This window comes from Gobio gobio, assembly GCF_949357685.1.
Source record: "Gobio gobio genome assembly, chromosome: 5".
NCBI classification, from domain to species: Eukaryota; Metazoa; Chordata; class Actinopteri; order Cypriniformes; family Gobionidae; genus Gobio; species Gobio gobio.
The window spans coordinates 14,591,555-14,663,643 of NC_137101.1; the positions used below are offsets into that span (position 1 = coordinate 14,591,555).

At 40.5% G+C, this 72,089-nt stretch overlaps 1 protein-coding gene across 2 annotated transcripts; it reads left to right on the top strand.

Annotated features, from left to right (window-relative positions):
- The first annotated feature begins 17,242 nt into the window (after positions 1–17,242).
- Positions 17,243–58,326, top strand: lmo3 (LIM domain only 3). 2 transcript variants are annotated; one of them, XM_079817433.1, is made up of 4 exons: positions 17,243–17,642; positions 22,059–22,272; positions 46,354–46,479; positions 56,832–58,326. In XM_079817433.1, the coding sequence occupies exons 2-4, from the start codon at positions 22,067–22,069 to the stop codon at positions 56,935–56,937; spliced, it is 438 nt and encodes a 145-aa protein (XP_079673559.1). In that variant the 5' UTR covers positions 17,243–17,642; positions 22,059–22,066; the 3' UTR covers positions 56,938–58,326. The 2 variants fall into 2 exon arrangements, with proteins under 2 accessions (XP_079673559.1, XP_079673558.1); XM_079817432.1 differs by lacking the exon at positions 17,243–17,642 and adding an exon at positions 18,326–18,684.
- Positions 58,327–72,089: the final 13,763 nt, after the last annotated feature.

The window sequence follows — 72,089 nt, forward strand, 5'->3', positions numbered from 1 at the left end:
CCTGGAGGCTGTGCACAAAGCAAAAATGGTTCCGAAATGGTTTGAAGAGCACAACAACGGGTTTGAGGTGTTGACTTTGTCTCCAAATTCCACCTGTCTCAATCCAATCGAGCATCTGTGGTATGTGCTGAACAAACAAGTCAGATCCATGGAAGCCCCACCTCACAACTTACAGGATCTGCTGCTAACATCTTGGTGCCAGATACCACAGCACACCTTCAGGGGTCTAGTGGAGCCCATGCCTCGATGGGCCAGAGCTGTTTTGGCAGCAAAAGGGGGACCAACACAATACAAGGTCATAATGTTATGCCTGATAGGTGTGAGTATAAATATATAAAAAATAAAAATAATGTAATAAATGTACAACATATTTGATACATTTATGGTGCTTCGGCATCCTTTTTGATGCTTGTAAGCTCCACACCAGTTCTTTGTAAGTGTATGGAAAAAAAATAATTTGAATTTTTTTTTTCATTTAAGACAGAGTGACAAGTGAATGATGGCAGAATTTTCATATCTTTGAATGTGATGAACTTTTTTGTTGCACCTGCACTCTCATAGCAACAGCTCCAGTCCCCCCTCCCCCCTCCAACCACTTGTGCATGCAATTACACCTAAATGCACTAAAACGATTGACTGAACCATGTGAAGGGCATTTACTTTTTGTGAAGCGTGACATAATCGGAGAGGTTTAGATTTCTTTTTATCAGGAGGCCCAGGTAATGATGAAGGCCTGGGATCCATTCAGAATTCTCATTTACAGCTAGGAGAGGATGGCCCCATCTGTTCTGTGGCAAGGCCCCTTCCAGCAATCTTTGATATCACTGAACGCTATTAGCTGAGGAAGAGGCTGGGCTAATGGACCTTTAAGAGCTCATTTATTTGAAGCAATTATTTTGAGGCGACCCCTTTTTGTAGTTGAGCATTGCCCTCACAAACGGGAAGATTACGTCGTGTTTGGAGGAGAATGCATTTGACTGAAGGACACAAGGAACTGGAGGAGAAGGATGGAACTCATTTCACGGAAACAGACTGGAGACCCCACAAACAAGCACTCGATGTACCCTGATGTCAACTCATGGTAGCGGTTTTCAGTATTCAGAAGCGCAGGTTTGAACCAATCAGTTTTTAACAGAACGTTGCAATAGCAAGAAAGAAAAACAATCTCGAAAAGGAAGGAACTGAGTCAGCAGCATTGCCTTTACATTGGGCCAGGCCTTCACATCAAAATGGAGATTGAAGAACTCAAAGACGCCGATCATATGTCTTCTACTGCACGAAAGCATTAATACGTTGGATGTCCCACTGCGGAATAAGTCTTTGCCTGGTTCTGACTCCAGTTATGTTTACGCACCATAAGGGAAAATGTTGTAATGGATATATTTCAGACAACTTTCACATTTTAGAGTATATTGTAATATGGAGCTATAAATAATAACAGTAATTAAAAATTTTTTTTTTGCAGGGGGCAATTCTAGGGCAAATGCTCCATTCATGAGAACACTTTTTCTCTGAAGTATATAAGTTACACACTATATGCCATCCATTTTGTATAAAATATATTAATATCAATTCTAAACAATTATTGTTGCTAACTGTAAAACCAACAAAAATAGCTGTGAATAATGCAAGATATCATAATGCAAAAAAACTAAAAACATAATTGAGACTGGTCTTTATACGTTACATTCTACAGATTAGACACGATTTAGTTGTAATCACCTTGCCAAGTTTTGGGGTTGTTGGGAGTATTTTCTTGGACTGTTATTTTTTATAAAAAAAAAACTATTTCATTTTAGCCACACATTCAACAGCACTATCCTCTGAGAATGAATACAGAGATCTGTCAGTTATAGGTCACTACAATGTCTGCAGAAGTACTAAACCAATAAGGCCTAGCAAAAAATAATAATAATATGAAAGCATTTCCCCCCTATTTTTGTTTTATTTAATATAATTTTAAATATTCTTAATGTAAATTATTATTTACAACAACAACAACAAAAAACTGTGTGGGACAATGTAATGAGGAGTGAATGTTGCATGTTTTGAGTTCCAGGAGTTTTCTTTTCTGCAACACACAACACATTCATAATCTCAACAGATCGACATTCGACTTTTAAAAAATTGCCAGAAAGAACACTTAGTCCCTAGCTGATCATAAATGTCTCCTTCTCTCTCCCTCATGAATGCATTTGAGAACATCACTCACTCTGCTAGGATATGAAAGAACCAAAAAGCGAAAGAACATTGCAGTGGCTTCAATACATGACATTCTCAAAGTAAAAAGATCAATCAGATCTTTTATGATTATGCCACTTTCATTGAATGTTTCAATCTACCAAATATAGACAACTTCTGCAATTTACTCTAACCTCGCCCGCAAGAACTGCGAGTTTGTGATATACTTTGTACTCTTTAGAAACGAATACATCCGTTTCTTGGCAGCCTTATTTTTTTTAACCTTAGCTGTATTCTGAGATCAGACAATGAGCAAGTGATGCAATATCGTGGCCTGGCGGACTCAGTAATGTAGTCAATGATATAAGTCCTACTGCAATTTAAAACTGCTTATCCGAGCTGAATCCAGATGGGAAATCACTCCCAAACAGTTTTCTCTTATAAGCACTCGTCAGGGCTTAGCCAGGGTGGTGTTCATCTCCGCACAGAGGATGCGCAAATCGCTTTAGTAAAAAAAAAGAAAAAGTAAGGCCTCATGAGCCATTTGATGAGACACCGGCTCATAGGCCTCTGTCTCCTGCCTTCAATTTGGTGGGCCCAATGCCTCAGCTCAGTTGCGCATCCACTACCATTTTCAATATTGCTTCTCCTATCATGGCGAAAGAGTCTCCGCAAAGACAGACAGCCTCATATTGGAAAATAATGGGGCTTGAACTACCTGGGATGTACAGTCTCACTGCACTAAACTACTGTTTTTGGTGTTTCTTTCTGTTCATCTGCCATTAAAACCTTTGCATTTCCTGACAAAGCCACAGATACATTCACTCCACTTGTTTTTACATGTGATAATTCAGCACAATTGAAGAAGGGAACGGGACACTGTGAAGATGGCGTCAGAGCAATCTGAACTACAATGGGGCGCGACGTGAGAGGAGGGAGTTTGAAACGCCTTCCTGCACCCTCCCGAGAACGGGATCCGGTCTGATCGTCGCTGGAGGATTAGTAACTATTCCACCGGGTCCCCTGACATGCAAAGAGAGCAGCCAATTAAAACATGAAGGAGGGGACTCGCACGTTCCTGCACAAAAGCACGGAAAGACCTGAAAAAAAGGGAAACGGCGCGAGTCGTAGAGACAGGAGTGAGATGTAAAGATTCTCAGTTTGCTTGTACATCAACCCCGTTTTTGTCGCTGTGTACCATATGAATCAGGGGAAAAAGCCTCAATCCTGGATGGCTTTGAACCACCAAAAGAAGCTTGAACTACACGCCTAATTTGCAGCTTTATGCCAGAACACATTCCCATCAAGCTCACAGGGGTTGTGACATGAGAAACCAAATTCTAAAAAAAGGGGGAACGGGTGCGTCATGGAGTCTGCCGGATGTTTATAATAATCGTACTAAGGACGGCACATGATAATGATGAAAAGAGTCACCTGGCTCCGCCATTTTTTATCACTTTGGATCTGATGGTTCCTCACCTCCCGTGGGATTATGGGATACAGTGCTAGCACTTCTGCATACTGCATTCCAGGGAAGTACACATTCACACACAGGACCTTTGGTGGATATTGGGCGCCATTTAATGATGTCACGCGCTTGTGCAACAGCCATCGAGTGGATCGTAAAGAGTGACAGTTGCTCTAGCCACTGTGAAATGTGGCGATTAGCCATCTTAATTAGCTGTCGTCTGCAGTTCAGGCCCCCCTCTGCATGATGGAACGTTGTTCTCCAAGGATCGATCATAGCAAAGCGGAGGCAATAGTCTTTAAATCCTTTTTTTAATACTCCTCCAACTTACATTCTAGAAAATAGGTTGCAAAGTTAGTCAAGGCTGTATGAGAGAGATTTGCCAGAGGGGTCCAAAATATTAGTCAAATAATGACATCTAAAAGCCAGCTGATTTCCTTTCAACCTCACTCACGTGGCCTTACTTTGAGAACACTCAATAGCATGGAAATAAGTGTAATGCTTTGACTATCTCTCTCGTGTTTTAAGTTTATGAGTTTTGGAACTTACCAAATTCGTAGCCCTCGCTGAAGGTGAAGGTTAATGCTTCTCTTTCAAACAACAATGTGTAGGTGCTTAGAATGCCACCTATTGATGTGCAGAAAATTAATTTCACGCTAAGTATGTTTTGAAAAGCTCACCAAAGCTTACCGCACTATATTCCATCTCATTTTTGTAACGAGGCTATTGTAAGGCCCGTCTGTGCACGCTTTTAGTTCATCTCACTGACCTCACATTGTGTGTTTTTGAGTCAATTAGCATTGGGGAAGAGAATGAGCTAGAGGCTAATGGCTCTGAACAGAGAGGTGATGTCCTTCAATGTTTCGAATAAAGGGACTGCACAACGTCAAAGCAGATGGAGGATGGGCCGTCATGTCATTGCCTCTCGTGTGCTGATCAAGGTTTAGCTCCCCCTCCTCGAAACGCAGGCTTAATTATTTTAAGAATTGGCACAGCGCTGATCTCAGATCAATGTAAAAGGGCAACTTTTACGGTAGCAACACCATGTCATTACACTGACTGACGCGTGTGGGTGGGAAAATTGCAGCAAGAGCGCAGGAGAACATCAGTGACATCAATCATTGCTTCATCTTGCCAATTAGTGCTCCCAGATATACACGCAGATGAAAATCAGAGCCTCATCTTACTGGCTGACAGACTCTGAGATCAACCCCCCAGCCTCCAAAACAGCATCAGCAACACCAAAACTTCACAACGAGATGTCTGGTTTTGTTCCTGGGCCTCTGGAGTCATTCTTCAGCAAGACGAAGTTGCTTGCAGATTTTGTTGACTCCTTTTATTTGCAATCAAGACAAAGCAGAAGTGATTAAGACACTTTTGACCGGCCAAAAAGGGACGAACTGCGCCATAGCCTCTATTTTGCACTATTGTGGGCTTTGATACAACAATTCATTTTATTATAAAGACAAACTTCCAATTGGCATGCATACATGAAGATTTTACAGTTTACTGTCAGTAAACAAAAACAGTCATGGCAGTAACTGATGCGTCACAATCACAAGGAAACCAAAGTTGAGGTTTAACATACTCAATAGATGTACTAAGCTTTGAGATTTTTTAAATATACAGTGGGTACGGAAAGTATTCAGACCCCCTTACATTTTTCACTCTTTGTTATATTGCAGCCATTTGCTAAAATCATTTAAGTTTTTTTTCTCATTAATGTACACACAGCACCCCATATTGACAGAAAAACAGAATTTTTGACATTTTTGCAGATTTATTAAAAAAGAAAAACTGAAATATCACATGGTCCTAAGTATTCAGACCCTTTGCTCAGTATTTAGTAGAAGCACCCTTTTGATCTAATACAGCCATGAGTCTTTTTGGGAAAGATGCAACACGTTTTTCACACCTGGATTTGGGGATCCTCTGCTATTCCTCCTTGCAGATCCTCTCCAGTTCTGTCAGGTTGGATGGTAAACGTTGGTGGACAGCCATTTTCAGGTTTCTCCAGAGATGCTCAATTGGGTTTCAGTCAGGGCTCTGGCTGGGCAATTCAAGAGCAGTCAGGGAGTTGTTGTGAAGCCACTCCTTCATTATTTTAGCTGTGTGCTTAGGGTCATTGTTTTGTTGGAAGGTGAACCTCCGGCCCAGTCTGAGGTCTTGAGCACTCAAGACCTCAGAGAAGGTTTTCGTCCAGGATATCCCTGTACTTGGCCGCATTCATCTTTCCCTCGATTGCAACCACTCGTCCTGTCCCTAAAGCTGAAAAACACCCCCACAGCATGATGCTGCCACCACCATGCTTCACTGTTGGGACTGTATTGGACAGGTGATGAGCAGTGCCTGGTTTTCTCCACACATACCGCTTAGAATTAAGGCCAAAAAGTTCTATCTTAGTCTCATCAGACCAGAGAATCTTATTTCTCACCATCTTGGAGTCCTTCAGGTGTGTTTTTTAGCATTCAGGCTTTCATGTGTCTTGCACTGAGGAGAGGCTTCCGTTGGGCCACTCTGCCATAAAGCCCCGACTGGTGGAGGGCTGCAGTGATGGTTGACTTTCTACAACTTTCTCCCATCTCCCGACTGCATCTCTGGAGCTCAGCCAAAGTGATCTTTGGGTTCTTCTTTACCTCTCTCACCAAGGCTCTTCTCCCCCGATAGCTCAGTTTGGCCGGACGGCCAGCTCTAGGAAAGGTTCTGGTCGCCCCAAATGTCTTCCATTTAAGGATTATGGAGGCCACTGTGCTCTTAGGAACCTTAAGTGCAGCAGAAATGTTTTTGTAACCGTGGCCAGATCTGTGCCTTGCCACAATTCTGTCTCTGAGCTCTTCAGGCAGTTCCTTTGACCTCATGATTCTCATTTGCTCTGACATGCACTGTGAGCTGCAAGGTCTTATATAGACAGGTGTGTGGCTTTCCTAATCAGGTCCAATCAGTATAATCAAACACAGCTGCACTAAAATGAAGGTGTAGAACCATCTCAAGGATGATCAGAAGAAATGGACAGCACCTGAATTAAATATATGAGTGTCACAATAAAGGGTCTGAATACTTAGGACCATGTGATATTTCAGTTTTTCTTTTTTAATAAATCTGCAAAAATGTCAACAATTCTGTGTTTTTCTGTCAATATGGGGTGCTGTGTGTACATTAATGAGAAAAAAATGAACTTAAATAATTTTAGCAAATGGCTGCAATATAACAGAGTGAAAAATTTAAGGGGGTCTGAATACTTTCCATACCCACTGTATATCGATCTACCCTCTCAATAGACATCGGGATCGGGTACATGAACTTTATACATGACATATGGCTTGGTGATAGTTGATATAAATATTTAAGAGATTGCAATTTTATATGTAGGTCTAAGACAAAAAAGGACGACCAGACAGAGTAGATTAATAGTTAATTAATTGGACTGGGTAGGAGTTTACTTTTTTTATTTTTGTTCATTTTGCTCTTGTGGTTGTGCTCGAAATGAAATATGTATTTGAGTTTTCAAAGATAAACCTTGGACTGTATAAAAAACTGACCCTAACACATGTACACCAATAACTTCACTGTTTCTGAGTAGAATGAAAAGACATTGCAATTCATGGCGTGTCTTTGCTATAGTGTGTATATAAAAACTCTTGTTAAAGACTGTTTTGTGTAGTACATAAACTAGAGGTTCCATCACAAGCGAGCCTCCATTTTACTGTCAACTGATGCTCAGCACTGCAATCAGGGATTGTCGGCAAGAGATTAAAAGATATTTTCCTCTTCAGGCGGAGTAAATTGGTTTTGGATTAAGGCTGATTGATTGCCGCAGAGGTATACAGCAGTCTGTTTGAAATGCTTAGTTCCAAACACACAAGTCATTTCAACCGAGCTACTCAAGGAAATCATGCTGGATAGAATCAATAGATATTATGTAGCAGGTACCAGTTTTGCTCAAGGTTATCATTAAAGGCTTGTAGAAATATTATTCCATGGCTCATCTTCTTGTGGGTTTGAAAATGTGTGTGTTAGTGTGTGGCCTAATACTCAAAAGGCACTGACTGGTTTATCGACTGTAAAGGCACCATTGTGATGGAAGATTTAATTGGAAAGCATTAAAGTGACCTCCAAAACTCCATAAGTTCAAGTGTCAAATTGCGGGCTCTTTCTTTGATTCTTATGAAATAACCAAAGCACATTCTGTGAAAGGGCAGTCAACTGTCCCTGCACACATACAAAGTTCAATTTAAAAATGAACAAATACTAATAAATAAAAAATGTAGCTGTTTGCTTAACTGAATCATTTTGTTTGATGCAAAAAACTAAAATCAAAGCACTTTATTAGCTGCAAATGCTTGAATATATATCTCAAAGCAATTATATATGGATGGCGGAGACAGTCAACAAAAAAGTAATGGTCTAATTTAATGGTCTAAATTTATGCAAAAAACAGCAATTTACTCTAAACACATTAGACTATAAAAGTAAACATCACAAATCAGTAAGGCAGATATGAGCAATAGAACCTAAAAGTCCATAAAATCATCCTGAATATGAAAGATAGTTGCACATTAAAAGGATCTGATCTCACTGCAGACCTACCTACTCACAACAGGCCTTCAGGTAGGCAGGCAGGCCTCCTTCTGCAAACGTTGACCTTCTAGCTCTCAGACTGGCCTTAACAAATTAATTGCTGGTTGAATTAAGTAATCTCCATTGATTCCCACTGCGACAATAGGATAGGCCAGTACCTCGTGGTTTGGGTATTCTTTAACTTCAAAAGTCTTGCCTCAGGCCCATTACTAAAGGTGATTCTTCAGACTTTGCTAAAGGAGTCTCTATTTTTCACTTTAGTTGTCTCTCGGCCAAAAACTAAAATTGGTCTTCAGGGCAGAGAGAGCGAGGTTAGGAGTACGAAAGTTGTCATTAAAAAATGGGCATCCCTGGCCTTGACCCTATAGTTGAGGGTCACCTACCTGAAGCAATTACTGGGTATCTCTTTAAGGAGAGGCTCTTGTGGTCGTTAGTGCAAAGTCACATGTGTCCCTTTGTGTCCGCTGGGAGCAGAGAACTCTAGGAAAGTATGTGGAATTATGTGTGAATCTGTACTACAGTCAGGGGGTGCTTACTAGATTCTGGATGTATAGTGTGGGTAACTTAGTTTGGAAAAGATGATGAGATGTGCTGGATGAATATAAAGGTGCATGCTTTACAATTATCAATGGGGCAACAGCTAAGCCACTAAAAGAAGGATACAAAACGACAAACGGCAAGGAACCTGGACAGTAACACAGGCTATATTTTCACTGCAGGCAATGCCTAAAAAGCCCTGATTGGTTCTATCCAATAAAGATCATCTCTCTTTATATAACCCAGTTTTAAAGCAATATTATACACGTGTAAATTAAAAAATTTGGTAACCAAAGTCTGGGTTATAAAACCCTGTCCCTGGTTCACAGTCTGAAACAACACGGTTTTAGAATGCAGTGGCCAGGTGTTTAGCAAAAAACAACCAATTATAACCGAACAGTGCTTGCTTCATTAAATATGCATGTGCTTTGTACAGTCACAGGAACTGAATTTTTCGTTGAATTTTGTTTCAGTTTGAAGTGGGGAAAATCAATGTCAACCAGTAACAGAAAACAGGTTAATTGGAGAAAAGAGACCGCTTTTTTAAATACTTTATAGTCAGAAGTCTACAGGAAAAACTGGACACTACATTTGGGAGTAAATAAGCCAAATTGATGCACAATATGTTATGTGCTGTTTGTCTAATCAATGATACTGACTGTTAACGTTTACAAATGTACAGTGGCTGTGTTTACATGCACAACTTTTGTTTCAATAGGACTGAATTCATTCTGATTGATGAATCTGAATGTAGTGTTTACATGAACGCTAAACAAAGCGATCAGGTTGATGTGCGCATTTACAACCCCAAATCAGAAAAAGTTGGGACAGTATGGAAAATGCAAAAAAAAAAGAAAAAAAGAAGTGCTTTCTAAATTTACTTTGACTTCTATTTCATTGCAGACAATATGAACACAAAATATTTCATGTTTTGTCTGGTCAACTTCATGTCATTTGTAAATATGCATCCTTTCCTGTCATTCAGACCTGCAACACATTTAAAAAAAAATTGGGACAGGAGCAATTTAGAGCTAGTAATGAGGTAAAATGGTTAAATAATGATGTAATTTGAAACAGGTGATGTCAACAGGTGATTGTAATTATGATTTGGTACAAAAGCAGCATCCAAGAAAGGTCTAATCCTTTAGGAGCAAAGATGGGCCGAGGATCGCCAGTTTGCCAACAAATACGTGAGAAAATTATTGAAATGTTTAAAAACAATGTTCCTCAAAGAAAGATACGAAGAGATTTGGATATTTCACATTCAACAGTGCATAACATAATTAAAAGATTCAAGGAATCTGGAGGAATTTCAGTGCGTAAAGGACAAGGGTGCAAGCCTAAGCTGAACAACCGTGATCTCTGATCCCTCAGGCGGCACTGCATCAAGAATCGTCATTCATCTATAAGTGATATCACCACATGGGCTCAGGACTACTTTGGCAAACCTTTGTCAAGTACCACAATATGTAGTTACATCCACAAATGCCAGTTAAAACTGTACTGTGCCAAAAGGAAGCCCTATGTTAACAGTGTCCAGAAGCGCCGTCCACTTCTCTGGGCTCGGAGGCATCTGGGATGGACCATCACACAGTGGAAACGTGTACTGTGGTCAGATTAATCAGTATTTCAGGTATTTTTTGGGAGGAATGGACGCCGTGTGCTCCGGACCAAAGAAGAAAAGGATCATCCAGACTGTTACCAGCAACAAGTCCAAAAGCCAGGGTCTGTCATGGTATGGGGTTGTGTCAGTGCCCTTGGCAAAGGTAACTTGCACTTCTGTGAAGGCACCATTAATGCTGAAAAGTACATAGAGATTTTGGAGCATAATATGCTGCCTTCAAGAAGACATCTTTTCCAGGGACGTCCATGCATATTTCAACAAGACAATGCAAAACCACATTCTGCACACATTACAAAGTCCTGGCTGCGGAGGAAGAGGGTACGGGTACTTGACTGGCCTGCCTGCAGTCCCGACCTGTCTCCAATAGAGAATGTGTGGCGCATTTTGAAGCGCAAAATGCAACAACGAAGACCAAGTACTGTTGCCCACCTTAAGACTTGTTTGCAGGAAGAATGGGACAAAATTACACCTGAAACACTTCATCACTTGGTGTCGTCAGTCCCTAAACGTCTTTTAAGTGTTGTGAAAAGGAATGGCAACATTACAAAGTGGTAAATGCTTTACTGTCCCAACTTTTTTTGAAATGTGTTGCAGGTCTGAATGACAGGAAAGGATGCATATTTACAAATGACATGAAGTTGACCAGACAAAACATGAAATATTTTGTGTTCATATTGTCTGGAATGAAATACAAGTCAAAGTAAATTTAGAAATCACTTCTTTTTTTTTAATTTGCGTTTTCCATACGGTCCCAACTTTTTCTGATTTGGGGTTGTATATGTCACAAGCTTCAAATCGGAATAGATTTTTTGACATGCACACAAATATGCAGAGTTTCTACTATTCTACTACATTGGCTCTTTATTTGTATAAACAGCAGACTTAAAGGCCCACTGAAGTGCCTTGAAATGCGCAGCATTATTTAATGTGTTGACGTAATTTCCCCTGAAACGGCTCCAGCTGTTAGCAACTCCTCCACTTTTTTGAAACAGCCAATAGCGTTTTGTCAATACCACAGTTTGACTAGAGCCTTTCTGTTTGGTAAAGCCAGAGTTTCCTCCTAATCTCTAACCGTTTATCATCATAATCTCCTCCATATCGCTTTGAAATACAGCATTCTGTGCAGAATTTAAATGGGTCCGATATGTTTTGTTGTATGCGCCGACTCGCGCATATGATCCGCACTGCGCTCCGTGTCTCTAGTCAACGGCATCTAGTCAACGGCATGATCCGCGCTGCGCTCCGTGTCTCTAGTCAATGGCTCTGGTCTAGACTATGTGAGTGCGCTGCGGCGGTGCGCGTGAAACTAACGTGAAACCAGACTTCATTCACCTCAACTGAAAGAATATTTACACTATCTGAATCGTTTCCTAGTGCGTTATAATGTGCCATTCACCATGTAGAAAATAGTAAATGTGTGAACACCTGACCGATTTCAGCCACAGCTTCAGCGTCTATTTATAATGTAGGGGGCAGGTGCTTCAGATTCTAGAGACCATTTAATTGAACAGAAGATGTGATGAGAAATCTGCGATGATGTCATCAAAATCTGCTATCCATTTTAACAGAAGTGAGAGAATGTACATTTTGAATGCTTATATATCCTAAATGCGAATTTTGTCATTGTTTTGGAACACACCAGCTTATTCATAACCTTAAGGCTAAAATAGTCATACTAAAAGCTAAAAAACTTCAAATTTGATTTCAGGGGGCCTTTAATATTTACCCATTTATCCATTTTTGGTCATAATTTGGAGACAATGAGCATATTAACCGTTTTGTCGTGCTGCTTATATTTATCACGCAGTAAAAATGCCCCTCCCCACGCCAAAAACCGTTGTCTGTGGATGAGAATCTAAAACAAGGACTGGTGGGACGTTGTCCAGCTCCACTTTGCAGGTGCTGAGTGAAAGGATCATTTTAGAATGACGGGACACTCATTTATACGACACTTTATTCAACAGGAAGAATAGCTCGTTCCGCTATTTCTACGTCATGCGTAGTCCTGTCGGTTTTGGATGCAAACTCTACTTCTCTATCACTCAACAACCAAATCCCATGTTCCGGGAGGAGAGGAGGGGGGGCCCTCTTCTGCTACCACGCACTGGGCCCCGCCCCATGCTTGGGACAGCCCTGCCAATGACTCCAGCATCACCAAAAAAGGCCTGTGCCTAAAGGCACAGTTATATGTTCCTTTGTAAAGCTAAATACAGTCATCTCAATAGAAATCTATGCAATTGGGAATTGTTTCGGATTTGGGAAGGATTAACTTTTAACATGTGAATTCTCTGCATTTACCAATATTAAGATGCTTGATTTGGGAGTGACCTCTGAGTAAGTGGTTCTTCATGCATCGCTAGACTATTGACAATGGACAATGGATCAACTTTGCCGCAAAGTTTCGTTAATGTGACCACACTTTATGGCTGAAATCACAATCAATACTTTCTATAATCAATGAGCATGCATAATAATGCTTATCGGCTCTTGCAAGTCATGGAAGTAAATGTATTTACTTTGTACTTTAATCGAACACCTGTAAGACATCAAAAGAAAACAAAAATCACATATTGCCATGTTTGCGCTCTCGCAAAGCTCCGCTGCCTACACGGTCATGTCAAGTTCACATCACAGGCTGTACATGATCTAGAAAAATGTACGCAGATGACTGGCACCAGGCGCACCCGCCCCAGTCCTCCTCTCCGTGTGTGACGAAACAGTCTCCTCTTTTAAGTGCGTAAGCGTGACATTCTCGTTTCTATAAAGTGCTCTGTGCTTTAGCACGGCGGATAATTAAGCGGGTGGAGGGAGTGGCTCTGATTGGCATTATAAACGCTGCACCATCTCTGCTCACCGTTCGCACCACCTGCCTCTCCCTTCTATGCTCACATTCACCATCAGTGGAATTATTAAAGATAAAAAGGCATTGTGCGAAAAAGAGATCCTCCCCTGACAGATATTATCATTACAACCTTTTATCAAAAAGTGCAAACTTGTTTTTTATCCATCCGTCTCCCCCCTCCATATGTGTCTCAGGCTGCATCCTTCACTCTTTCCCTGGGTATTTCAGCAGGGAGAGAAAAGGAGAACCAGAGAGAGAGAGAGAGAGAGAGAGAGAGAGAGAGAGAGAGAGAGAGAGAGAGAGAGAGAGCAAAAAACGAGAGGGGAAAAAAGCTAGACTGAGCTCTGTCAATTGGAGTGAGTGCACTACTAAGTCTGGCTTCACTACAAAGGTTAGCAGATCTGACTGTCAATACTGTCAGAGGAATGGAGTCTTAGGGAGGGGAGGGAGCAAAGGAGGTGGAGAAACGAAGGTTAGGTGGTGGGGGAGGCAGGAAGGTTTGCTTTGAGAGAAAGAGATACTTTGATATTTCGGAATGTTAGAAGGGTGAATGTGGAGAACTGGAGGTTGGGGATCTAATTACCGGGCCATAATTGGGGGCTAGGGAATAGGTTGCCGTCCTCTCAACTCGCTGCAGATCAATTATGTTAAGAGAACATCTGTAAGTAGAACTTAATGAGGTCCATTAGAGCAACATGCGCTGCCTTCCCTAACGGTGCTTGTCAGCTTCTTGGATGAGCTGGAGTGTGCTGCTAACTAGGGACCTGGTGAAGGTGCTTAAATAGGCGAGGAGACGTGCGGGCCGGCTCAGGTCTGTTTTGCTTTGCTGCCAGGGAGAGAACGAGACCACGAGCGAAGAAACAGCCGTTGTGGGGAGAAGGAGGGGAATCTTTTTAGAGCGGGAGCGAGGAGGAGTTGCACTGAGGCGGGCTGCACGTTTTTAACCCGCTCGCCTGGAACTTGACAAGGGAACCGGCTATATTTGAACTACCATCTCGTCTTAATCAGCAACGTTTCCTCGGTACAGTATCTTTCAATCAGATTTTTTTCCCTCCTCAAACATATTCTGATCTGCAGCCTCATTAAGCAGCTTGGAAACGTGCAGTGTTTTAATTTGACTCTAAACCGGAACTAATTGGTGGTGGTCTTTTGTTCTAATTAAGGGTGTTAGGATAAAGGATTTCGGGATAATGTCCAACTACTTTGTTTTCTCTCCTAAATAAGGAAGCGACGAGTTAGAGTCGGTTACATTGTGAGTGACTGTGGTGGGTGCGCGAGAGCATTAGATTCTCTGTACGTTACTAGCAGCGGTTTAAAACTGGGATTAAGTTGAAGCTTCCGTGAAATGAATGGTCGCTGGAGATGCTCAAAGGAAGCTTAAACCAGGGTAAGAGTACCAGGAAATATCTTTTTTTACTCCAATCCTCCCAGAAAAAAGATTTTCCTCCCTTGTGAAGCCCGGTAATTAAACTCCCGCTTTCATTTCTACCACAAAAACGAACCTGCATTCCTCGCGCTCGGATGAAGTGGGGTGGTCGTCTGTCGGATATCCCTCTCTTTGCTGACGCTATATCGCAAGTCTGTGTGTGTGAAAGAGAGAGAAAGAGGGGAGAGTGAGCGAGAGAGAGAGCGAGTGAGGTGAAATAATAAGCAGCTCTTCATTTTAACGACGTCCGTTCGCCAAGAATGCGCGCGCTACGCGGGCTGCGTACTGGACTGTTTCGCGCGAGCGTCACGTAAAGTGACTGGCGGCTGTGTTCACCTCGCGCGGCACAGTCTGATGATGGCACTCTCTAGCTCATCACCCCCAATAATTCAGATATCTTCGGTGAATAATTGACGTGATAATGCGTGAGATGAAGTGGTGGCGGGAGGGTAGAGAAAGAAGAAGGGGTTACAGCGTCCCCTACTCTCTCTCTCTCTCTCTCCCTCTCTCGCTCTCTGGCTTTTACTCAGCTTAAACCGTCTCCCCCGCAAATTGCATGATTACCAAGATAGCCCGCTTTGAAATAATTCAATCCATGACAAAACCTAATTACTGGCAGGTAATACCCTGTCAGCTTTAATGCATCTCATCACTCATAATGGAAGCGAGGAGCATTTTATGACCCATCTCATTACTGCTGTATTTTAGGCAAAGAGTGATTGGCATGGGGCCACAATCTTACCACTACTCAACTCTGTTGCCATCAGTTCTCTGTCTCTCCGCATTCTCAGTTTAGTCACTTCCAAACTTGTTTGACGATAAATGACTACTTTTGGGCCATGACAGAAAATAAACTCTACAGTGAGTGTGTGATTATGTTTCCTTTTCTGTGTGTGTGTGTGTGTGTGTGTGTGTGTGTGTGTGTGTGTGTGTGTGTGTGTGTGTGTGTGTGTGTGTGTGTGTGTGTGTGTGTGTGTGTGTGGGGAGGGAGGGTAGGTGGCACTGAAGGCCTGTGATTCATCCTACCTCGGCAACATGGGCATCAAGCAGTGCTAATTAGAGTGAACAGGTGTAACCAATGGGCGAGGAATAGAAACACAGGCTGAAGAACCAACTGTGAAAACAGTATTGCTCTCTCTCTCACACACACACACACCCACATACACAGTTAAAAGTTTTTGTCTGGATATTCATGGACTTTGATCTTGCAGGTGCACAGCGATCACATAGCATGAAAGTTCAATGAGGGAAAATGTTCATTGTTTGGCCTGGGGTAGCTAATACGGCTTGATTTAGGCCTAAGCGGCTGCAGACAAACCAATAAGTGCAACACTTTCAGACAAGAGATCACACAAGTGCAAGATACTGTTTTTTGTTTTTTTTTACTAAAAGGGTATTTTTAAATGTGCGATTAGTGATTACAGATAAAACTGATTATATATATATATATATATATATATATATATATATATATATATATATATATATATATATATATATATATATATATATATATATATATATATATCCCTTACAGCTCTTCTCTTTGTTATTTTTATTTTTTTCTCTGTGAATGACTGTTGAAGCCTAACATAATTTGCCTTTGAAGTACCTTCGATCAGTGATTTCTAACTAAGGAGTTACCTGAGAAGATTTTGGCTTAAGGACAGAAAACAAAATAATGTGTGTAATGAGTACAAGTTGAGTCTGTTTTTACACCAACAACAGTAAAGTTTGTTTTTTATGTGACTTTCAAAACAATGATAATGCTAAATGATATCCAACATAATATGATGAACCATAACCCATTTCTGGTTTGGTGCAGTTAAAGTACTTATTGGTGGGACTTTATGGATAAATAAGAGAAAAAAAGGGTATAAAACACTGCTTTAGATTATATCAATCAAGACAGCTCTGGTTACTTTGGTTTGATCTACATAGCCTATATGCAATATTAATTGAATCACTTAAATACTGAATTAATTAGGTGCGTTGATTTTCATAAAAGACCAAAATATTCCTAAATTTGAAAACTGATCTGCACCTGATGTGAAGTCCAATGGCATAAACTGTAATAGTCTACATTTTCTTACACTTAATGTTCCTCGGTTGTTGACTGAAGCTCCTTGTGATCACATTGCCATTATCAAGAACCAGTTGTGATTTATGTGCTTTTTTGGGGGGAGATTAAAAAAGTTTCTTCATATCAGCAGCAAATTGGTTTCTTTGAAACATCATTAGATGGTTTTCAAACAAATCCGAATAAAAAGTTATTTGTGAAACTTAAGGTTCTTAGATGAAAAAGTGTATTTATTAGAGTATATTTGCCTGCATTTAGAGGCTACTAGTAAAACCGTTGCTCGTGCACAAAAAGCTGTCGTTAAAATGACAGACGCGTGTATGCATACATTAATTTAGACTATGTGTTTTATGAATTAGACAGGTTCTGCTAAAACACTAGCTCTACGAAATTGTTGCCTACCTAGAAGATGAAAAAACAAAGAGAGAGAGAGAGAGAGACAGGGAGAGGGAGAGTCTAAACGTGTAGTACAGAGCTCATAACATGTTTGCGCGTCTCAGAGAGGTGAGCATTAAGTTTGTGTTAGCGAGCGCGCGCTCCGTTACTCAGGCTGTCGGTAATAACCGAATGACCTTTTCCTCCTCGTGTAATGTCTCACTGGTGAGGGATTGGGTTTGAAGATAATAAAGCTAGGCTTCACTATTCCTCGTTCCTCACTCACTGATGGGCAAGTTGTTGTGAGCCTTCTCAGAATACTCAATACATGACGGCTCGCGCGAGAACACCTGTAGCTTTTGGTGCGAACAACTACTCGTAGATGATCCATGTGGACCTCATTATTTTCAACCTGAAGATCACTCTTTTCCGCGGTGCAATGTCAGATTCGTGAACTTTTGCTGCGAGGAATATTGAGTTGGAGTCGGTGCTCTATCCTAAATTAACCTTCTGCATAACTTGGTCAAGAAGGTGAGTGTGTTGTGCTTTAATTGTCTTTTTTTTAGTCCTAGATACACTGCGAAACTAAAAGTCTTTGATGTTTAATACAAAATGCAGTGTGTGCCTCACGTAGATGAATCGGATCTTTTGCGCATGTGATTCAAATTATTTCAGATAAACTGATCCAGCAAAGTTAGTGTGCAGAGCAAAGGACAAACAAGAAATGATAGTTCTTTTACCACATTACAACGCTTCACATACCTCCAAGCTATCTGCAATTTAATATAAATGACAAAAATAGATAACTCAATAAGACAGCACCGGATTTATGATATAGCCTATACTTCTCATATAGGATGTGCATTATAATCATTTTAAGGCACGCACTTTATTTGCATTAAAGTTTGTAAATGATGAAGTCGGGGGATTCAGTGCACTCTTTAAAGCTTGAAAGAAATTGCAAAAGGTGTTGGTAATGTAGTCAAGGTTGAATTCGTGTTTGCATTCTAAAAATATGGCATGCATCAGAACAAATGTAGTTCGTAAATGCTGGGCAAAATATGATTTCCTTTCAGTATATGCGAGTTTCTGTTTGTTGTCCCTTGTACACATCCAACTTCGTGCCTTTTACTGTACGCGCGCTGAAATAGGCGAATAGCGAGAGGCACGATAGGATTATAAGATTACGGCGCGCGCGAAGGGGTAAAGCATATGCCTTTGTCATCCGCTGTCATTTGTTCGCCGCCACTTGCCTCGCCACGGCTGCTGGTCGATCTAATTTCATAGTCGAGCACTGTTGTGACAAACGGAGTCTTAACAGCGTGTGGCGCTGAGCGATAGCGGCTCGCTCGTTCTTTTTTCCCCTCCCGTGTTTTGTTGATTGGTGTTTTCGACGTTTTCACTCTTTTCTGGCGAAGCGAGGTGGATTGTTACTTGTAACAAAAGCGAAGCACCCTCGCGCGCATACAGCTGCTCACTTCACGCGCATCTTTGGCTCGCGCCTCGTCTTGTTGCATGGTGTTTCTGGGAGCCGAAGCGGGTCAACCAATGCAGAAAAGGGAGAAAAGTTTCGGTAAGAGCTGTGTTTTGCATCATATCAACGTGAGTGTGTTGTGTATAAACGTGTGGCTGAGTAGTTGGGATGTTTCTATGCGTATAGCGGCAGTTTTGTCTAACCCCATACAGCTGCATTTGACCGAGGCGACGCATTTTTCTCCATTTCCTCCGTGTGTGAATTATTTACAATTGTTAATAACGTTAATATGGTGTGCCTTTGCGTATCGTCGTTTCTAACACGTTAACGGTTTCATTTCGTCATTTTGCAAGCTGCAAATCTTATTGGCCTTTTCAGTGCACTACGCTGCCATGGCAACAGTAATTAAACTGATAAGAGGGTGAAATGTCAGCATCTCCGGCTCGCGCAGCTGTGATGTGAAATCAAATTGGTACTTTGCGCTCGGTGTTTGCCAAGTCTAGCCTGAAATTTCCCCATCAGTATCTGCGAACAGTGAAGCGCACAAAGAGCATCGTATCACTATGCGAACGGGACATAATGAAAGATCTGAGTGAGCGAGCAAAGACAAAAAAGACACCCATGTCCCAGGCCTATAGGGATGAGCGTTTAATGATTTTAGTTGTGAAGTCGATTGCGCGTAACGATTCCAAAACCTTAACGGTTCCATAATGATTCTTTTTGTACTGTTGGGGAAGAAATATTTCGTAAGAAACTGTGATTCATTTTGCATTCACTGCCCTCAGCCATCTATTCCCAAACCGTGCAGATTTCAGCAGAACCGATATAACAAATAAGAAATACATTTATTTCAGTTCTTTCAAAATATGCGTTACACAGGCGAATGACTTTTCATAGACTTCTCCGAGGCGGAATAAATGGGGTCTAATAAGTGTTTATATACAACAACATTTGGTGATTTCATCAAGTAATGATTTATTTTTATGAAATAGTCATACCAATGATTCTAACAAAACTCATAAATCATGACATTCAGTCAGTAACGACACTGTTTTAAGTCTCACCAACCTACAGCTTTTGGTTCATTTTTTCGAGTCAAACATGTTAATGATTGCGGTTCAAACAAGCGTCCGAGAAATTCTGTAACAGCTCGTACTGGTTCAAAAGTGTGTTAGAATCGCTAAAAGAGCCGGCTCATAAGAGTCATTAACGACTCGGACTACACTGATTGCACTGCATGTTTTTGATTCGCTAAAAAGAACCGACTCATACGAGTCATTCGTTCGGGGTTCAGGCTATGCTGGTCGCGCTGTAGCTTACGTTTTTGATTCACCAAAAAGAACCGAGTCATATTTGACATTCGCCCACTACATCACGATGTACGATTCCGATTCACTAAAAAGAACCGCTTCATAAGAGTCATGCGTTCAGGAATCGGATTAAGTGGTCACGTTGTAGATTCATTAGTGCAGGAAACGCTATCAGAGTTGTTCAGTGCTGATCTGCATGGGTGGCAAAAACATTCGGTGGCCGTATTTTTTTAAATGGCTACCCAGGTCCAATTCCAGTGTGTTAGATGAATCTTTTGTTCACCGTTTGATATAGGAAAATCGATGAGGCCATGAACATCCCACACTCCCATTAGAGAAAATGGAATTGGGCATCCAGTCTTTTGAATAGAAGGGCTAGTTAATTTGTGCCACAATCGATTCATTTGGGACCAGCCATGATTGCAGACAGAGGGGAGTCGAAACTCTAACTTCTTTGGCTTGGTAATGAGAGGCGGTGACTTTGTTGTGTTAACCAGGCGAGTTGGGACGGTGCGGATGAGTGGGACAGAACAAGGATGCATAGCAGAGGAAATCAGCCGTGTGCTCCTCTTACAATCCAATCCAGCCAATTAAAAGCTCAACAGCTTAAACACAATGGGACAAACAGTGTGGCGGTGCTACCTGTCTGATGTGCCTCCTTGCTGTTTTCCCCTCATCAAGCCCTCTCCCTTGAATAAACTCAAAATAAAGCGCCATATAAACGCCAGTGAGGTCGAAGGAATCATCATTATCCCTTGCCTCGTTTTCATTGAATGTTCCTACATCTTAACGAGCATGGTCCTACAGCAGAAAGAAGTTGTTCACAGTCTAAGCCTATGGTACTGCATCAGATATTTGCTCTAGGCTATAATTATGACCCTAGAGGGATCGGCTACCTGCTGTTCCTTTCCCTGCATTGTAATGCTCAGTTGAATTGAAACAATTTCACACCTGTCCTCAGTCTTACTAATTGGTGCACTGTCTTGTTTATTTTCTGTGAGGGCCAACTGCCACGCTTTTGGCAAATCATTTTTGAAAGTAATTATCGTCAAGGCCACATGGCAAAAAAAAAAAGGAAGCGGCAAACTCTCTCTCCGTTAGGTAGGGCAGAGTCTTAATGGTCTCCAAATGTGTTGACACGCACGACTATTTAAAGGGATAGAGTATCCAAAAATAAATGTCAACATTTACTCACCCTCTTGTCATTCCAAACCCATATGACTTTCTTTTGTCTGTAGAACGCAAACGATGAAGTTAGCGATTGAAAGCCTTGATTCCCTTTCATTGCATACGTTTCACCCATACAATGAAGTTGTCAAACAAGTTTGTAATGACATGAGGGTGAGCAAAGGATGTCAGAAATGTCATTTTTGGGAAATGTACCAAAACTATCCTAAACTTTTACACAAACTTTTCTTTTCAAGAGAGATTCATGGATTCCAAACAAGGCTTTTTAATCTCATATTCCTCTATGAATGTATTTCAGCGAGATTGCCCGGACAACGCATCGCGGCGAAGAGCGCATTATAACTATCCCGAGGGAGGTCCTCAATTCAGACAGAGACACTCAATTTACCACAGCTGAGAAATCTCTCGGTGACCCTCTCACTCAAAGTTCGCAATTTCTCACTGCTCGCGCTCTCACCCCCCTCCACGAGCAGCATATACATTAGAAGGAATCTATGGCTCTGACAGCTTCTCCTGCACAAGGTGAGAAATGGGGACCGTCTCAGAGGCAGGACAACGGTACAGAAACAGACGTACTTGTAAAAATGTAGGACAGAAACTTTTTGGGCCGGGACAAAAAGAGGGGCCGGAGTGGTGGCGTGGTGGGGGGAGCGGGGTACAGCTTACTTTCCTCTGTATGGAAGGAGAATACTAATCACAGGCCTTCAGCATGAGCCCACATTGTTCCCTCTCTACCCAACAAAGCCCTTTCACGCCCTGTAAAGGGCTACACAATGCCTGCTCTGGGGGCAAGCTTTGGCCCCTCCCCTAAAGAGGGGGAAGAGGAGGATGTTAGCAACATTGGCTTCTTGTTATTGTTGACTAAAAAGTGTGTTCATCTCTTGACTGAAATGCAGAGCACATGATTTACCTTCGAAAGTAAACCAGGAACCATGTTCTCACCTTCGTGTCGCCCCTTGTTGCCTTTCTCCGCAGGTATACAAATGCTCTCCGTCCAGCCGGACACCAAGCCAAAGGGCTGTGCCGGCTGCAACCGGAAAATCAAGGACCGCTACCTGCTGAAGGCCCTGGACAAGTACTGGCACGAAGACTGCCTCAAGTGCGCCTGCTGCGACTGCCGTCTCGGAGAGGTGGGCTCCACGCTGTACACCAAAGCCAACCTCATCCTCTGTCGGAGGGACTACCTACGGTAAGAGGAAAAACTCCCTATTTGTATTACAGCACACACACTAGACATGACATGTCACTGAAAACAGCTGAATGTGTACCACATTTAAAAGAGACCTCTCTAAGGGCCTTATGTCAAATCCCAAACAAAGCAAGTGCCACATAAAGCCATATTGCCGTTAACACTGGCTTTAATGGCCGCCCTTAACACCCAGAGTTCTCCCATGCTGTTAGATATCCTTTGCTCTTCATAATAGAAAAGGAGCTCAAAGGGGATCTTTATGAGCCTATAAACTGCTCCCATTTCTGTGAGTTTTCAATGGATTCACTTGTTGGATTCAATCAACACACCGAGGCTTGATAGAAGGGCATTGTTTAGCAAAAGACCACCCTGGTTCTCGTTCAATCAGCTTACCTTTGTCCAATGATAGAAGGGTTCTCTTAGAAACCCAACCTATCAATTCCATACTTTTCTATATGTCCCCAATATGCATTAGTTTTAAAGCAACAAGTCTGCTATACATTTTAGGCTAACAGACACACAGACTCTAACATCTTTGGTGTCTGGTCACCCTTAAAAATGAGCTCTCTCCTTATGAGTAAAAAGTGTGCATAAGCAACTGTCTTGGAGGGCTGCACGATATGTATGAAATATATATGCAGTCAAATCAATTTAAACTATTTTCAAGTAGATTTAAAGCCAGAAAATACTGACTATGTGCACATATCTGGTTCATATCACTCAAACTTTTCAAACTGACTGAAGAGGTTTGTGGTGTTTGATCTTTGATTGGACACACACATTTACAAATATTCTTTTTAAAATGACTGTCATTCTTTTAAATGTCATTAAATAAATATTACTAAATAAATAGTAATACGTAAAGTGAAAAAATGAATATTATATACATTTTTTTCATCTCACATTGGCATTACTACTACTTGTTTAGACTACATATATGATATCACAAGTGCGCACACTTAACCTAAGACGATTGCAGGATATTCTCTGCATCTCCATGAACTTTAGTAATTCATGCATTCAAATTATTTAGCTGCCACAGCATTATTACGCTGTTTATTTTTCAATATTTAAAAAAATGATATAATTAAATCATAAAAAGCATCACGCTTTGTTCTCTCCTTGTGTCTCTACCTAATAGTTACACACGCTCATGTTAGTAAACTCGCACACACATGTGCGCTACTGTATGTATATAAAACGATGTAAATGCTCAACGGGACGCTCCAGGGAGTCACAGCTTTGTGAGCGTGCTAGAAGCTCCAGTAGGCAGGAGGCGCTTTGAAATGGCACAGTTCATTTAATTTTGGCATGGGCGATGAGAGAGTCTCCATTAGGCGCGGTACACAAGCAGGCTTTGGGGAAACGCGACTGTAAAGCATCGCCAGAGGGCCAGAGGCAGGCTGAGATTACCATCTTGCAGTAAGCCTCATTGACTGTGCCCTGCTAAACTGCATCTTCATTCACGACGACACTCACAAGTTTGTGCCTCAAACAACAACGGCAACGAGATAGATGGCACCAGATGTGTCATTAGGAGACATGTAGATCAGTCTTCGTGGTACGGTGACGGTTCCTACTAGATGCAACCGATAAGGTTCTTGTGCATGTGCATGTTCTGTAATATCTCTTTTAAGAATTTTACAACACACCTCACCGATAGCGAGGGAGGAGAGAGGCGCCCATGTGATTCTTTCATCTTCAAAGTTCAAGGTGACTGAATTGATTTGATTCTGGCCATCACATGAGTGGTCTTCCCGCGCCTGCTCTCTCCGCCAGCAGCAAATTAGGGGCGAGTATGGCACGGTCCCAGTTCCTCAAACCACATCTGCAACACAACAAAAGAAAAGCAGCCTTCATTGACGAGCCAATCAATCGGCAGTTCTACAGAGCGCTCCAACACACTCCCCTCGATTGGATCGTTTCCTTATTTATTTTCTTAAGTTAGTGCCGGCAAGATAAGAGATAGACTTAATCTCTTCCTCTTTGTTCTGTGTTCGTTTTTGCCCGTACTTATTCCAAGTAAATTATGCTTGGATTTATTATACAAGATTCCCCACCCCCACGTCCGCACAGAATCAATCCAGTCCTGTTTAGCAGTGTGGCATGTTATTAAGGCTGACATAACCAGGGTTAATAGAATTCTTCAGGGGTCTACAACCATGAGCGATGTGATCCCACCAGCTGAGAAATAATAATCCCTATCGCAACACACACAAAAACAAATTAAATAAGGGAAAAAAAAAGATTTATGCCTTCCCGGACCTGTCTCCCTTAGTACGTATTATCAAATATGATGTGGGGTTTTTTTGTAGTCGAAGGGAGAGGCAGAAATCGTTTTGGTCTGGGGATAGAATATCATTCGATTCATATTCAAAGCATCAAGAAGGTAATTATTGATGGAAAGCATTATCGGGTTCGACTCTATGCTCGTATTGCTCTCAAAATATGGGTAAATGGTATTGGCCTGTCATATCAACAACAAATGATTCTTTTGATACCGTGCGGACATCTCCATTGATGATAAAGGTAATAACCGGCGTGCCAGTGTTTATGCCGATGCGGTTACATTTCATAGCGGGGAGCGATAAAGTTAAAAGGCACAGACAAAAAAGGACGGACACATTTAAGTTGAGAAACGGGCCGAAATGAACCCTGTCAGAAAGTAGTTACAGACAGGAAAGCCCATGATGCAAGCAGGGAGAGGGAAGCTGTTAGGCATCAGTTAATGGAAAACTGTAAATTTCAGGCATCCATTTTAAAGACAGCGCAGGGTGACCACTTATTTATTTATCTATCTATTCATTCATTTTTTTTAAATCCAACTTCAATTTTCCTCTACAGTGGTTTTACTAAGATTGTAAATGCAAGCAAACTCACAGAGCAGTCAACATGACTGGATTTATTACCGTTATGGAAAGCTGGCTATCGGTGAAAGATAACCAACATGTAAAGCATGGTTTGGTTGTAATAACTTGTATTTTTTCCCCCTCTCGCCCCTCATTCAGGAAGCACTTTGTGCTCCGCATCTACCTTGGGCTGTGTAAACTTTTGGAAATTAACCATAAAAATGTATCTTTCCCTTTTTCATCCAGTATTTGCATCTAGAGTCACGCGTAGATTGTATGCATTTATGGATGTGCCATATGTTTATCTGTAGGTCAACAAGATGAGAGCAATCTTTAAAGTCAGGAACTTTAACAAATTGTGCTGGACAGAATTGGTTTTGTGATTCGTTTTGGTTGCAGACTTACAGATAAAGATATAATTACTTTGTTGCTTGATGAAATGATGATTTTAGGATGCACATTTTGAACGACAGGACGGTGCCAAGATAAAGTAGTTGTATTAAAAACTGCAGGTGGCTTACATGCTTTTATAAAAGAAAAAATAGTGTACCTCGGATGCAATCGTTGCTCTTCGCATCCATGCAGAGTGAGGTTCGGCTACTATCGCCCTTGAAAACACAAGAAGCATCATACTTGGGTTTGTGCCATTGAGCAGTCCAAAGAGTCACCACCTAAGGAGACAGAGACAAATTATTTGAAAAATCGCAGTATGTGGACCTCAACACAAACTGTGTCCAATCAGCTATTTTAGTTTAATCTATGTTTGGGGTGCTTTGCAGGTGTGCAATACTCATTTTTTTACACTCTCCTTGTAATTTTGAAAAGGTCACAAATGCATAACTTCTTAGTTCAGAAGTTCTCTAGTTCTGCTCTAGTTTACGCCCTCAGCTGATAAGAGCTATAATTCTCAAATATATGTAAGCTGACATGACACTAAAGTCATTGCCGTGTTGTCTGTTAAAGGTTAGCCTGGTCTCTCCGGCGGGACTAGCGCAGTGCAGCCCCGGTGTAGTTTGTCTTGTGTATTCTTCAGTTGTTTTGAAGCTAGCTGAAAGATTGAGGCCATCTCTCGTTCTAATGACCAGTGCAGATGTTCACAAACAGAGCAGTGCTCTCTGTCTCTATAGGGCTTTAAGCAGGATTTCGGTTATAGCAAACACGGAGTGCTAAAACAGAGCATCGCTAGCATTTTACTTTGTGTTTTACAGCCAGAAGCGGCATTGAGGAGTAACTAACGCGACAGTGGTTAAGCTGTTGTCAAAATACTTTTCCAGGAACTTCTACATGTACATTACCATGATAAAATGGGACATTGCTGGTTTTTGTGATACACACAAAAAAATTGATCTGAAAGTTATGTATTTAAAGATATTATGCCTTTAAATGGCTTCAATGGAATTAGTTACTTTATTAGCTTTAATTTACCAACTTTACATTAAGAGTATGTTTTGAAAGCTACAGTTTAAAAGTAGAATAAACTAATAAACTAATAATGTTTATGTAAGATGGTGAGACACTGGTCACAACTGCTTCACATGAAGCATAGTTAGGCATAAAGTATATTTTTCAGGTTAATATAATAAATATGGTTTTGAAATCCAATCCGCGCCCAGACCATTTCTAGTCTACAGCAAAATGACTGCCATAAACTGAGGTGAAATATGCTCTTTGAATAAAGACTATTAAGATCAAATCCTTTATTGACACATAAAACACATAAAACAAAACAGTTGACAGAAGAACAATTTACCATTCACGTTGAGATGTTTCACTTCAGTGTGATTAAAATGCTACACAACACTTCAAACGCATGTTGTTTGGTTTTAAAACATTAAGATTCTTTATGAGCATCCGGTGTTACTTTTGTTGGCAGCGCCATCTCTAGCTGACAAATTTCTAAGCCCTGGGGGACGCGTTTGCAAGGTCTGCTTTTGAAAACACTCTGCACCCTACATAAAGCTGCTTTCTGTGGGTGCACCTGTGCTGTAATTGTTTTTTTTCCCTTTCCCGTCTTTTAAAGAATGGCTTTTTCTTAAAGCCAATAAAAGACGTATTAAAAGAAAGAAGTATTGTCAATTATAATTACAGCCTTGTGATGTAAAACATAACTTATTATTTTTGTTTTATATTATACTTTTGTTTAAAAGCGATTTTTGAATGATTTTTTTTTCCATCTTCGGTTCATTTGTTCAAAAGTGCTACACAGTCTAATTATCCAACAAAACAATTATCTAAATCTCCATTGTGTGGGAAGTTGATGCACATATCATGACGTCCATGAACTTTTTTTTCATTAGAAATGAAATTAATTTAAATGAATGCCTAAGGGAGAATATATAATTTAGGTACTTTGAGTGGTCACAACATCCACAATAATTACAAAAGGTTAGCGAAGTGTTGTTCAAAAAAGTTGTAGACATCAACTTCCCGAAAGTATTTAACGTCCAAAGCATAGCTCACTGGATTTGATTTATCCCACCATCATTTTCAGACAACAAGACTGTTTGGCCTTATGAACTCTGAAGAAATATTGATGACTTTAAGGAGGTAAATCCTCGTAGAGAGGTGCTCCAAAAGGAATGGCCCTTAGTGTTGTGGGATCACAGGCACTTGAGGTGTGGATTCAGCGGGTGTGCCGTCTCTCACAGCCCAGGATAGCGCTCAGTCTCAACGGCACTCGTTACAACAGAGCACTCAGCGTGTACAAAAGAGCTTCTTCCTGGTGAAGATTTTAATGGTGTTGCGGCACTGGACACTTTACCTCTTTATCCCCCCCGTCTCATTAGACAGCCCCTCACCGTCTTCTGTTTCTTTCTGCTGAGCTTTGGTCTTTGATACTGCAAATGAAACCTTGTGATAACCTGGCTTGCAAGAAAACCGGTTTTCATTTTCACTCAAGAGTAAATTTGTTCACCTAAAAATGAATCATTTGCATGTTGTTCTAAACCCGTCCCATATGATGTTCCTTCATCTGCGGAGCACGAGGAGAAATTATGAAGAGTCGCCTTTTTCCATGCTATTACAACGAACAAGGAAAAGTTTTGCATTCTTGTTGAAGTATTTCTTTATAATTTGATCTTAAATTTGGGACACTTTCAAACTAAGCTGCACTGATGAAAAATGCACATTCAAATTTAAAATGTCGTTTTCAAACACCTATCTAGGCAACCGGGAGTTCGTGAAAAGTAATATAACATGGTACAGGCTAATAATTCTACAACAACAACTAATGACCCCAAAAAAGTTTATAGTTAAGAAATTTCACCGTCTTTTTACGCGCTTGCCCACTATTTGTTTTATTTGTTCCCCGTAGCGTCCTGTATGATTCGTGCCCCTGGAGGCGGCACAGCGAGCCTCTAAACAGCAACGGCCGCTCCACCGCCACAAGGTGAACTATTCCCCGCTGTGCGTTATTATTAATAACTGTCAGCCAGAGGGGGTCACCCACGACAACTCCTTGAAAAGAACCCAGGGCAAGGCAACTAGGCCGCAGCTGGGCGCCTTGTAAAACAATACTCCATTCCCCCTCCCTGCTTCCCCAGAGGATGAGTGCTTAAGGCAGGAATAATGCATGGGAGCAATTGGGGAGTAGGGCACGGCCATGTTTCCAGCCGTGAAAAATTAAGATGTCACCACCTGGCACTGTTAAGCATACCTTTTGCCAGAGCACGAAGCTATCTATTAGAACAGGACAGGGCAAAGACAGAGTGTTTGAATGTCTCACTCCCGACTTCACCTCCAGTCACATTTCCCCCGACGCCCCACCCACTAAACTTTAAAAATAAATAAATAAATAAAAAGAGAAATAGGAAGATTTTAAAATCCACATTTTGCTCATATAATATGATTAATATAATTAATATAATATAATATAATATAATATAATATAATATAATATAATATAATATAATATAATATAATATAATATAATATAATATAATATAATATAATATAATAAAAAGAAAATTAAATGATATATAATTATATATAATAAATACAAAATGTTCAATATGTATTATAGTTTATTATATAATAAAAAATAAATAAAATCTATTTAAACATCATTCAAATGTATTCATTTTACTGTGCCTATACAACTTTAATAATATAATTAAATATAATATAAAAAATATAATATAATATTTTTAAGAATTATATAGAATTATAAATGATGAATTAAAAATGTATATTATATTATATTATAAAAAAATGTTTTTTTAAATGATAACACGTATATGGTATGGGTGAGCAATCCATTCAAACAAATTTTGTAAATCGTTGTATAACTGTATTCACGATACATTAGTCTACAGCTCAAGGTATGTATCAAATTTTCTTAGCTCTGAACAAATTTTTGTCTTTGCAAAGACTCTCTTTTTAAAATAGAGGATATTGTCGTTCTCTGCATAGTTGCATTCCTGTGGTCAGAGCAATTCCAAATAAGTGTTCCTCCAATCTCCCTACACCACCTCTAATCCAACAAGTTTCCATTAAAATGAATGTTATAACTGAAACAGGGTGCCGGAGATGTGTGTGGGAGGGTAGTGACAGCAATTTATTTGTGCTCACCTCCTCTCCCGTGCACTCTCGCTTTGAATGCATTACAAATCCTGCTTTAATTTTCTCCACTGTACCACATAGACATCCAGCTACATCACTCCAATCTCTCCAAATGAAATTGGTTTTGGAGGGGTCAGAGTTCAGTGCACTGGTCTGTGTTATGATTTCCATCTAATCTGGGAGAGGACTATAAAGACCTAATCCGCCCTACCTTTTCCAGGCACTGCTGCACTCTTGAGCCTGCGTATGGGAACCTTGTAATAAGCCAAGAGAGGAAGGAGGGGAACGAGGGATGACTGTTTTTCAAGTCCTATTTGTTTTGTGGATTTATGGGAAGCAAAATGTTGGATGGCTTCAACTGTGCCACGAGTAGACAGACTCCATGAGGCCAAGGCTAGATTAACTGTCAACTTTGACCCCGCTTGCTGATAGGAAAGGGCCACCCAGGGCCTTCAGATGGGTTTGATTTGGTCCAGAGCAAGAATAGGAACCCCTGTGGATTCATTGCCATGGACTGCCACCGTTTCCCCACAAACCAATGAAAGCGAGAGCCCTTTTCTCTGAAGTTAAATGTCCACCGTTTGCATTATTTTATTGCTTTGTATCTCTAAATGTGATTTTATTTTAATGTGTTTCGCTTCGCTGGAGTTTTTATTAGGGTTGTTGTACTATTGTATATCTTAGCTTGCACCTGCCGAATTAATGTGTTTACTTTGTCCCAAGAGTGAAATTGGACGGACAGTCATGCAAAAGATGGACAATCACAAAGCATTAGACAAATGGCTTTGAGATACTCTGCGTTTGCAGAAAGTCAGGATTTTATATTCATGTAGCCTGGCAATAGCAGGTGATACTGTGTAGGCATGCTACAGCTAAAATTGTCGGCCGTGGAAAAACACCTTGCTAGCTTAGGAACACATGCTCTAAAAACACGACTACCTGCTGAGTGTGATATTATCTGTTATCGTAACGCTGGAGGAACTGTTTTTCCGCGGCTTACAGTACCTTTCAGCGTATTCAGCTGTATTGATTTCTTCTTTTTTTGATTTTTCTTTGTATATGCCCACAGTTCTCTAAGGTTTGAGCACAGTAGAAACAGAGAAAGCAAGGCTGCCAAGACTTTCATGGCATTGTGTACATGCATCAATGACAATAGGCCTCAGTGACATTGAAGGAAAAGGTTCTAATGTTAAGTTTCCACTGGATGAATAGGTGCATATGCACCTAAATATGTTCTTACTCTCATTATTCATTTGTCTGTTTTAGACCCTAAAGCCGTTGAACCGGGTTATATTAAGCTTGAGTAAACTATTACCTTATGAGGCTTCATTTTTGATGAGATGACTTTCCCGAAATAGTTGTCGTGATACATCTCGTTGTCGAAAACGCTTCCACAGGCATTGCGACCATATGGGTGCTTCATTTTTCCCAGCGCTCTTGACGTTACATTAATTTTCAGAAACTGTGGCCGTCGCTTAATGCCGAAATTAAATCCTGCACCTGCTGACTGGACTCAATGGGGAGATCGCTCCTGTACCTTGAACTTAACTTTCTCCAGCAGACATTTATGTGGATTTCTTTTTCCTCTGCTCCAAACCATTTGATATCCTTGCTCCTCAGAGATTAACCTTTATACCCTTAATAAATGCTCTATATTGACATCAAAGAAATGGGGAAAATGGCGCAAGGCCTTCTGGGAAGAGGTCTGGGAGCTTCCTGAAAGAATCCAGGCCCTGGCTCTCCTAAGCGAGAAGCTATAATCTGGGCTGAGCGTATGGAACTTACCGCTCGTCTTTGTCTTTTTAATTAAACTTGAGCACAGTTTGGAGGCTATTTGACCTTTCTCAGCCCCCTCTTTGTGAGGATTGCCGTAGGTCATTTCCATGCATATATTACCTCATTTGAGCTGTTTCTGCTTCTAGTGAGTCCATGATCCGCTCGGATTTATAGATTAAGCAGAGGTGCGGCTGAAGAATATCGGCCACATATTATATCTGCTGTTGGAAGAAAAATATTGAAAATCAAGTATATCCTTTTAGGGAGGCCTGACTGAGCATTAGTAAGCGAGAGAACCTTTATTAGGTTTGTATGTTCTGTAACTGTCAAGCATGTTTTTCTTTCTAATTTTGAAATTCAGTGTTCTTTTACAAGAAACAGCATTGCCTGGCCTGGCACAGCTGTGGCCGGGGAGGTGGTGCCACTGCATCCTTGGCTGGCATCTCTTCTCTGCCGGCATGCGAGAGTGTGATAACCAGCCTTGTCGCTTGACACGCCGAGATATGCAAGCCCCTTTGCTGCTCCCAGAGCTTTGGCAGACACTGATCAGCTTTTGTTTCTGGGTTGTGAGCTTGGAAGCCATCCGCCATCTTGGCTCACGACAGCCATTTGAAAATCTTGCAGCTCATTCTCCATCCTAGTACAATCCTTCCAAAACCAACTCCTCTTTTACCTGTGATAACGCAACAGACCCAATCCAGCAAACAAGACAGGAACAAATTCCCTGCCCTGAGAGGGAGGCCGAATAAATAAACCCTATTCTTCTGAAGCATCGTCTTGCATGGCCTGGTAGCTTTTAAACTATTCATAGCAAATTGTGCAGTGTAACAAAGACAGCCATGTTGTTGTAGGATCAGACGCAAGAACAAAAAAATTATTTTGGCTAGCGCTTTGCCATTAGGTGTAAACCCGATTTGGGCTGCATCACAATCTCAGAAAACCTACACCCCCAGTTTACTGTTTTCTCCTCAAGTGCATGTGGCGTAGTCTGTAAATCCACAAGCTTTTTTTTGTTGGGTTTTTTTTTTTTTTTAAATCCCAGCTGTTTGGCTGAGAAACACATTGAGGGCTAAACCGGACTTATTGTTTAAGGCGTTCTCACTCCTCGCCTTCGCACTTTCTGACCATCCAATTATTTAGTACAGCTTGGTGGGTTCTTGGTCCAAGCAAGTTCCCTCTCTCCAGACCTGTCCACTACGCTTACACCTTTAGTCTGAAGAGCCGCTGAAGGCTTCAGTCCTTTTTGCTGTGATAAGTTTGCAGTTTTCAAGAGACCACAGTGCCTCTCAGTACCTAACTTGAGCATCAACGGCTGTGTCTTACACATGCAAGTTTAACAACCAAACAGAACAAAGCACCCCAGCCCCAACACAAACCTTAGACCTTCTCTGAAATGCTTGCTTTAGGGCTCTGCAATGCTATGTATGTGTTACCCTCTCCTAACAAAGCTCACTCTGGAATAACTGACCATCTTCATCTATGTGTGACTGGCAGCTCTACGGACCTACACAAGGCAGTCAACTCCACTCACCAACAGTTACACCGCAGTTCGTGAGGACAGGCTTGGCATCAGACCCTCAGTTGCACCACCTTAGTAATGAGTCTTTTATGGAGATGAAGAAGGGGAAAGATAACAGAAGATCCTTTCATGGTAGTCAAGAAGTGGTGGGGGTTTAGTGGAGGAACCTCCAGATGGTGATTGGTCCATGTCAGCCCCACTTACAGGGGCTTGATTTGGATAGGGAGCACAGTGCAGCGAGCCCCCTGCGCTCAACCCCTGAGCGACTTCTCAATTAGTGTGCTGCCTAGCGGAACTGTGAGACGCTGCTGGATGCTCCTCACCTCAGCCCCTCAGCTCCAGGCACACAGCATCTGCCAAAATATCTCATATGATCACATGGTCAGGCTTATTTTGCTGTGGATGTTACATCAATACACATGCTTCTATCGAGAGCAGCAGACCAAAGCGTAGCCTGACTGAAAAGTGCAGAAGGCACACAATTTTTCAGTATTGGTAAATACAGATGCATTACCTAAACAGCACTGCTTGCTAGACTTCAAATGGTTTGTCGTCTCAAAAGTATTTGATTATTCTGACTATAAGCAAAATGCTGCGTTCCCCCTATATATTTAAGTTGAAAATAAAGTATCTTTTTCTTTATGTTAATGGTGTGGGTGAGACCAGTCAGACCTAGTTGCTCAACTGTGCTTGTGTAAAATGAGATGTAAATGCAGCCGTTTTAACGCCCTACTTTATTCATGAGAGAAGCCAAAAGAAAGAGAAGAATGCAAATGAGGCTCTCAGGTTTGCCCTTGAACCGGACACATCCACAAACAAGTCCATCTCACCAAAAGAATGAACAACTTTATTAAATCATCTGACAATAGCCCTCGTGCAAATGTGTCGGACATTTCCTGTGTAGCTCTATTTCAACATTTGATGCTCTAGAGAAGATGTCCACCTCACTTGACTTGAATGTTCTTAGAAAGATATTTAGATCTTCAGTTTTGTTAATATATATTATGATTTTCTTTCATTTTTACTTTCTTTCCTCCCTTTTTACTTTCTTTTTTCTTTATCTTTTTTCCTCCCTCCCTCCCTTCCTTATAATACTGATATAATCAATGCATTCCTAAAAATCACAACCAGCCTTTTCACTACATACTGTCAGAATAAAATTGTACCTTTAGGGCTACAACAGCTTGTCACTGGGTCAGTGCCCTTAAAACGACACCTTTGTTACTCCTAAAAGGTGCATATTAGTACATTAAGGTACATATTGCTACTCTAAAGGTACTAATATGCACCTTTTAGGGGTTAAAAAAAAGATAAAAAGATGTCCTTTTAAGGGCACTGCCCCAGTGACAAGCTGTTGTACCCCTGAAGGTACGATTTTTACAAAAAAATTCTGAGAGTGCATGTAAATCTGAGCATACATGCATAGGATTACTTAACGTATAAAAAGAGAGGAAGAGAGAAGAGGCAGGAAAAGACATATTCTGTGCTGTCACTGCCACATTTATTGTGCTGAATCTGCACCACTTTTCCATATGCTTTTAATCCCTCTACAATGCTAAGTCTGCATTAGCGTTTGCGTCAAAGCCCTGGTGTCTGTGCAATTCACAAGCCCTGTGCTTTCTCAGCCTAGCTCCTCTGCATTAGCCACGCACATCCTGATCAATCGCACACACCGGTTTGTTCCTTTATGGCATCTTTGCCTGAGAGAGTGTTGAGCTGTTGTACTGTGATTAGCACTCTAAATGCTGTGCACATTGCATGCTAAACGCTATCACGGACTGGCTATTTAAATGCAAAGACAGAGAGAGAACAGAACTGCAGAGTCTTGTTGCTGTTGTTGTATAGCACTGACCAGTATATGCAGGGTCACGAACTAATATTGTACGCTAAAGTGAGACGATACATTAACATAACTGAACATAACTGGCAAAGCATGCTGTCGTAAAGTAGCTAAGCATCTTCCTTCCAATCAAAGTTACTGTGTCATTCCTGCACACTTCATTCCAGCTATTTGGATTTGATCAGACCCATGGCCTTTGTAAGCTCTCATTTAAAAAAGCAGCCTGCTCTTGGTCTGTTCATTAGAGACCTCTCCATTGTCAAGCTTGGATAGCAAGATCATTTGCACTGATTCGCTTCTGTCTAGCACAAATCTGCATAAAAAAAAGAAGCATCTCACCACGGGAAGTGTAGGTGCTGCTGTCCGTAACGCATTACTCTGATACCCATATGTCTCCGGCACAAAGCAACAGAGGGTTTTGATACTGAGAGGAGTGCGTATAATTAATTTGATTTTGAAAACATGGAGGTGGGTGGAGAGAGAGGGGTGCCGGTTAATGTATTGATCAAGAGTTCATTTGGCTTTATCTTCATTCTACTAATTACTTTACTCTGAATAATATCAAGGTGGTTTTCATTTTAACTGCCTGTGGGAATTCCTGGGGGAAAAAAAAAATACATCCAATCTATTTTATCAGTGATTAAAACATTTCAATCATTGGGCCCACAAAAACACCCCTCAAGCTCAATGTGGGGCGGCATTCAGGATTCAGTCTAATTAAAATCCTACATTAAATATTTCTTAATTATCTTTTTTAGTAAAAGAAAGGAATGGAAAATTAATCAGGATGGTTTTGAAGACCTTTCCACAGATGGAATCTGCAAATCTAGTGCTGCAACAATATGGCGCTGTTGGTTCCTACAGTTAAAACTCTACTTAGTTAAAGGAACACTCTGATTTTTGGGACTTTAGTTTATTATTCACCGTATCCCCCAGAGTTAGATAAGTCCATACATACCACTCTCATCTCTGTGGGTGCCATAACTCTGTCTGACGCACCCACCGCTAGCCTAGCTTAGCACAAAGACTGGAGGTAAATGGCTCCAGCTAGCCTACTGCTCAATAAGTGACAAAATAACACCAACATTTTGTGATGTGTATAGTTACATTGTGTAAGACTGATGCAAAATGAAAAGTTGAACAAATTTAACATTTACTAGACTGATATGGCTACAATTTTTCAACAGCTTCAAAAGTTTTTCCTTTAAAAATCTACACATCAGATTTACACATCACGGATTAGTAAAGTATTTGTTGCTTCAATTGTACTGATGGTCTTGAAGCTTGCAGTGCATGCAGGAAAAATTAACAAAACATTAGTTTGCAAAATGACTAAAAATTCAAAAGCCTACAAAGATCTAAACAGATTCCCTTCATTAAAAATATAACTAAACAGATATTTTAGACATAGCTAGCATCAAATATCCTGCAATCCTAAAATGATGCACTGATACATGATAGGCTTCCAGCTTTTTTTAGGACTGAATATCATACTCGACCACAGTAGAGATATAAACTCTACCTATGATTTTATTAATAACTGAAGATGCAGAAATAACTACTGGATAACAACAAAGCTATTCACTGTGAGTTCACATTAAATTATTTTCCATGGTTGCATTTTAGTTATTAATGCAAAGCAACTTATAAACCACAACAAACTACTCAATGTAGTCCATACGCATGAACATTCTTTGTGCAATGTCAGATTATAATTGTCACTTCTTTGGCATAAAGTCACAATGAAATCAAAATGTAAAATTCTTGTTCTTATGGAATGTTGCTGTATTTATTATACATGATTAATCTCTGCACATCATATTTTTTTTTCTTCATGTGCCCAATCTTTAATCACAATAGCTTGCCCTCCCTCTAGCAATGACATTCTTCTCTTCTCTAATGACGTGGTGTGATGGCAAAACAACCTGTCACTCACATGAGATCACCGCAATAGCAAACCACAACAATCCGATCAATTCTCGATGGACAAAATCAAGTCCCGCCCTGCATTTTTTTCTCATTTAAGAAGCTGTTTCACTCAGATATACAAAACAATAGGGAAGAAAAAGGACTTTAATGCCGACTTTAAATACAACCTTGTGTACTTCTCACAGTGTCCGGTTTCTGGCCACAAACGGATGATTATGATCCTTCATAAAAGGCACAAGATGTTTTTCCTTTCATCTCATTCTCCCATTCTCACAGTTTCTCGTGTCTTGTGACATTTCAAACAGCGGCTCGAAGCAGGAGGCCTCCATATTATGAACAAATTCTCATCTGAGGAACAGATGGTTTAAGTCTTGCCTCCTCAGGAAATAAATTAACAGATAAAGCTACAGAACAAAGAAATCCAGCGTCCCCTCTCGCCTCTATTTTGTGTTAAATGAGATGGCGTGGAGATGTTAAAAGCTCTGAAGGCGTCCTGTAATTGCTATGTTGTGCTTGGAAAAAAGCTTTGCCACCATTAACCTCTCCTCAATACAATTCACTTCACATGTCTGGCAATTACGTGGCCAATAATGCTCGGTTCTTGCAAATGTGTGTGTTCTTGACTTCCTGTAATTAAATTGGGCTTTTCACATGTAATCTGAAATCGTGGAGAGGTCAAAATGGGCACTTGTAATCACCATTGATCGAATTTGAAGTAGAGGTGCAAATACTTAATCCTCTATTTTTCTTCCGTGCTAAATTGTCCTGATGGGAAAGTCAGGGATGCAGCTAAGGGGTCAGGGGTAGGACGGTATTGTTTTCTTCTCCTGCTTTTCAATCTTCGGCAGAATGTGAGTAGATGAACTCAAAAAAAAATTTAAGAACAGAAAACAAACACTCATTTTTCGACAGACCTTGTAACTTCTAAAGAGTGAAAGGCGCATCTCTTCTTTGAACAGTCACCATCTCTCAAGTACATTATGAGTTTGAGTATCGAAAAGTTATTTAGCTCACTCTCTAAAAATGACATTCACTCCTAGGTGATGTATGCTCTGAAGTATTTCATGTAGCCATAACTATCATTCACCAAAGGCCACATATGCTGCAATGCATCTTTTCAACATTTTCTATGAGGTTAGACCTTTAGAATGATCCATTTAATGTGCCGACACCTACACAATGCCCTAATGCAACAGCTCAACACATTTACTCCGCAATGCCATAAACAACTGTAGGACATTCTTTCAGGAACCCTTTTCTCGATCCACAAAGCAGCAGAATAAGGTTGTCAGCCCTGGTTTAAAGTGCTAAATGCAAAAGTTCACTCATAGTTTGGTTATAACACAAAATGGACTGCCAGAGAAAATTGGTTAGCCTGAGCTATGCTAAGCATGCTACATTAATAATATAAGGGGGGTGAATGGAAACGGTGTTTGACTTCAGTTATTCTTTCATATAGATTTGTTCATATTCGATTAGCTTCTGACTGCTATTGTTAGCCTGGATGCCAGCCGAACTTAGCCCCGCCCACAACATTTTTACACGGGCAGTTCGGTCTGGACTTGATCGGTAGAGAAGAAATTTTGCCCGAACAGAAGCTCGGAAGTTCGGACCAATGAAATTGTCAGGGCGGGCTTTAGGCGATAATGGACAAATGATAAACAGTAACGTAATCATCCACGTCATCAAAGGCGCTTGGGTTGAATTTGTTCTAATCCTAAACGGAGAACTTGTTCGTATATGCGTTCACCTTTACTATTTCTCTCAGAAATGATGGTGTTGGTAAGTTCTCTGTGTATCCTTTTTTTACAACACCGGCAAAGATCGTTTACACTCATCTTTTTCTTCTAACTTATTCCAGCGTGCGTGCAGACAGGGTTGCCAAGTCTTTACAACAAAACCCGCCCAATTGCTAACATTCCGCAAAACTAGCCAAAAACAAGCCCAATAGCTTTCCAGGGGGGTTCTCTGGGGGAAAAGGCATTTGGGGGGTAAAATATGTTATTTTGCCTGCTAAAATTCGCATTCCTGGGTCTGTATATCACATAATTGGGGTCGCTTCAACCCGCGGACATGGCAACACAGTGCAGTTGAGTTCTGTTGACATTTGACAACTAACGTTATGCGTCGCTCCGTTGCTCTGATTGGTTGTAGGTCTATCCAATTGAGATCTTTCCTGGTTCGGCTGAAACACGCCCCATAATCACAGCCCGACGGAGCAGTATCAGACTCATATTCTGACTAGAATTGAGTATGACGACGTCAGGCTATGCTATTGTATGAACAAGAAAATACTAGATTTACACCTGTTAGTAAATATAGTTCCGAACATGGACATCAGCTGCCATTTTGTTTGCGTTGGAGAACGTAAAGATCCCAACGCTGGCATTTCCATTCGGACTAAACAGTTTTGAGATCATTCGCCTGGACACATTATGTTTTTGGATGGTCCCCTCCAGTTGAGATTAGCTTAATTAGCTGTGAAGAGCAATGGCTCGTGGGACTGAGCATGTTTGGTGCAGATAATTGCAGGGCTAGCGTGGCACACCCCAGTGCCCAGCTTGCAACTGCAGGTGGGTTGGCACCGAGAAGTGCCTATCAATGTGCACATCTGGGCCCTGCGGGGGTTGAAAACTTTCATTACATCCCTCTTTAAAATACCCCTCCGAATCCCCGCACACCTCTGCCAGATTTTCTTGCTGAAAAGCGCTCCAAAGCTTTTGGACAGTTTTTGTGCGGTGAGGGCATAATTATTTTGGTTTCACTGTGAATTTTCACTTGAAAGAGGTTTCGCACCTTTCATCTTGGTTGTTTATTGAATATACAGAAGCGTGAAAATATTTGACCGCCATTGTTTTTTGGGAGTCCATAGTCTGCGTTTTATCTCCTGATCGAGCATCTATGTTATCATCTCATAATAACCGTTTCTCGAGTCAATTCCTCAAGTTGTTGTCTTCTTAGAGGGCTGTTTACAGTAATTACCCTGTTGAGGCAGTAACTTTCGATGTCAGAAAACAATTACCCTTTACTTTCAGGAAGAATTTTTGTGCTCAAGCTCACGCCCGGGTTGTAAAAGCTGTCTTCGCTGCACTTTTACCAAGAAGAGAAAGGGAAAGAGAGTGAAGGGCCTAATGAGTGAAGGATGTTCATGTGATGCTCATGAGTTTTAAACACGCACATGGTCTTTCTGGGCAATTATCGCGGGTCTCTGCCTCAGCCTAAGCGAGCTGACAGGTCAGTGGAGAGCTGTTCTATCTGCCCTGCAGTGGAAAGCTAAGAGGCCCATAATTCATCATTAGGATATCAGAGTCCAGGTGCAGATTAGAACTGATTGAGCCAGCAGCCAGGCAAAGTCAGGGCACTCAAGGAGGAAAATCTTATCCCACAGACAATTCCCAGGTCACGCCCGCTGTAATTGAAATAATTTTGCCCCAAGAGTTGTTTAATCTTCGAAAATCACACGTGTAGGCTCTAGATTGAAGAAAGTACACGTCTGATAGCATCTGCCAACCCGTTCCAACTGGCCCCTCCTTCTCCTGCTTTTTATATAGGGAAAGGCATCTTTTCTTCTCAACTCAAAGACAATCAAAACCAATACCTTTATTTAATTGAACGAGCGGTTTTGTGATTCATGAGGATAACATTGGCAATTAAAAACTATTTACCTTTAAAAAGTATAATTAAATTGCAGATTAACAGGCTCTTTTTTAGTTTTACCTTAATAATCATTGTTTATAATCATAGTGCATGATCAATCATTTAAAGACCACATGAAATCTAAATGGGAGTTTCTGCCTTCGAGGACTTGATCACACTAGTACTTTTTCGTTTGAAAATCTTTTTCTCTCCATTTGGCCTTCCATCCTCACTGAGACATGGTTTTGTCCTGCGAAAACGGAGGTATTTGAAAACGATGAAGCATATTAAACTGATAGATATGTATGTTTATACCACTATTGTGCTATTCACTTTCACACTGTTGCTAAAGGTGTGTTACTTTGTACTCTTTTCATATCGCAGCCCTGCAAACATGACAGAAAATGTACTCGCAATTGCTGTCCTGCGGCAAAACAAGAGCAGTTGCGTTTTAGACCAAACATATAATGGTGACTAAGTGCGACCTGGACGCATCAGTGAATGATGAATAAAATAATCCTGCCAGAAGAATAGCATGAGAACTTTATTATGCCTGTTCCATCTGTATCATCTCACTGAGCTTTTATGAGGTTTTACTCATGCACATAAGGTGAATTTAGAGTTTTCCGGCGTTTCAGTGTGGATGAGAAACTTTAGCAAAAAGCTTGAAAAGACTAGTGTGGACGGAAAGCATTTTCAAATGTATCCAGATTAATGTAGACGAAGCCTTCCATGTAAACTAGCTTTTGTGGTTATATAAATGCTAGTGTACTTATGCTGACAAAACATATTTTTAGCAGAACAAAACTGAAAAATCTGAAGCTGAAAAATGACTGATGACTCATCCTGTACTACACAGATTTCTGTCCAATCAAATGCTATCTAAAATAAGAATGCCCCTCCTCTTAAAGAAAACTGAAATTGACAAGCAAGTAGCAAATCATTACTACGACAAAACTGAAGGCTTTTTAAAAAACAACAACAAAGGCCCAAAACTTCAATAGGATTCAATAGGAAATGTCAACACATGACGGAAAACTGCAATAATGAAGCAAATGTATAGGGTCTTTTGTAGTTTTAAGTTATATCAAACATAAAACAAATCAAGTATCCTATTAAAAAGTCACATTTAGCTTCTGTAGCGAAATAACTCCAGCTTCTTTTTACGGTCAGGTAGGTTTTTCACATAGGCACTAATGATATGCATACATTTTTATGCTAATAAATAATAAAATCATTATCAAGTTTTTAACCCGGGATCCAAAACACTTGCAGTCGATATTTTTATGCGAGGATCAATCATCTCGACAACATCAGTAACTTGAGCATCAATATTTCTAGATTAAAGTAACTTTTTTCAAACTCACAGCACCCCAAACATTTACGTTTAAAGTTAGCACCGACGCTAACCACAGACACAGCGCCGCATGGTAGCAGCAAGAGAGCCTGCTGCTCGAGACGCAACAAATCATTTGTCTGTTATTAACCCTGAGCCTGTAATTATGCAGATTGCCATAGATTTTCCCTGGGTGCCGAGAAGTGAGATCCAGGGGTTGCTCTCAGCGTGGCAGGCGGACGCGAGAACGGCCGCGCATTACTGAACTTGCCACATTCATCACTGTGACTGATGGCACAGGCGGCCGGTCCCCGGGTCCCGGTGGTTAATGTAGTGGGTAATTAACTGTCATTTGCCTGGTAATAGGCCGATGATCAATGGTTTGTGAGGAAACAAATTCTAATTCGGCAGCTGATGAATGCACGCTGAGGCCAGAGCGATTGAAGTCGCGGGGGTGGCGGCGGGAGAGAGGAGCAAGATGGAGAGAGGGAGCCACTGTCAGAATTTCAAATGCTTCTGGAGGTGGCGGCGTTATCATGCTTTCTCTTTTCCCTGGAAAAAAAAGGAGCAGGAAGGAGAAAGCAATGCTTAATTTGTTGCCCTTGATGTTCACAAAATACCCAGACAAATGAAGCGAAAAGAATACAGGCCTGACGTTTCAGATAAACATTATGCTTTGCTTTGTTCAAAATCCCATTTACCCCCCCCCCCACCCCCCCACCCCCAACCTTTACAGGCCCCCGGGAACCCCCGCCCAGCCAGGAACCATATATTTCTCCATAATATAGCTATTTAATTAAAAACATTATATACCAGGGTTGTACAGAATTCAAGCTTTGTTTCAATTCAAGAGCGTGGATTTGAATTGAACTGGCCACACCCCACAGGAAGTTGAATTCAATTTGAATTGAAATGGCAGGAAGCGGAATTTACTGAATTGTAATGAAAAGAAATTCAACTATGTATTTTCTAAAATGAAGTGTTCTTCCGCACTTGCCCACAAAAGTTAATGTATTAAACTAAATATAAATATAGGTGGCATTTCGTACATTATTCACAGGTCTTCACAAGTATTCAAAACAGTTTCAATTAAACTCGAATTGCAGTTCCACATCATGTTTGCTACCTTAAATCACCCTAAAAAACTGATTTGGAATTGAATAATACTAATTTGATTGTGAATTGATCACAACCATGATTACACTAGATCATTACTTAGTAGTTAGAAATTTCATGAAAAAATGTTATCTTCTCCATGGACCCCTGGTATAAGGGGTCCCAAAATGTCATAGTTTGGACTATATCAGTGTGTCCCATTTCTTTGAGTTATCTGAATCACTTGCATATAAGAGTCCCAGAGGGGTCTTGTATGATAGGGAGTAATTTACAAGGATTTCGTGTAGCTAGATGAGGATATTGAGGTGACACCGCTCATGCATTTTCCATTGGGGCACTGTCTAATGATTACAGTAAAGCTGCACGCTTGAGCCTCGCTGCTGCGACCACTAGGATAAAGCCTTGTGGAATAATTTAATTGGTGTCTGTTTTCCTCTCATCAAATAGGTGCCATTCAACTGTGAAAAGCCGCTGTGCACCTCCAACACCTTTTGTGTCCAATCAGGTGGTACTGATTGCGCATTCTCTTTTAACTTATGAATCCGAGCCGCCATGAATTTTAATTTCAAGCTGCCTCTTCAGCCTGCTAAAATACACATGCTATTTTGTAAGCCTTTATGTTTGATTTCCTCCATAATGCTCAAAAAATATCACACAGCCACTGACCATTGCCGGAAAACTGGACTGAGTGATAAACTCAGTTGAACCATGGCACATTTTCTTAAACGGGTCTGCATTTGTCTCCGGACACTCAGGTCCTTCTCTTGCAAACTGCATTTAGAGAACATGCACCTCCAAATTCGTTACAAGCCAAGCACGCTTAATTTGCCGCCTCCCTTGAGAGCCATTAGCGTCTGTGGCATCAAACTGGCAGACCGGTGAAAGACAAGTGGCAGGTAGGGCTTCATCCGTCTTACCACCCCTCCCCTTTTCCTGTTGGGCTGAGAAACAGAGCTCTCTGTGCATCTCCTATACAGAGGAGTGGTTACGGCACAGTTCCCTAATTTTAAAAGCTGTGGGTCTTTTTCATTTCTGTGAAAGTTCACCACTAGTGGTCGGCCAATATCTAGAGAGCAAATGGGAATATTATTTATTCACACTGCTGTTTAAAAGTTTTTTTTAAGGAATTAATACTTTCATTCAGCAAGGATGCGTTAAATGAATCAAAAGTGACAGTAAAGATAAGCATAATGTGACAAAAATATCTAAAAAAAATATGCTGTTAATCAGTCAATTACATTTTCTTTGCTAATTAACATTATGCCAGAAATAGAAAGCTGAACTTCACACATTTTTTATCTACTGTTTAATATGAGATGTGCGATGTTTATATACCAAAGACAAGTTTAGATCCATAAATCTACCATTTCACTTTCACCAGAACTCAAGAGTCTCCCTTTTCACATGAACTAAATCAACTAGAAACTCAAAAATAAAGGAGTGAATGATGTAAATGTAGTGAATGTAAATAGGAGCCAAGGGTACATCTATCATTTTTGAAACAAGGGAATAGCTAAAATCAGCAGTCAAAAGGAAGAAAGCAAATCCCCCAAAGATCATCATTGTACGTCAAGATACTCTCATAGCTACTTTCTGATGGATTACAATCCATTTCATAGAAAAAAAATACAGTAGATTCTTTAAATAAAAACACCTATTGATTTATCTGTGCAGCGCATGTATTACACAGCCAGAATCTCAGGTAAGAACAGCCGTTTTCTCTCAATACCTTGTGTATTTGCAAAGCACAGACCTCTCAAATGCTCAAAGCAAAAAGGCATGACTGCCCTATTCCAGGAAAGGTGTTGGTTACTTTAAATTTGCTCACAGCTCGCTAGAGTGGCAAACCCAATACTGGTTTGATTCAACCTGATGACAAAAAGACCTTCAAGCATCATTTTTTCATATGGATATCATCTATCATTCATCGGCTGAAATCCAGCACATGCATTAATACATCTTTTCTTTCCAGAACATGCATTAAATACATGCGGCACAATCATTTTCTTGATATAAGAGAGTTGAACACAGTGAATCTATCATCCTTTTTCTATTTACGTTTAGATCTATACTTAATTGTAAGATGGGAGTGGAAAAAATATACCTCATCATTTCATCGGTTTCTTGCTGAGGCCTTCTGGCTTTGCACATTTTTTTTTTTAATGGAGGAGACGTGATAACATGAACGTGACTATATTTAGACAGCTCAAAGGGAAAAGCATAATTCCTTTAATTAAATCGGCACCAATCCACAGGACAAAGTCTCTTTTTCTCTCTCCTCTTACCTGGAAAGCTATTGGAGATATCCTTCATCGTCTCAAAGTGCGTTCACAGTAGCCCTTAATTTTGTAGGTATTCATGAGAGTACAATCTATCTGCTCGGCTCTTTTTTATTTGCCTGTGGGAAACATAGTTTCTGAAGGTTAATAAACAACCCTGCATATCCCAGGCCCCAAGATCATTTATCAGATTGCGATCTCTTACAGAGCCGGAGAGTGGCATGCAGTTTTATCATTTTAACAACGACGGCTAAAAGTGCCTGAAGAAGTCCGCCTAATAGGTTATTTTGTTATATGATTTCGTTATCAGATATTTCTTTTCCCCCTTCCCCCCTTTACTCGTTCTAGGTCGCGATAGAGTAACAGCCATGAATCCCTAATGAATCCTCTCCGTAATGTCCCGCGAGCAGGCAGGAAAATAATAGGCTCGTCCCTGGGCAGCCACTCTGTGGCGTTAACCTCACTCAGCCCGGCCATCTTCATGATGGTCACATCACACTCCGCTTTGTGCTTTTGCCCATTGCACAATCTTTTTCAAGCCGAGTTATCATAAAAGAAGGCATCATGGGAAATATTGGAGTAGGACTTGGTATCGATACAGGAGTCAAGCCTGTATTCTCTTACCAGTAACCACATCGACAGTGACCAAAGTGATATTAAAGATGGCGACGTCCATAAAAATGAAAAGTCTTATCACTTTCGGTACAAGAAGAGTCCCATCGAGTCGCAAGTTCATCTGTCAAGTCTTTATTAACCGAAAGCAGCGTTTATATCTGGGTGAAGAGCGGAACATTTGAGTCGAGTGTAGAACACGAAACTGACAAGCAGTTCCGGTGGAGAACAGTGACTGCTTCTAAACCCTTCAGAAGGCACACAGCTCATATCTCTGTCACTGTAAGTTACCGAAACCACACATGAAAACCCGCAACACATGGCAGACGCATTTGCGCAGAGCAGCTCTCTCGCACTGAACGACGCGACAACTAGTTGTCCAGTCCGCTTCTGTTTACAGAGCACAAGTTTTCCAAGGATGCGGTTGTGAGTCTTGAATATTTATGAATGAATTTGCTTATAGAATGAGGTTTTCAATAAAAATAACTGGTTCATAGGAGTCATTTGTTTGTGAATCCAACTACACTGGCTGCACTATTTGTTTTTGATTAACTAAAAACCCATTTCAATCTTAGCATTGATTTGGTCGATCAAACGATTAAGACTTTACATCTTTTTCAATCTGTCAGGTTGTTCGGTGTGACAGGGAACTGTGCGGCTTGCAGTAAACTCATCCCAGCATTTGAGATGGTCATGAGAGCCAAGGAGAATGTCTATCACCTGGACTGCTTTGCCTGCCAGCTGTGCAACCAGAGGTTAGTCAATTTATATTCAGTTTTTCAGTACTTAAATGTATGTATCTCTTTGCAGATGTGCTGAGCCCCTTAAAACTTAAAGGTTGACTTGAATCCAAAGCATCTTACAGTACATTTAGTACAAGGACGGTCCCGCTTAACCCCACTATCGTGTCTTGCTCAAGGGCACAATGGCGATAGGGAATCCCAGCAACTCTCTGGTTCATGAATCAAACCTCCTGGGGTTTGAAAAATGACCTTCGGATTAAAGCCCACCACCATACCACCGAAAGATAGTTTGGGCAGATGTTTTCTTATCCAAATTACATCAGTATGTTTACTACAGGTACAGTCCCCCTGGAGCAAGAAGTACATTGCTCAAGGGCAAAACAGTGATATAGACGAAAATTCTCCAGCACATGAATCATCCTTTAGGGGTTTGAACTGGCAACCTTCGGATTGCTGGCAAAATTTTATTGACATTTTGAACCGCAATTGAATCGCAATTTCTAGTGATTCCAAACAACAGCCTCTGAACCACAAGCCCATTTGTGTGACTACCACCCTACCACAAAAACTGGCATTAGACACTTTTGTATCCAAAGTGGCTCATAGTACATTACTTCTGCAATGCGCTTCTGGCTGGACTCCCCTCTTGTGCGATCCAAACACTTCGAATGATCCAGAATGCAGCGGCACGTCTGGTCTTCAATGAGCCCAAAAGGACCCACGTCACACCACTCTTCATCTCTCTGCACTGGCTACCACTCGCTGCTCGCATCAAGTTTAAGGCGCTGACGCTTGCCTACAGATCCACCACGCGCTCAGCTCCTGCATACTTTGACTCGATTCTACAAATCCACACCCCCACCAGAAGCCTTCGCTCAGCTAAGGAGCGAAGGCTTGTGGTACCATCACAGAGAGGCAAAAAATCCCTTTCCAGAACATTTTCATTCAACGTTCCCAGCTGGTGGAACGATCTGCCCACCGCCATTCGAAATGCTGATTCGTTGACAACATTCAAAAGTCAACTAAAAACTCATCTCTTCCATGAGCACTTAACCTCTTAATAAAAAATAAAAAAAATTAATAAAAAAAATTTCTCCTTTCTCCTCCTCTTCCCCTCCCTACTCTAGCCTGTGCTACACTGAGAAATGTACACGGACTAAGTATTTCAGGCACTTGTTGCGCTCACTCGACTCTTCACGACCATTCGCTTATTGTACCCCCAAGTTGTAAGTCGCTTTGGATAAAAGCGTCTGCTAACTGCATAAATGTAAATGTAAATGTAAATGTAAATGTACTTCATCCCTTGCTCAAGGGCACGATGACAGTCAGGAACAAAATAACCCTCAAAATCACAAATTGCATCTTCTGGGGATTGAACTAATGACTTTGGACAGTTTTGGATGGTTTAACCACTGGACTACAACCACAGCTGATCATTTTAGGCAAAAATAAGAGAGGTTACCACAAGTAAAAATAAATTTGGCCTTTATCTGAAGTACCTGAAGGCTTTTCGGTAGCATTTCATTTTACAGTCCTGTTCCGCATGTACATACTTTATACTTATTATAGCAATTGCAATAACTGGGTTATAAATAGGTACTAACTGAACCTAGCCCTAACCCATAGTTGCCTTGTGTTACCAGTACTTTCTTGGGTAATTACACTAAGTACACATACTGTAATAAAGTGTAACCGGCTTTTCTACTACATTTAATTGTATTGAATTTACTTATATGTTGGTGTTACGTGGTTACGTGATTTTTATTTTTCTACATTACATCGCCACTAAACTTGAATATTTCCTTATACCCTTCTTGTTGAGGTCCATCCTATCCCACACATCATGTTTTTAGAGTAATTTTCCTATAGATGTTAAAACAAGAATCATTTTAAATCATCTTTTTATGTCCAAATCAATTGCGAAATAACACTTAAATATTCTCTGGCCTGCAGTTTTCTTCATTACTTTGGGCAAATTGTGTTGTTTGTCTTCATTCACTCGAAGAAGAGGCCATTTGTCTTAGAATGTGGTCAAATAAAGAAAAAACCTCATGCATGGGCTGTTCATTAGATACCTGCTTCATACAAACACACAGGTGCCAGAGAGAAGTACACACAAGAGAGGCCGATTGCAGGATCCGGTTACGCTCAATTAACACCGGGTTATTGTCTTGCCACTTCACTTGACTGCACGAACCACGCTCACCTAATCTAAGAAGTCAGCTAATCTTCATCAACAGAGCCACAGACAGGTCCACCCGGTTGCCCGGCATTACAGCCCATTTAGAGCCAGGCAAATCTTTCTTTTTACATTAGGCCAGCCGATCAACTGTTTAATAAAATCTGCGTCAGTCTGCTTTGCACGCTCTGATGAGGCCTCTATGCATCTTTCGTTCGCCCATCACAATTTCACTGGCGTTCACCACAAGATTTATAGCATGGAGCTGGTGTTAATTGCTCGTATCTCAGACCGGAACTTGATTTTCCTGTCAGTTTATTGACGCTATTGGATGTTTTGCTGGAGAGATGGATGTACATAGGTGTCCTTCACAGCAAACTCACATTCAAGTACATCAAACATTTAAAAATGTATTGCATTACATACAAAATATTAAATCAAATCCCATTTATTCCGTTCAAAGTTTGGGGTCAGTACACATTTTTTTTTTAATAAGAAATAATAATTTATTCTGCAAGGACGCATTAAATTGAGCAAAAGTGACCGTAAATACATTTATAATGTTACATAAGTACACTCTAAAAAAAAAAAGGTTCTATATTGCACCAAAAATGGTTCTTGGCTCGTAATCATAGGGGAACCTTTTTTAGTGCTATATAGCACCAATTTTGGTGCTTCAGTGGTTCTTCAGCGGTTCTTCAGCGGTTCTTCAGAGGTTCTTCACCGGTTCTTTGACTAAGGTGCTATATAGCACCTCTGAAGAACCGCTGAAGAACCACTGAAGCACCAAAATTGGTGCTATATAGCACTAAAAAAGGTTCCCCTATGATTACGAGCCTTTTTTTTTAGAGTGTATTCTATTTCAAATAAATGATGCAGTGTTTCTGCAAGTTTCCTCAAAAATATTCAGCACAACTGTTTTCAACAGATACATTCATTTAAATATATATTGATAAAACCATAATAATGTGCAAATATTACTGTATTTGTGATCAAATAAGAGATTTGAGCAGAACTTATTTCACACAAACTTTGGAACAAGTTGGTTTAAAACAATTGCAAAAAAACCCTGGACCACAAAACCAGTCATAAGGGTAAATTTTTTGAAATTGAGATTTATGCATCACCTGAAAGCTGAATAAATAAGCTTTTTAAGCATCAAGCATCCGTTGATGTATGGTTTGTTAGGATAGGACAATATTTGGCAGAGATACAACTATTTGAAAGCTGTCCAAATGAAGTCCCTAGAAATGCATATTACAACTAATAATACATTTTTGATATATTTACGGTAGGAAATTTACAAAATATCTTCATGGAACATGATCTTTCCTTAATATCCTAATGATTTTTGGCATAAAAGAAAAATCAATCATTTTGACCCATACAATGTATTATTGGCTATTGCCACAAATATACCTGTGCGACTTATGACTGGTTTTGTGGTCCAGGGTCACATATGTGCAGCTTAAGCGTCCAAATACGTGTTAGGCCCTCTGTACATATACAAACCACTTAAACTACTTTTTATCCTGACCAAACACAAGAACTGAATTCACACAGAGCAGAAAGAACTTCCTCCATTGGATCTCCTACAGTCTGCGAGCACTGCATCAACAGTCTGATATGCAAATACCCCCCATTTGACCAAGAGAAAATTCATTTGTCAACAAGCTGCCAAGACATTATCTCCACAGACACCCGCCACCCGACACGTCTCAGACACTTTGTTGTTCTGTCAGTGCCTTTCGAGAAAGCCTCGCAAATTTTGATGGACTCCTCCAAAAGAAAAAAGGACGGCAGGGCTTTTCATGACGCGTCCGTCATTGTGACAGCTCGGCGCATTACCCGAGTACAGGCTCAGTCCAGTGATGCTCTTTGATAAACATCAACACAAACAGCAAGACTGTCTCAAGAGCTTTGATGGACAGAGATCTTTTAGAGAATCACACGGCGCATTATTGTTTTGACTAGCCAATTGGGCCCGATTCCATTTGTTTTGTTCTATGCACTTAGTGCTTGAATGAAAATGATGAATAAATCAGAGATAGAATTACTCATGTTCATAGTTAAAGGAAATCAAAACGAGTTTTATGTGCCTGAGATTTTTGTCCAATCAAATGCTCTCTAGAATGAATCTCTTTCTTTAAATAGGGGTGTTTTGTTACTTCGATTGCCTTGCATTAAGCTTTTCCATTTTCATCTTTTTTCATCTATCCCCTTTCTGTCTACTTTCATATACATCCCACCCTGCTCTCTCCCTTCTCATTTGCCCTCCTCAAACAATATTAAAGAGGCCGTGGCCTTTAAAAGAGCCATCTAATCCATCTTACAAAATGCTTTCTTCGCCATCATTGACGTGGGACAGGCATTCTGATGCTGGGAGCAGGCTAACGGGTCAGTAGAGGTCACTCCATATAATTATGCTCCACCATGAGGGTAAGAAATGTCCCGACATTAGCGTTTGATGCTTAAATGATTACAATCAAGCTTTTAATACAGCTGGGCCACCCCTCCTTTCCCCACACACATCAGCAAGGCCATCATCTCCTACAGAGTCGTTTCATTAGTCAGGCCACACAAAAGCACCATTAAATACTGCCAGTGATTAGCTTGATTTCCACAAAGAGAGTGCTGAACTATGTCTGTCTGGCTCACGTAGAGCACCTCTGAAAAACAGAAACTTCCACATAATATTATAACGAATCTTTTAAGTGAATGAGTCATTCTTCTTCACTTCCGTGCACCACTCTGGGCTGACTGCAGTAAAAAAAAAACTCTGTTCTATGTGGCTATCTAGCATTTCTTGCCCTTAAACACAAACTAAAACACAAGAAAATAGCCTTTGATTCTGAATTTGATTCATTAGTTGGACCTACTGAATCAATACATCCCCCCTTCACTGAATGAGTCAGTGAATGAGACTAGTTCATGAATGAACTAAATGATTAAATTATTTAGCCTAGTGTTGTAATTATTTATAGTTTAATTAAAGTAATGCCAATTTTAATAAAGTAGATATACTATAGCCTGTTTTGTTTGGTCGTTAACAATTCAGTTGAGTTGACTCGTTTGAAACACAAGGATCACATATAACCTGCATAAAGGGCCACTGAACGAATCAGTGAACAAATCATTGAACAATTTTTTTTTAAGTTAAAGTTTTTTTTATATTATATTTTATTTCAGCTTTAATTGAATTAACAAAATGCTTTTTAATAACAACACAGTTAATCACTGACTTAACAGTACGTTCCAGACTTTTATGACATCACGGAGGACATCGGTCATGCTCCGTGTCATCTATAGAGTATCCCATCATCCCATGCAGCCAGACTTAATCTGGCATGATTATTCATGGGTAGGATATGAATCTGCTCACCTGGCTTGAGGTTATATCCTCAGCATGGTTAACAGGGATGGGGGCGACAGCCACAGCGGTGAGCGTGAACGCAGTGTGTTTGTGTGGTTTCGAGACTCTAGCCGGCCGTTAGCCACAGATCAGCCCTGAAGGGACAGCTAATCGATGAGCCTGTCGTCCGCTCAGACCTCATCAGCCAACCTCAGGAGTCCCAGTTCCCGGTGATGAGCCCGGGCCGCGGCGCACTGAAGCCCCATGGGAGATTCGGAGAAGGCCGAGGCTTGGGCAGCAGGGCAGGGAGGTCACCGGTATGGGTCACCGTCCTTGACGGAAAGTCTAGAAAGCCTGAGCCAAATTGGGCTGCACATGCTTTGGGACTGCGGTAACTAAACGACGCCACAGATAACAGTCTCATCCCCTCAGAGACGTCTGCAAACCTCAGTTCTTGCCATCAGTCGTTAGAAGAAACCATGCGGTTGCATTGCAGACACTGCGGCAAATCCACTCTATTCTGTCGGATAATGTCTTGTTCACATCCAATGACGTTGACTTTCTTTCTCTCTGTCTATAGACCTCCCTCCGTGATTCATTTCCTCTCTCTTTTCCCTCACTCTTTCAAGTCCTCGCTCCTCCACTCAGCTCCAGCATGTTATTTCACAGAAGAGGAATGTTACTACTCTAGTTAACACAGACCTCAGAGGCAAATAGCTGACGAAGCCATACATCATTAAGTCCACTGCCTTGGAAGCCATCTTTTCTTTAACAAGATGGGTCTCAATAGACATATTCATCATTACTGTCACACCTGAGGAAAAAGAGAGAGGCAGAGAGAGGGAATGATGTAGAAATGAAGGAAAGAGAATAAAGGGAAAGATGGGGAGAATGTAAAGATATTGTTTTTTAAAAAAACTAACTAGGGCTGTCAATCGATTCAAATGTTAGCTATTAAATAAATTGATTTTATTCATCAAATAAAATAGCATTTGATTGAAAATATCAATATTTTTTGAGAAAATTAAGAAAATTTAATTTCACTTGATGTTAATTTATAATAATATTTTCTCAATGTTAACAATAACAACTTATAAATTGTTGCATTTTAATAATATTTAAAATATTATAAATGATAAATTTATGAAAATCATTATTAAGGCAGACAAAAACATTTAATAGCGTTTTTCAGTGTAGTTTATCAATCTGATGCCAAATAAAAGGGCCATTTACACTATTTTTTGTATATTTTTTTATTTGTTTGATTGAATAATATGGCGAGGCAAGTTGCGTGTGGTCATAGGACAAAAAATTTACACAAAAATGAAGGTGATGCATAAATTGTTCTGTGAATATTACATGTGACAATAAGGATTGATTTGTTAACATTATTTAATGCATTAGGTATCATGAACTAACATCAAATAATGTTTTTACTGCATTTATTAAATGTAGGTTAATGTCAAATTCATGTCCATTCACTTGTGATTCAGATGTTAAAAATGTAGAATTTAACATCAACCAATTTGAACAAATGCTTTAAAGGTATTTTTTAATTGTTAGTTCGTGATCCTTAATGGTTCATGATGCCTAAATAAAGCGAACAAATTGAACCTTGTCATAAAGGGTAGCCAAATTTTACATTAAAAAAAGGCATTAAAATGCATAATTTACCTACAGGTCTGTGGGGTGGGCATGATTAACTGTGTCCATGTTTTTATCACATTATTTTCTTTATAATTAAATCGCACTTAATTAATGTGTTCGAATGACAGCCTTAGAAAACACATAAAAAGACCCAAATTTATGGTCATACCTGAGCAAACACTATGAAATGCACTTATTTTTTTTCTCCTCCACTTGATGGGAAATACTAAAAAGCAATTAAAGCAATCTGAAGTTGAACTCATCTGGGAAGAGAGATTGAAAGGGGAGGACGAGGGGGGCGCATCAAGCTAAGGGTAATGTAGGTGCTCAGAAACATGTGGCGATCGGTAATGACTGCACGAGTAGAAAAACGGAGGGCAGCGCAAGGGCATTTATTACCGCTACCTCTGATGGGCTGACTGCAATATCCTCGTCATAATTGGCACACAGATGTCACAAACGCTGTTGACATTTCACCAAGCAGAAACAATTTGGCGCTGCGAAACGGGGCGGCGACGAGGCTAAGAGGGAACAGAAAACACAGGCTGTAAATAAACACAGAGAGATCCTATTAGCCGAGAAAGCGAGAGAACGAACAAGCGAGATGGAGGTGCTCAGAAGAGGAGGTGGAGAGGGCCAGGATGTCAGAGAAGACAGACACTAATGGATTCCTGGCAAGAATGTGTCATTTAAACAGGACGTTTTTATTGGAGTGAATGACACCATTACATTAAGCACACCTCTGCTTTGTGTTAATCACCGTGTCAACAAGCACGATTAATGGATATTACTTGTTGATACTTGGTCCAAACTAATGGCTGCACCTTCCTGCTTGACACTGCCATGTATAATGAATAAAAAAAAAAGTTTTCTGGAGTGCATGCAAGGGAGGGAGCCGTTTACAAAGTATCCTTGCGCTCGCTCATTATATTCAACAATGACTGAAAGGGTAATGGCTCTCAAATCTGGTTCCGACCCCTCCTGAGGATGTTTAAAGGAATATTGCGGGTTCAAAACAAGTTAAGTTTGCCACTTGTGGCATAATTCTCATTGCCTCTAAAAAAATACAAAAAATGTGGGTGAACAGTTGAAGGGAATTGGGCCAATCCGGAAACGTTAAAATACAGTTTTATTAGTACAGCCAAAACATATAAACATATCACCTCTAACCTGTTGTGTCAATTTATAACTTTGATTCCATGACAACTTAGAGCCTAAAATGACTGTAAAAATAATGATTTAACAGCTCAAATAATACACACTTTTTAACAGAAGAATTAATGTGCTTTTATAAAATGAGATTCACATTTCTGCTTTTAAATTTCAAAAAATGTTCCCGTTCACTTTCATTGTTAGTGCGTCTCACCGTAACCTTGATTTTTGCTTCTTTTTTCCCCAAAGAAAACGAGCGATGAGCCAAAATTATTTTATCTGGGAATGCCACAAAGCTATAACCAAGCTTTATAAAGCCATAAAGTGTCATGAATGAGAGTCCAGTCATTCTGAAATTCTCTTTCCACTCATCTTCTGTGAAGTGGAGCAGGACAACGTCCTTCAAATCCATGTTTCAGACTTTCATCCATAGACGAAAATGGGCGTGTGAATGGGCCTTTTTACTGTATGATAAATAAGGTTCATGTGCTGGTCGTCACCTAATTAGGATCCAAAATAGAAAAATATTAAGTATGCTTTGTAAAACAAAGAAAAGGAGGATGGTTAGTATGCAACAACAGCGGTAAACTCTGTATATTCATGCATTGGGCCTCATTCATGAAACTTTCGTAAATATATGAGCAAATTCGGAGTAGTTTGCGCGTAAAATGGACCTCCTCCTCCAGATTCACAAACGCTTCGTATACCACGGATTCGGTAGTTAAACGTGTGTATATTAATGAATTCCAAACATTCGTAAATAGGACGCGCATGCACGCGTAATCCCCGCCCATGAGTTACAACTGCCAATGACGTTACCAGGAACACTGTGGAATCTTCTGGAATTCTTTCTCTGGTTCGGCTCCAATTTTTTTGCATAAACGCTAAAGAGACTAATTGGCCATATGCCTAGCAATAAATATTCAATCATCGTGTGTCCAACAAAGCATTTTTAGCCAGCTAAAAAACACCTGGTGCTCTTCTGAAAACGGCCAGCTGGTGGTGCTTGAAAACGCTTTGCAAGGGTAACGTTTTTCCAGCTGAGATACTTTGGTTGCTATGATACAGAATATCCATGGCAGTAATGTGTTACTAGTATCTCATTTTGAATCCGATCAGAAGCTTGTGACAAATAAACGCTAACATCAACCCGATCACTTTATTTGGCGTTCATGTAAACACTATGTTCAGATTCAACAATCAGAATGAATTCTTTCAGATTGAAGCAAAAAGTGTCCATGTAAACGTAGCTAATGTTTTTATCGTTCATCAGCTGGATAAAAGCGTTCTGAAAGTGATTTCAGCGATATCATTTCTCTGTGCCATTATCATTATAGTTGTAGTGTGAACTCTGCTATTCTTTAATGTTGAGAATGATTTTTAGAACTATATCTTTATAGTTATCGTCCTTGGTGTGAACAGGTCTTTACAATTCCTTTAAGAGAGAACCTAATGTTCATCTAACGTTGCATTCCCAAAACAAACTTTTAATCATTAAAATGGTACCAAAAGACACTCAAACGCATTGTATTCCTCCTCGTCCACAGGCAGGAGGGTTCAGTAGGCAACGCTGGCCAGTAGACACGAGCATTCGCTGGCACTCCGACCTTGTCGAACTCTCGCTGTGAGCAAGATAAGCGGCCCTCAGGACGGCTAAACACACAGAGCACTCGCTCTCGCTCTCGTTCCCTCTGCCGCCTTCTTTGTCTCTCTCTTCTGCCTGACCAACATAATCTTCTTTCCAAAAGGTCAAGTGAGACAGCGGCCCGTCAGGCAGCGCTAAAGCCTGCGCTCCGTCTGTGGGGTATATTTATGAAACAGCTGCAGGTAGAGAAGATGCTAGGTGCACTCTGGAGATACTCTTTCCAGACCAGCCGACGTGTCCGCAGGATAACGTACGCTAATATTTGAGGGGGCGGAATGCGGCTCCTCGCGAGTCTGTGGGGAAGCCTGCAACTTTTGCTAGTAATGAGTCCTCCTGCGTCCCTCTCGAGTTACGTAAACACCATGTTTCTGTTTCTCGCCTCCATGCAGGTTCTGCGTCGGAGACAAGTTCTTCCTGAAGAACAACATGATCCTTTGCCAGACAGACTACGAAGAAGGACTGATGAAGGAGGGCTATGCGCCGCAGGTCCGCTGACCTCACTACCCCGCCGCTTGCAGAAGGGGAAAGAGCTGCGAGAGGACCTGAAGGGGACATGCAATCAGACACAAAAGCACTAGTGTCCTCTCCAGCCCGTCCCCATCACATTGTATATACGAAGAGCCCAAATAAGGGATGGTGTACTGTACAGATTAGCCATAGAGACGTTTTTTGTAAGTGGGAGAACGTTTGAAGACGGACCAAGACTATGGTTGTGTTATTATGACGCTGCCTGACGGCTCAATGGCCCGACTTTTGTGAACATAAACACACACACAAACGTACAATCCACTAAAAGACCCCTGTCCAAATCACAATGATGCCGTTTCAATTGCTTTACAGGGTGAAGACTACATAGTTAAAAAAAAAAAAAGTATTTATTGGCGAACAAGTTTGCAAGAAGAAAAGGAGCCATGTCAACATAAGTTCTCAGGTTGAATGAGTTTCCTCACTGTCCTATTACAATTTCTTTTTCGTTTACATTGCGTCTTAACCAGCGACAAGCTATTTGGAATAAACACAATCAGCCAATCAGAAGATATTTGATGTTTAATGTACAGGTCCGGGAACCGATGAGATTTCACAGTGGGCGGAGCTACCCAGCGCACTGCCACAGATGGCGCACAATGGCGAAAGCTTCGCAAAAAGGTTTAAAACATGGTGTTAGCTTTCTTACCAATCTTTGGGCTTCAACTTCGACATCTTCAACATCAAGTGACGTGATTTCATTAGTGACATTTTGAAAAAAAACAATACACCCTGTTTTATACCTAAAAGACCCTAGTGGACAAATGCAAACTCATTTGGGTTTGGCACATGTGTAATGTGGTTTGGTGGGTTGGGAAATGATGGGTTTGTTACTTTCTTCACTGTATTATTTAATAGGCTTTTCATCATTGCGTGTAATTCAAGGCTCTGTCCCTGACATGTTTATACTTGAACTGAAACACCGCTTAGTCACCGAGCATCTCCTCCAGACATGACGAACGTCACATCGTATTTTTTTGTGCGGCCCATCCGCTGACATCAGGTCGCATAAACTAGGAGCACATGAATACCTGGTCGGAGGATTCTTGTTTGTTTACTATCGATTCAAGGTGACACTCAAGCGCAAATCACTACTAAAGCCTACTATGTTGATAATCTTTTTATGGGCTATGATTACCTTTGGAAACCGAGGGTATAGCCTAGAGAAAATATGAGGACAAACTTAATTTGTATATGGTGGTTGTACATATTTAAAATAAAAAAAAAATCCTTTTTGCTTGCTATTGTATATGGATTTTCTTTTTATGTGTTATTCAGCATGAGATGTTTATTTTTAGGACGTGTACATACTGTACTGTAATCATTTTAAGCACAAATGTAATACAGTTTTATTGTGTTAGCACTGTGTGTTGGCTTTCTTTGTGTACTCTTTGTTTTTTCACAAAAAGCATTTGGCACTTTCCACAAATGGTTCAAAATAGAACTTTTTGTTTATTGTTGAAATGATTGTTAAAATGATTCTATTGATTTTCTGTGATGTTTTTAATTAAAACATTTAATTAAATTTAAATATACACATTTTCGTAAGAAATGAAGGAAAAATATTTCTTTGTTTTATTTATATAATTTGGTTAATAGGGTTGAATGGTTTATCTAAAAGTGTCAAAATGATATTACAGTTATTAACTGATATTAATTGTTGGATACAGCCAATAAAATCACAGGTTAAAATCCCCATTTTAAGGAGAGTATGCAGGCATATGCATTTAAAATCTAGTTCTCACAACAAAAATACACAAGATTTGTGCCATTAAAAAAGTCACAGTACACCAAAACCTACGGAAAAAGCCTATTAGAGGATGCCATCTCTCTCTTTCAATGGGTCGGTTTGCATACACTGTCATTTCTAAGACGGAGTGTTTACTGAAGCAATTTGGGTTAAGTGCCTCTCTCAAGGGCACAACTGTAGATGCCGAGCAGCCAGTGGTGAACCTTCAGGTCTCCACTCCATTAGCCTATCCACCAGACCATGCTGCACTTCCGGTTCTGTGATTGATCATAAGTGCAATTTGTCATTTTGTCATCCATTTTGTTGTCATTGCCCCTCAAAAATTTCCTCCCTTTTAGTCTGCAGGAAGGAAAAAAGGGCGAGAGAAAGAGATGGATCCACTAGTCCAGCTAAAAACAGCTGAGTGTTTAACGAAGAGTTGCTCAAACGAATTTAAGTGAGGTTTAAAGGTAGCGACCTGGTCAAATTACCTGGAACAATTTGTCCCAGGAACTTTTTTCCCCCAGACATGTTGCTGTCTACGTTTCCATCGTGGTCTAAAAGTGAAGATTAGGCAAATTAGTCCGGTGACGTAGGACTGCATGCAACTTTCCAGTTCCTGCCGGATTTTGTCCTTTGCTTATACGTTTAATAAAGCCTGAACCTCGTCGTCTGTCCATCGGTCTGTCCATTGGCTTTTTTAGAGATGGCGAGAACTGAGGGATTTGAAATGTGAAAGCGACGCAGAAATTGCACTTTTAGTACTCAACAGGCGAGTAAGGTATTTTATTGAACTGATAAATTGCCATATGATCATTTTAAAGCATTATCTATTCTGAAGGGTCATTTCCTTATGGTTGTTGTAGCGCTGTGCTGGAGTTTGTTTTCAAGGAAGAACGGTGTCTATGAATGGGTTCAGCTAGTCACCTTAAAATCCTTTCCATTTAAAAATGGTTATATCTCTTAAGCCTAGTACTGAATATTTTATGAGCAGTAGGATAACTATATTCATCCGCACAGTAAAGCATAACCAAAACAATGAGTTACCAAAAGTTACATAGTATACCTTTAAGCAATATAACACAAGCAAGAGCACTTGTTCTTGCATGATTGCAAATATGATATTGCTTTTATACGAGACAGTAAACTACTTTATAAATTGGTTGCCTGACACAATAATAACGTATACATATTAATGGCCAATACACAAACATCAGAATGATGAGAGAGAGTCGTGTAATACAAACTAGCAATATCGTCTGCCTATAAACCTATACAATTGTATAAGTAAGGCCTACACTGAAGCCATTTAGAAGCTTTTGTAGTTTGCTTGGCAAGCAAAGCCAGAATATTGCTTGAAGATCCTCTTCACTGTACAATTGAAACACTGAGATTAAAGTTATCCTTCTAATTAAGGAGGCTGTTTAAAGTAGCCTGTGAAGTTTGACAACAGCGGCACTCACATCACATTACAGCCTATAATAAGCAGACCAATTAAACTAATTGAATTTCTTTAGCCTGAAACACAGAGGGAAAAAAATGTCTTTGATTAGACTCAAGCTGTTAAGTCCTTCCATAAAAGGAGAGACGGCTCTGAAACCTCACTAGATAACAATCCAGTCTAAAGGAACTAGGGGATCTACTTCGCTAATTTACGGTAATTGTCGCATATGGTGAAGTGTTTGAAGGAAGATATAATGAAACCCTTCTGTTAGCAGGAACACTGGTCATTCCTGACTTCAAGGTGATGTGACTGTACAGTGTGAAATACATCATGCCAATTACTGATTGCTGCTCTGTAAAATGGATTCAAGTACTTACACAATATAAGGACTGTGACAATACAACTGTGCATAATAGAATTTAGAACAGTACAATACAGAGATGAAAATGATACGTCAATAGTCAAATCAATTAGTAAAACTAATTGTGTTCACAAATACAATTGGGTTTCAAACCATATCTTGAGAATGACTGACTGACTTTACTCAATATAGTCTCAGTAGTCACTATCCCATGTATGTCAATCGTTTGCTATAGTAGTGATGTAACCATACAGTGGCACCAAAAGATTCAACATCTAAAAGGTATTTCACAACATTTTACACATTCATGCATAAACTGTGTCCAAAACTGCTGACTAATTTGTTCACTATTCACTACATAGTGAATATAACATGAAAAGAGTGAGCAACAAATGAGTGTTCACACAGTTAAAGTCACCATGAAATCAAAAAAGATCATTCTTATTTTTTTACAGAATGTTGCAGTGCTTATTATAAATTATTTATCCATACACGTCGTTTTTTTATGTTTCTGGCTTGTCTGCCAGCTCAGAAAAGCTAAAAAGAAAACAGTTTGTTACGGGCTGTCTGAGTTTGAAACTGTGTCATCCAGCGAGCAGTTTCAATTTGTGAAGTCGGTTTCTACGTAGGTAGCTAGCTATTTAAATATGGCCACCCACGACTGCTGACACACTTTGCCGTATTAGTATAGACCCCACCCTGAGCGAGTTGTACACTGTCCGCGAGTAGCCACAAGAATGTCTCGTAATTAATTTTTGTTGTTGGATGTAAGCGTAAGTTCTGCCAGGAAGACTCAAATGTTACGTTCTTCATTACATTTAGATAACCAATCATCATCTAACACTTGGAGTATAAAAGATCAGTATTTACCATAAACCAAAAATATGGACGACGCGTCTTCACCACCTTCCACTGAAGAAAAGTGAAGCCGCCAACGTCCGAATATGTAGCTGAAATCTTGCGCTGATTTGGGACCTGAGTCTGCGCAGCCGCGATATCAAAAGCCCGCCTACACTCTCGCAGATGCAGATCAACTCATTATGTCGGTGTGAAATAAACAGTTATGGAAATGTAGAAATTAAAGCTAAAGCTCCAATCTCCTCCCGAAAATCCTGAAAAAAGTCTGTTACTTCGCTGTCAATCTCAGTTGTCAATCATGACGTCACACCCCCGTTTTTATAGCATCAAATAACTGACTAAAACCAAGCCTATTAAAAAAAACGAACACTTTAACTAACATCAGCGTGATAAAAACTGCCTAAAATGACAGAAATCATCTTTGGGAAAGATTTTTTTAAGTGCAATTTATTTTGTCCCACGTGCCATTACATTACACGGAGAGAGCGGGTTTATGAGCTATACTGGGACCAACCACCTGGGAGCGATCGAGACGATTTGGCTTCACTTTTCAGGACTTGTGCAGCACGCTTGCTATTTGCACATGTCTGAGTTTGCAGATGATGACGCCAAGATTCACAGTTGACAATGCTGACGTTCCTTAACGGTTGATTGAAAACGTTAATCATGTTAAATGCTACAGTGGTGTTTTAAGTTCATGTCAGCCTATCATTCCGAATATTCATTGAGCGTTGCGGCAACAGTCGCGAGTTTCTTTGTCACTAGAGAGCAAAATCTCACGTTTCAGATTTCAGAAGCATGTAGGTCCTCTCTTTGTGTATTTCTTTTGTTTTCAAATTTTCAAAAGTTTCAGCAATCACTTTTCAACTGTACCAACTGTTTGAGATCCAGCTTACAGTCTCCGGAGCGATACTGGTCATAATGAAAGGGAGAGCACACACATTATTTTGTTTTACAGATATTAAGTTTACCAGTTCCTTAAGCACCCCCCAAAAAGGTATAAGGTCTTATTTGTTCACTGTTAACTGTTAGGAGCGTTTTTGTGTAATGCACAGTGTATGCCGATGATAATGCAAGGGAGAGAGTGTTTATGGATAAGACTTTAATGCACACTCCTTGTAGTGTTTTATTTAATTCTTACAGTGATTTTCTTGAGTGAAAATGAGCGCTTCATCTTTTGTGAGAAGTACAATAAACTTCATAAAACTCATCAGTAAAGTTTTGGCCATTATTCGGACAGGGTCCGCTACAATAGGCTTGTACTAATAGTGGATAAAAGCAAGATGACAACATAATTTATAACCGTAATTAAACTAAAATATACCTGCTTTATCACCATGCAGCATATATTCTAGTACTGATAGTTTCTGACATTTTCAGAGCATGAGATTGTTCTGTTTTGTTGCTGGAGCATGACAGAGATTGTAGTGGCTTTGTGCAAGAGCTCTTGAAGCTCCGCCCTCTGTGCTGGGAGCACCAGCTCATTTGCATTTAAAGGGACACACAAAAGTGGCGTGTTTTTTCTCACCCCAAAAAGTAGATTTTAACATGTTATAAAAAATGGTCTGTGGGGTATTTTGAGCTAAAACTTAACATACATTCTCGGGGGACATCAGATACTTCACATGTTGTGAAAGGGGCATCCGATGTCCCCTTTAAGGTGATATGGCACTAATCTGAATGTGAAAAAAAAACTTCTTGAAATTCATAAATAAACAAACAGACTAACTAATAAATCCGTAATTAACTGTTGGATGTTATTTGGTCAGTTCTTGAAAGAATGAATGAATGAGGTCTTTAACTACTAACTAACTTACGTCTCGGTTACGTATGTAACCCTTATTCCCTGAAGGAGGGAACAGAGATGTTATGTCAAACGTGGCTGAATGAAAGGGAACTAAATATCTAATATATTTAATCAGATTTTAATCTTTGGATCTGGTTTTGAAACTTTTAATTTGATTTTCCCATGTTCCTGGATCAGCATATTTTGTTGATCCTGGACCTGGAACAACATTCCTGTTGGAAAATGTTGTCCTAACTCTATCCCTAATCCTAACCCATAACTTCTTCAGAAATCTGAGATAAATAAAAAGTGAATAACACTGATGTAGAAGCACCTAACCCTGGTTGTAAACCTATCTTCACATAAACTGTAAACTTGTCCCTCAAATATGATTGGTTGTTTGGAATTTTGTTCCAGGATCAACAAAGATGTTGATCCAGAATCATGTTGCACTTGGTGAAATCACATTCACCTAAATTTTTTGTCAAATTCCAATTGTTGGATGCGATAACCCTAACCCTAACAAAAACTAAACTGATTTGAGTAAGATGTACCAAAAAGCCATTTGTGTGCCTACATTTGTTTTTTTTTTTTCCTCTGTCTGAACTCCTTGCCTTGCAGTGCTGTATTTCTTTATGTAAATAAATAATTTTTACCTTGAGAGACTTAGGAGCACAGCACAAACTGTTATTTTAGCAAGGCTATTCGCAGGGCTGTTTGTTTAGGACCTGTGCTCAACAAAAGAATAAAAGATATACGCTTGGCTTGTGTGTGAAGCATAGAAACATCTCGCCCTCAAACCTCCAGCAAACAGCAAGATGACTAAAGCAAAACGAATAATAAAATGCAAGATTCTTTCATAAAATAGTCATTAGGGGCATTTAGAAAGAGAATTAGCTGCCAGGGCACGTATCGTTAGCGGCTCCCCCCTCCACACTGCAGCTGACCGCCGAGTCTGAGCGGCCGCTCTGCTCATACGGCTCTTCTCGTTTGGCAAACGGCTCCAGGGGCGAAAATAATGATCTGCGTAGACATGCCAATGCTATCTGGACCAGATAACGCTGCCTTAATGACTCCTTATCCTTCGGCCTCTTCGTAGAGATGGGTGCCACAGCAAATATATTCCCGTCATTGGGTCATTAGCTCTTTATTGCACCGATAATGGACTTAAGAATTTTTGGTCCAATTCGAGTGTACGCTACCCAGTGGAAAACAGCCCTCCGATAGATTAGCCAAAGGCTAGTAAGGATGCTCAACGAGCGCTTTTCCCATTCCTGATTAGCGGATCATTAGCTGCTATTGGCGAAACACAATGACAGTTACTTCCTATAAAACAAAAACCTGATAAAGACATTGTAATGGAGTCTGGATAATGGTAATCACTGTACTCAAAGTACAAAACACCTCCCTGAATCACACTTTGCATTTTCAAATCTGGCTTTTGCTAGCCTCTTTGTTCAGAAAAGCTGGAAAAGCACATCCGACTCAAATCTGTTTTCAAATTAGCAGTTTGAACAGCAAAACTCACATAAAAGTCCATTCATCTATTTGTGGTTTGTGATCTAACTGTTCACACACACACACACACACACACAACGTAGATAGTATAAAAAAGAAAAAAAAGTATCTTCCGGATCGATATTTCAACTGTAAAACAAGATCACACTTGTATCAAATCTCTTACTATAACAAAAATGTTTATGATCTGATGTTGATTTTCTTGAAAGAGAACAGTTTAACAGCTACATGTATGAGCTAACAATAGCATTTTAGCTTAGCATAAGCCCATTAATACAAAATATTTCTGCTGACCAAAACTGATTTTAAAACCCAGCTTAGTGTAAAACAAAAACAACTTTTGTCGATTCTAGTCAAGAATGAGACAGAAAATATATTGTTTGTAGCTAGCACACCATTCAATGCTAAAAGCTAATTTCTCATACAAACATCCTTAGTTCTTGTAAAAACTACATATGTTTTACCCATACCCATAAAGAACATAGACAAACCATTATTAAATCCATGTTTGATCTATCAAAGCATCGTTGTGTGTTAAGCTGTACGAACAAACACATGCTAACAAACGTATTTTTGCTAACTCTTCTCTTAGGGCCACATTGATTCGATTTGAAAAAAACAAATCAGTTTTATATTCAATGTGAAGAAAGCCCTACATCAGAGGAGTCATTTGTGATTCCATTATCACTGCTTAAACCATTACCATCAACATTAACACAACGATCTGTGCACATGGTTCACGACCAAAGGCCTTCCAGGGGTCCGTAATGAAGATGCACACACCACAAACATCCTAGCCCAAGCTCGCACACACATATAGACATGCCTCTCCATCCTTGCGTCAATCTCAACTCTGCAGATGCACATAAGTGGCTCATCATTCGCTGTTAGGCGGGAAGAATGCTAGTTATTTCACCTTAAATGTCACTGGCAATTTATTCCATGCGGCTCATTCAGCTGATCTGTGATCTGTTATTTAAAGCATGCAAGACGTGTTATCGACACAGACGGATCTGCAAAAGCGGCCTGCCATTATCAGTAATGTGTTCTGGATAGCACAGCCCGACAAACGAACTGGGGGAGATTCGAAGTTCGCACGCCCTGTGAAGTTCTGTCTTTTGATGTGGCATACTAACCTATTCCAGATGGACCAGGATTGGTCCACAAGGGAGGCCCAACAATGACACTGAAATGCACATGCCAGACAAATGGAGATATTAGGAAACTCTCAAATGCACATAAAACACATTTAAGTAACAAAAGCACCAGAGTCTATGTTCAGGTTAGCATACTGTCTTACTATTACTGCAGTGTATAGTATGTAGACTGTGCAAAGTATGTACATTTTTTTGTATGCATGTAGTGATTTCCAGGTGAAAGACATGAAACCTTATGCTGCGTTCACACCGAATGCGAATTGAGCGTCTGGAGCGAGTGATTTCCATGTTAAGTCAATGTAAAGACGCATTGACCCGTGTCTGGAGGTCCTGCGACGCGAATGAGTTTGCGTCCAGTTTGCGCAAAAGGCGAATTGAGTGTCTTGGTTCTTTTTTTATTTGACGCCCAAGTTGAAAACTCAATAACGCTGCGTTAACCAATCAGGAGCCTGCTTGCTGCTGTCACGTGGTGAAGTGACGTGATAAACGGGGGCATCAAATTTGCTTCTATCGCTTGGACGCTTGAACATTTTGAATCCACTCGCACGTCCAAAGCAAGAGTTTGAAGCGAAATAGAGTCACTCATTCAACATGGAGGAACGACTGATATTGGCAGTGATCAGTCACATGGAGCCATTTCGCTTCAAATGCTCGCTTTGGACGCGCGAGTGGATTCAAAATGTGTCCAACTAGACGTGATAGAATTTTATGCTCAATTCATCATCGGTGTGAACGCAGCATCACAACTTATAAGAAATGATAGTAAAATTAATTTAGATTCAATTATATTATAATTTACTATATATTACATTATATTGTTTTATTACAATGCTGTCAAATTGATTAATCGCATCTAACAAAAGTTTATATATATATATACACACACACAGAATTTTAGGATTTTGTGTTAGGTGTGACTAATTGCACACTAACTATATTATATTATATTATATTAATTATATTTATTATATTATATATTTAATGCGTTTTTTGCATACAAACAGCTGTTCGAAGATTTTAATTTTACAAAAACATTTGATTAAAATGCTAAATACCTTTTTTCTTATTTTGAGTATGATAACGATGCAATTTCCAAAATTAAACATGCGCGTCATGTGACAACCTGAATGCAACATTTTAAAGGTTGAATAAAGCATTCAGAAAGTTTCAAATATTACTTTTAAAAGTAGGTAGTGTATAGCTCACTAAGCCAGGGGCTTTATTCATTTCGTTACTTTTCAGCTGACCCCTTAGTGGCCCCCTAGTTTAGAAAGCCGCTCAGTAAACCACAGACCAGGATCTACATCTCAGTCTCAGCGTGTCATGTCAGCATGCACAGATCTTATTGCAGACCTTGAGTTACAAAGATAGAGATTTGTGGAATTTAAATGAAGATTGCATGTGATCCAGTCATGCAGAGCACCGCTAATGGCTATTTCAGTGTCTTAGTTAACACCTACTTTCAAGTACTGCTACACAGCTGGAGCTGAGAATAGCTTTAGCCGTTTATGACGGGCTATTCCCATTTGACCTAATTTATACCAAATTGGAGAGATGATTGTATTCAGCAGGGGGTGCGAGACACACGTGGCTCCTGACAACACCCTCACAAACCCTTTCAAAGCAAATATTTGAGATTATTCAAGGCAATTTTCTACCGTCCCTACCTCGAGCTTGCATTCTCGGGACAGGCGTAACGACTTGAAACATCTTATTTTGCTGGGCTGAAATGGCTGCGGCAACAGGCAGAGCTGAGCTCTGGGTTTTCTCAGCGGGTGATTTAAGAGTAATCAAACATTGCTGCACTGCTATGGGAACCGACTAAAGCCCGTTAAACTGAAGTCCGGTGAGATAAGAACAGCACTACCTCATCTCGAGCAACCTCAGAAACAAGCGCAAACCCTCCTGCGAGACTTATTTGCGGCAGATGGGCTTGTGATTTCTCAAGCACCCGATGAGCGATATGAGAAGAATGTTGATCTGTTAGGCATTAGCGCTAGAAGACCCGGGCCGGTGCATACGTGTGGCCTTGAGCGTCAAGCTGAAGCCGTCGGTGGATGAGAGCTTTATTTCAGGTGCATAATTGGACTCCTGGCTTTTATGGCCTCATTTACTGGAGGAGTGCTTGTGCACTACCACATCTGTGAAGGTTATGTTTGCGCCCAAGGATTTCAGCGCACTACTGCTGCGATTTGAGCCTGTGCAGGATTGAGCTATGTAAACCAAATGCTACTGGACTGTAGAAGCTCAAAGTCTGTCCCAACAAACATGATAGGCCAGAGGCTCTCAACTTTGTGGGTTGCCAGAACTGTAGGTCATGAATTAGATCTTATTTTCTCTTGATTTATAGCAATAGACTATACATAAAATATGCAACTTCTCTTATACTTAATTGCATGAATTGTAGGCTAAAGTATGACCCAGATGCAAAGGTAACAAGCCAACAATAGGTGGATAGCAGTGTCACTGGCTAAGTGCCCTAAAACTACCATCTGCTTGCACTGAAACTGATCCTATAGACATAATCAGCACGCAACAGCAAAAAAGAAATGCATACTTGCAACTTTGAGGGGCCATTCACACAGGGCACATTCTTGATAGAGAGAGAGAAAACAAGAAGAGGTGCTAATCAGACCACTAAGCTATGTTTCTAATGGGCACCCAGGAGACCCGGGCCAGTGGACCCTGGCAATTCACAACGTCCGTTTTGACACAGGAATCACCTCAGAGCAGCTGAGCTGTGTGATTACTGCCCACCATCAGCTGTAATACCTGACGAGACTTTAGCTTTACATTAGACTTGAGACTGGGATCTCATCACTGACCGATGAGAGATTGTAAGCTAACATCAAGAAAAAAAGTAGGCGCAGCAAAAACATATTTTGACAGTGTTTTTCGAGCAGGAACACAATGAGTGAATTCTGAACTCATTCCCTCAATCACGAAATGTGCAAAATGGAGGACGTCGCCGTCCGCTCAACGCCGTTGTTTATTTATTTGCCGGTTAAATGTGTTTATATTAGTAAATGGCGATAAAAGACGTCTGTTTTCCTCCTCGATTGGTGACCCGTGACCTCTGGATGAAGCTGGAAAAGTACGCCCACACTCCTGCTGTGCTTTCTGGTCTTGGGTCAGATACGTGGGATGGGCAAAGAGAGCAGTAGAGAGATGGAGAGAGAAAGTGTGTGTGTGTGTGTGTGTGTGTGTGTGTGTGTGTGTGTGTGTGTGTGTGTGTGTGTGTGTGTGTGTGTGTGTCTTTCTGAACCTCCTAGCGAATTCTAAATGTGAGTGATTAGTTCTTGGATGGTTGTCTGAAAGCTTTACTATTGCCAGCCCACTGCAGGCTTTGGAAAATAAAGCAGAGTTATTTCCTGTCTCTCCATGTCCACGTCACCCTCGAGAACCACCTCCTTGAAAACTTTAGACAAGAACAATTCAGAGGATACCTGGACAGCACAAAACAAAAGAAGTTGTTGCAACAGGCCACACACATTTTCAACACATTAGCTTATATCCTTCTTGATTGTTCTGACGGTTTCATTTTACTTGAGATTAGGAATTTGTAAATTCAACGTATGCAACGTATAAAAACTAGGCAAGAATTCATCACACCATGTCTACACACCGGATGCGAGCTGTGCGATGCGACAAATCCAGACAGTAAACTGATGTCTTGTTCAATTTATAAAGTACTCCAAGCACTCACCATACTCTCATGCGTATTTACAGAGCAGTATTTATGCTATTATTGCTATTATTTTACCTCTTATCAGACGAACATGATCACCTCTGAGCTCCGCCATAACTTCCGATAAGTGAGGTCAAAATACGAGCGTGGTCATGGATATATCGATCGTAGATGCCTCATTCTACTGATCCGTGCAGGCGCTAATGAGGCATCTACGTATACATCTATAACTACGCTCGTATTTTGACCTCACTTAGCGGAAGTTATGGCGGAGCTCAGAGATGATCATGTTCGTCTGATAAGAGGTAAAATAATAGCATAGATATTGCTCGGTTTCTCGCAGAAACTGATCGTTTCGCTAGATAAGACCCTTATTCATCGTCTGATTTCGTTTAAAGCCCCTTGAAGCTGTACTGAAACTGTCATTTGGACCTTGAAAATTTTGGAGCCCATTGAAGTCCATTATATGGAGAAAAATCCTGGAATGTTTTCATCAAAAACCTTAATTTCTTTTTGACTGCAGAGAGAAAGACATGGACATCTTGGATGACATGGGGGTGAGTAAATTATCAGCAAAAGTTTATTTAAAAGTGAACTAATCCTTTAAGGTGCAGTCACATTTACCATTTCTCTGCCAAAAATGTGCATTAGGTTGGTGGATTTGCAGTTCCTTAAAACTCAATGCGCATTAAAGTAATGAAAACAGCTTTCTGAGCAAAAAAGACTTTACTTGATAAAAAAATAAACTATCAAATCACAGGACAGAAGGCATGAAGTAGATTGAGTACAAGTTTTTCAGCAAAGTTTTAGTCATATTTATCATTTATAGGCTCATTTAAATGTGTGTATTAAATTGAGTAGGCTAATATATTCATAAATAGCCACCACATACCAACACCCTGGTAACCACTCCCATACCATCATAGATGATTTTCGCACAAAGACCAACTAACTTTTCTGAAAAAGTAATTTCTGTTATCTTTTGTTGTGCTTGATAGAAACATATAACTGGAAATATTAGACACAAATGACCTCCCTGAAGCAGCCCACCACACTCATTTCCATTGCAAATGGACTAAGGAGTCGCAGAACATCTGCTAGGCCGAATCCCCACCCACAATCACAGCTCTTTGCTCATAAACAAGCAGCACGTGGAGGAAAAGAGCATCCCAATGGACCATACTGAACTCTCTGTATCCTACGAGCACCCCGATCTTAAAAAGAGTCCTCCGGGAGCTATTTTTTCATTCGGCCATTTTATTCCCCCCACCCCCCTCCTCACACTTTCCACCCTAAACGTAATCAAATGATGAGGGCTTGAAACAAGGGCTGGTGGATGAAAGTGTTGGGATGGTAATGATGCCATGTAATGATTTCCCCTGAGGAGATCGGATCTATTGCCAGGAGGAAGAACGCGGAGAAGAAAGACCTGAGGGAGAGAGTCGGTGTGAAGAGGGAAAGACTCCACATCAGCATTTCACAAGAGCACCTCCGTCATGAAAGAGACTCCGAGCAGGAGGTGGAGGCCATATTAGGATGAGAACAATCCCAATCGCACCCTGGGCGTCTTGATTCTACATTCTCCATCACCCTTTTTGAAGGATTCCAGTAAAATATGAAGCGTTTGGGAGGCAGAAAGTGATATTAAACAGCAAAAAGGTACAATTTAACAATGCTCAAAGTCGGTGTAAGAAGCAACAAATTAGATTTGTACTGGGGTAGAAAAAAAAAAGTCTCGGAATCAATTGCATCGTCAAAAATTAATCTGCCGCTCTGTGCTTGGGACTCGCTGCCAAGGTTTGTGAGAAGTAATAAGCACTCATGTAACTACCCTCTCTCTCTCTTCTTCTTCCTCCTTCTGCCCAGGAATCTGCTCTTGGTCTCGGCAGGGATGTTTTAACCGGAGAGCCCAGACATCCAGAGTAATCTAGACCATGTACCCTTGCTGCGACAATTGGTTCAGATGGCTGACAGGCTGGACCAATGACAGTGAATCCACGGCGGTCCCTTTTGAGCAACAATTATGTGATGCTTTGTAAACACAAAGTCGTAATTGGGTGGAAAGCTCACTGTGGTTTAACTACTGGCATGCACACCGAACCATTAGCTCAACGAAAAAGTGTTAAATAAGGATCGAACATACCCTAAACCCTAAGTATTTTTTTGAAAGGATTGATGGGTGGTACACAGTCCATTCTTTGGAAGTGTTGCTCTGTGTCAGTGATAACAAAGCAGGCATGTATGGGCAATAAGTGAACTGCTTCTGTCAGTCCGGAATGGTAGTGCATCAAGTCTGAAGGTGACAATGCACTCTTTCCCATTTGCACCACATTAAGGCCTGCTCTTGGCAGAAAAGTGCCTTTCTGCGTTCACCCCTCTTTACACTAAAGTAATGGAGCTTTTTCACAGCTCATGGAGGCTTTTGCAGGCCATGCACTTAATGGCGTTTGGTTATCACCTGCCTGTCTGCTCACGGAGTTCATCCCTATTTGTGTCTAGAAGGATTTCTGCCATTGTTTGGATCACAATATCCTAAGCCAGATCTGAACCACAACACAACTCCCAACAACTCAAGTTGAGA

Bases quoted from the DNA above. Each gene is read 5' to 3' on its own strand.
- lmo3 (XM_079817432.1), top strand. From the start codon at position 18,627: ATGGTGTTTCTGGGAGCCGAAGCGGGTCAACCAATGCAGAAAAGGGAG. The intron at 22,273-46,353 runs GTAAGAGGAAAA...TCAATCTGTCAG, and splicing joins TGTCGGAGGGACTACCTACG to GTTGTTCGGTGTGACAGGGA. The intron at 46,480-56,831 runs GTTAGTCAATTT...GCCTCCATGCAG, and splicing joins TGCCAGCTGTGCAACCAGAG to GTTCTGCGTCGGAGACAAGT.